Below are 72,089 nucleotides of genomic sequence, written 5' to 3' on the forward strand. Positions count from 1 at the left end.
ACAGCAGCTCAGCCTCATGCAGCCCACAGTGCGATGGGGGAGAGAATTGGAGAAGTAAAAGCAAGTGAACTCATGGGCTGAGATAGAGACAGTTTAATAGCAAAAGCTGCAGGCACAAGCAAAGCAAAACAAGGGATTGATTCACCACTTTCCATGGGCAGGCAGGTGCTCAGCCATCCCCAGGACAACAAGGCTTCAACACACACAGCTGTGACTTGGGAAGACAAATGCCATCACTCTAAACATCCCTCCTTCCTCCTTCTTCCCCTGGCTTTATATGCTGAGCATGCTACTATATGGAATGGGATACCCATGTAGTCATTTGTGGGCAGCTGTCCTGGCTGTGTCCCCTCCCAACTCCTTGTGCCCCCCCAGCCTCCTTGCTGGTGGGGTGGGGTGGGGTGAGGAGCAGAAAAGGCCTTGACACTGCATGAGCACTGCTCAGGGAGAGCTAAAACATCCTGGTGTTATAAGCACTGTTTCCAGCAAATCCAAAACACAGCCCCATACCAATGCTTTGAAGAAAATAAATGCTGCCCCAGCCCAAACCAGCACAGCTGTGCACTGTGTGTCTGCTGCACTGTGCTGTTGTAGCTGACACTTCTACTGTGCGGCTGTCCACTTCAGCCGCAGTAGTTTGCTGTCCGTTATTGTCCCGTCATTGTACCTTAACTAAGTGTAACTGGGTAATACCAAACTGAGGTGGGAAGGCCCTACGAATTTGTGTTCTCTGCGCTGGTGCTCGCTCAGGTGGTGCCTGAATGCATCATTTCACGAGCCGGGCTCAGGCACGTGCAGAGCGGACAGCGTGGCCGCAAGGCTGTGGCCAAGCACGGGGCACCGGCGGCCCGCAGCACGGCGAGCTCGGGTGACCGCTGGGCCCCTGGAGCTCTGCACATGCTCCGTGTGCCAGCCCGGGCCGCTGGCGGAGCCCCGCTGGGCTGCGGGAGCTGCGGCATCCCCGAGCCGCGCGCAGGCACTTCCACTCGCTGCAGCCATGGCATTTTTCAGAATCTCAGAGAAGCTTCCAGGGGCACGTTTTTAAGAGAGTCCATAACAGAATATAATGTTTCCGTCAGGCTCTTGCCTTGCCTACAACCTGCAGCCCTAAAGCGAGTTTAATTCTCTGAGAGGAGGACTGGTGACAGCTATCGTTTCACTGTGTACTGTAATATATGAGATTCTGCCCTTAAAACCTGGAGCTGGCATTTGTCTGGTCTGGTTGTAAATAATGACATAGATCACAATGGATTTCAGTTCCTCATCGGTGTTTGATCAGCACAAAGGTAAGTCACCTGCTACTAATTTCAAAATCCTATGGTCCTCCAATGCGTCCCATGCAAATATACTGAGATTACTTGACAGAATGAGTAACATAAATTTTTGGGAAAGATCAGGTTTATTTTGATTTCATGTAAAGGAATTTCTTCCATCAGTTTTAGACTGGATGGATATTTCAGTCTATTGCTACAGTGATTTCTAAAATTTAATTTTCAGCAGAATAGCAACAGTGTCTGGCTACTCTTATGCTTAGCACTGAGAGATGTATTCTATATACTTATTTTTAGATTGTATATTGGTCTTCTTATGGTTATAGACATTAAAAAGAGTTGTAGTAGTACCAAACAGAGCAGTTTAAAATGGAGTAAAAAATTTAAGAACAGCTGGTTTTCATAAGTCTACACTAAAAAGACTAGAAGCTGACAAGTGAAATACTTTGCTTTAGGAATTTAGCTGTATAGGGGAGTATTGCCATAATTGTAAATTTAAGATATCACTAAAATCCCCAACATAAAGATTTTCTACATTGTAAGGTTGGTATGGAAATAAAAATGTCTCTTTGTTGTCTATTTTGAAGTTAAATGTTAAATGTCACATCTTTATTTGCCAATACAATCTTCTATGTCTTATGGCTTAATCCACTGCAAGTGTAGCAGCATTCCTTTTATGTTCCCAAAGCAGGACACTGTCGTTTCCTGATTATGCATGTTGCAACAAATTTCTCCTTAAGCTGGTTTACCAAACAGTATGTGTGCAGTGGCCACAGTTTGCAGTGCAGACCTGAAAAATATCCGAGCTGACTTGGCCACGCTGGCCCCACAGTAAAGGGGGCTGAGTGTGGAAAAAAGATGAAAGCAGGAGGAAGACAAGATACTGCCCTTTAGGCAGCCGGGTGCCACAGGTTGTATTTCATGCTTGCCTACAGTTCTCTGGTGAACCCAAAGTGAATACAGCCCCTATAAAGTGGTGGGTTTATGGCTGCCTTTCAGCCACAGTAGCACTCAAAGCCTGAGCAAGTCTTGGGAGCACTGCTTTACACCAACCCAGCTGGGACCCCCATGTAGTGGGGGACTAGTGGGAAGTAAAACTGAGGGACAGGAGAGAAAAAACTACTACCAGCAAGTATAAAGGAGAAAGGGAAGTGCAGTGGTAGAAGGGGGATCTGTACTGCAGGAATAGAGACAGGTACTCCTAAATCATGTGTGAATGATGCAAGGAGCACTTTTCCCAACAGGACAGACTTGTGGGGCTGACTGAGCTTCTGCAGCTCCAAACAGCCATTCCAACCTCTGCTTCTGCTGCACTATGAGTATGCTCTATGCCACATGCCAACCCAGTAGGGCTCAGAGCGGGGAGGCAGAGGGGAAACCCTGCATGCTCAGTGCCATCGGGATGGCTGCCAGGGAGCCAATGGAAGTGGTGCCAAGAATGAGGCTGGAATATCACCAGGGCTGGGGAAGGAAAAGCCAAGTCTTCAGATGGTTTAGGGGGCAGAAAGCAATGCAGGAGACTGCAGACCCTAACCAGTTTATCCAGATAGAATGGAGAGAGGTGGGAGGCAACATCTGCCTGTCACTTCCCTTGCCCCTAATCTGCACCCCTTCCTGCTGCCAGGCCACTCTCCACATTGACCCATCCTAATTCCTATCCAGCATCATCTGCACCCCATGTCAGTCTCCACCTACATCAACTCCCCAGCCAAAAGGTCTCTTCAGTATAAATTCATCATCTCTCCTTCACCAGCTCTGCAGGAATGCTTGCTCATTAGGTGATTTGTGACTTACTGCTTGCCTTCCCTGCTAGCTGCGTGGGAGGTGGATGGGGAGCAGGAGCACAAAACTCACAGTAATGGGATACTGAGCTCATTGGTTACCATGCAAAGAACGGTCTATTCAAAACTTACAGTATATAGTGGATTTTGTCTAAATATCATCTTAATGTCTGTTATTGATTTAAGCAGGCATAATTTTTTCAGCAAGGAAAAGGGGAATGTCTTTCATTACAGCAACTTATAACAATGGCATAATACAAACTATCTTTCAAATACACTAAATTACTCTCTGTTGGTCTGAAAAAATAATTCCGCTCTCCTCCCAAACCTTTTTTGCTCCATCCCACACATCAGAAGACTCTCCCAACTACAAATGAAAATAAAACCCCAGCATTCCAAACTTGAAAATCACACAGTCTCTTTGCAAGATGTCTTATGGTACTGCTCAATAATATCTTATAATACTTACAATAGTAACAGCAATATGGGTGGGACTTACAGAAGGCAAGCAGCACCAGAAACCCCTTCCCTCCTAAATGCTTGGTGCCGTTTAAATAAATGTGTGTTGTTCCTGGCTTCAAATGTTTACCAATTAAACAGAGAAGCTAGACAAAGGCCTGGTGCATGCACAGCCAGGCACACACAGGGATTACTGCTTTGTTAAGTGCTCAATAAAAACACAATAGCAGGGAGTAAGTTACAGTTTTCAAAAACTGCACTCATCCACCTCCCGCTGACCCTTGACACTGACATGCTGAAAACAAATAAACTACCCAGTATTGTATCCTGACAACAAGGTGTAGGAAATCACGTATGGCCTTTGGCTAGTGGCAGAGACAAGAGGGATTATGAGATAGAGGGTTACATGCCTAAATATTTCTTCTTCCCAGTGAACGTGAATTATCCTATATTCCCATCTTCAGTTTTTAATATCTTGTGGTTTAGCAAGTCCTAAATCAGCCATTGTCAAGAGCATGTACACCAAGCTCCAGCAAATTCATTTAGAACTTAAAAATCCAATGCTCTAGAAAGCATGCACTTATGTGCCTCTGTTGTACACTTTGCAAAACAACACATCAGGCAACATCACAAATTGTGTAAAACATGCATTCTCCATAGTACAGTCAGAGGAGAATTAATGTCATGAGAAGCACAATTTCATTGCTCTGAATCCTGTGATCATTCTGTATCTCTTTTTATATACCCCCTTTTCTGACCAAAAGAAAACTACTTTGCCTTGAAGAAATGATGCATTCTTAAAACACTGCAGCTTATTTCAGATAGATTGGTGTTTAACTTTGATTGTTTCTGAGGATTTTAGTACCACCCTGTATGTCATTTAGTCTTTTCTTCCAGACCTTTCTATACCACTACTGTCAGCCTGCAGTTTCTCCCCTGCTTTTCTCTATACACAAGCTCCTAAATGGAACTTCTGCCTTTCTGAATCTGACAGCTTCCCCAGTAGCATAGCAATTCTCCAAAATAAAATGTAAAATGTATTTGAAATGGGACTAGTATCTACTGGCATTTATAGAACAGCAAGATAATGATGGAATAACTCTACCACATTAGAAGGTGAAGAGTCAGGCATTTGGCTGTTCACAATCCTTTTATGCCACATGGTGCTTGTGCCCCAGCCACAGCCAAGCTCCCAGCAGGGTAAGCTCACAGCAGGGGACACAAGTACTCAGTACTTCACTGTTGCCTTCTCTGAACCATTCCTCTTCTGCCCAGGAAGGTGTCTTCAAAAATAAATGTTACTAGCTTTGCACCCATACTTCTTCATTCCTTGACAGGGTAAGCTGGAGGAAGATGAAATGGTCTTGTTGTTCACCTGGAGCCAAGTGCATCCAGCACAAACGACATCCAAGCTCTCCCAGCATTTTCTGCTTCCTGTCATGTGAAGCATCAGAAGACCATTTATCTGTCTTCCTTCTCACTCCCCATCCAAAGTCATACAGGCCATGTTAAAGACACCCCACTTGAAGTTGTGTCACCCTACAGAAATGGAATTTGTGTCAGTCTTCTTTATTCAGATGCACAACATGGGCACTCATCCATTCCTCCTGGCCCAGGCTCCCTCACCAGCAGGGTGACAGCCAGCTCCACCTGCATCTCCTTGCTCTGGCAGCTAGGACTCATGGGTGGGGAAGTGTGAATCTTTGTGGCCTTCATGCCACCATCGTTTCACAGGAAGGGAGCCTGTGTTCTGCAAGAAGGGGCAGGGGCAAAACTCCATTCATCCATCACTCCATCCATCCATCCATCCATCCATCCATCCATCCATCCATCCATCCATCCATCCATGTTTTACTTCCTCTCCTCATACAAAAGGACAATTGCTCTGGGGAAAGCAGACTGAGCCCAGCACAAGCAAAGGGGAGGTGTCTTGGTTTTATCTAGGGGAAGAAGGGCAGAGATACTCAGAGACCCACATGAAGGAGCGCACCCTTGTCCTCATCTTCCTGCCACAGCACCCTCCAGGTAAGCAACTGCTCTGCTCAGGAGATGGAGATTTTCCTTTTGTGGCTGGATTTCTCTGCTCCTGACTCACAATAGGAATACTTTACAGTACTTACAAGGCAAAAAAAGAGTACAAAATTTACACATGTAATACATCAAAGGAGGTGAGGGCCCCTTTGATTCACTGTCTGCCTCAGCCCATCTAAAGATTTCTTTCCCACTGCCAGCAGCATCTTCTCTGTACCATACCCACACAAAACCTGCACAGCTGTACACAACAGCGGCCGTGAGAGGAGCTGTGCCAGTGCTCATGGCTGGCACACCCTGGTACCTCCAGAGACTGGACAAGAGGCGCAACACAAGCAATCAACCACTCAGACCTGAGCTTGTCATTAATATGTTTTTGTTGAGTGTACCAATTGTGAGAGGCATCTTCAGGTCTGACATAATAAGGAAATATATTAACTGGACTGGTGATAAAGTCACTTCTTTTTTTCATGTACTGGTCACTGATGATGACTCTCCAGAGGCAATGACTTCTCATCTCTCTGCATCTCCCAGGCCCACAGGACAAACCTTCTGAGCCAAATGAACAGTTACCTTAGCAATAGATCCATCAACAGAATAAAAATCAAGTTAACATTTTTGTTCACAAATTTAATGAGGTGTGTAACTTAAAATACCAGTTAGAAGAAAGAAAATAAATTAGATTCTCTTTAGTTGAAGAGCAACGGAGAGGAAATCTGTGACAAAGGCAGATTTAACATCAGCTTTTTAATTCTCCCAAGCCCACAAATAGAGTTCCAGCTTTGACAGACTAACCTATTGCAGGGTAAGAGCTGATTGTGTTTCCATGGCAGCCAAATTTTGAAGTCCAGAGTGCTGATTGCACCCAGTGAGAGAAGGTCATGTGGAGAATTAGGCTAGGCTGTAAAGCCCAGCATAGAGCTCATGCAGGTTCATCTGAGACAACATCTGATCACAACGTGAGTAGTGTGGCTAATATTTAAAGATCCTTTTTCACTAAAAAATATAATGACAATGTTTAAAATATAATTTCTACCAATGTGTTACAAATATAATTGATTATGGTTAATAGCTTTATACTAACTTTTCAAGTGCTCTTTAAACTATCTCACCTTTTTTGCACAGCTTACAGAGTCATGCTATCTGCAGAAGTACAGATTTGTACAGTACAATTTGACAGTACAGATAAGTCAACAGTCACTTAATCTGTCTTTCCTTTGATCAACTCCCTAGTGTGATTTAGGCATTTTCTCCAGCTAACAAGGTAGTGCAGTGGCTGGACAAGTAATATGTTCTAAAGCTCTGACCCTGTCCTGGTGTAGCCTGGAATACAGTTAATTTTCTTCTTAGCAGCCAATACAGTGCTGTATTTTGCATTTAGTAAGAGACTAATGTTGACAACACAGTGCAGTTTTAGTTGTTCCTAATTAGTGCTCACCCTAAATCCAGGACATTTCAGTGTCCTGTGCTCTGCAGCAATCAGGTGCTCAAGAGGCTGGAGGAGCATGGCCAGGAGAGCTGACCTGAACTGGTCAAACGGATATTCCATACACAGACCAACATGGCCAGGGTGTGAAATGGGGGGAGCTGCAGGAAGACAGGCTGGGAGTTGGTCAGCAGGTGGCAAGCAACTGTATTGTGCATCACTTGCCTTTCTTCAGTTTTATTCATCTCTCTCTCTCCTTTTATTGGAATTATTAATGATTATGTTGTTGTTGTGATGATGATGATGATGTGTTATTTCAATTATTAAACTGTTCTTATATCAACCCACCAATTTTACCATTTTCTGGTTCTCCTTCCCACCCCACAAGGGTCAGGACAGTGATTGAGCATTGGAGGCATCTGGGGTTAGACCTGAACAGACCCTCAGCCATTGTGAACAGTACAGCTCACTGCAGCTGTACTTCTTTTCGAGTTAATAGGGATCAGAAACATAAGACTGTTTCTGACCAACAGTACATATCTAGAGCATTTTACCATAACATCTGATTTGACCCTGCACCAAAAAATCTACTTTTTGACTCCTAGAGTTAAGAGGTCCACTTGAAGCATGTGGAGCATGGGATGACCAGTCTGAAAAGAAGTGAAAAGCAAAGAAGCAAAGAGAACATCGCTATTATTTCCTTAGAAAGAAAAGTCTGAGGAAGGTTCCAGAACAGGTCCTGCAAGGCATCTGCTTTAAATAATAACTTACACTGTAGCTGCCAGACAAAATAAACCTCTCCTGGGTTCAAAGCAATAGTCCACTTTTCCTTTTTGCAGGAATTATCAACACAAACCACTGCTGCCAGAAGCTTACTCTCCCAAGAAGAGAATTCCCTTGGACATTGCAGGGAAGTGAAAAGCCTCAGTCTTCTGACTGGTGCAAGAATAACACTGAAACTGAAAACACCTAGGTCCTGATTTCATCCTATCTCATAGAAGTGCAGCCAGAAATACTAAGAGCTAGTTCCGTTATTACATTTTTTTCTCAAGTCATGTTACATTAGTATGATTTCTTACAAGAAGTGGAAACTTTCCAGAATTTTTCTTAAGTCCTTTGAGTGTCTATGTTGGAAAGTTTTTGGAAGAAGTTATGATGAAAAGCAAGTTTCAGATGACTAACAAAAACCACAGTGCTGTTTAGATACACTTTGTTCCACTCCAAGTTACTCAGCCATTTAAACAAGTGTCATAATTTTCACTATTTATCGCTTGTACTTGCTCTCTGCTTACTCATGGACGTGCTCCTTCTCTGCAGCTGATGCAGCAGAAGAGATCGACTTGGCTGTGGTTTACCAAGCAGCAGCTAATGGGGATGTGAACACCCTGACTGCAGTGATCCGAGAGGATCCTTCCATCCTGGAGTCTTGTGACAGAGAGGGTAAATAAAAGCCGAACTTGTTCTCAGGAGATCTGTTGCTTCAGCTTGCAATTAAACTTTCCATTTTTTTATTATGATTTTTGTGTTCAACAAATTATATTTAGTAGCAGAATATGGGAAATTTGAGTTATTCGTTGGAACATCCACTGGAAATGCACAGTTTGGATAATTCCTTCCCCCTATAATTGTAAGATATTTTTATATGATTACAAATAAGCTGTTTTGCTATAATTAGAGAGTACTTTACCATTAATTTAGTTCATCTTATTTAGGGAAATGCTGAGAAACTGTTGGCATTTCAGGGGAGGAAAAAGAATGTTTTTACCAATGCCAAATGACATACATTCTGCACATCTCTAAAGCAAAGGTTACAGTAGGTGTACAGTCACAGTATGAATGGTTTTGTCAAGTATGAATCATTTTGCCAAATGATTGGTTATACAGTCTGCAATGATCTAAATGATCTGTTTTATCTGTCAGGCTGTGCTCATTTTGTGTTCAAGTTACTATTTAATGTTATTACAAATTATTGTACATTGGCTGGGTTTTCTATGCATCTGTTTCCTAAGTGAATAAGAACCACAGACCTCTGGAGGCTGTTCTCAAGAATAACCTTTTTTTTGTCAGAAGTATTTTTTTAATTGCAGTTTCTTATAAAGGCCTTTCTAAATTCTTAAAAAATTCTTTTTAATTGCAGTGTTCTTCTATGAACACTGTCTTTTCTAATCTTTAACAGCTTCTACCAAGCTACCAATTTTTCTTACACTTTAAACAAGCCATTCTAACTGTTATCTTTAAAACATCTGCTGGTTAGTAGGGAAAATTTACTCAAGACAAAATGCTCCCAGTCCAGTTTGTTAATGGGAGAGACTAGGTATAAAAGGTGGGTGGAGTAGGTGGAGATGGATTGGTCAGCAAACAGAAGTATTCAGCTCCAGAATTAACTTGTTTCCTAGGTTGTCCATGCAAATGTAACTAAAGACCAGTTTTGCAACACAAAACATACAGCTCATATCTTGCACTTCTGTCAGGCTCTGCATGACCTCAGGTTGAGTAGCACATTTCCTCAGCAATCTCATTGAGTCCAGTAAGAATAATTATACTTCAACTATATATGAAGTTTCTAATAGTCTTATAGTTTCTAATAATCATGTTTATTCCCAGCTTAGTAATTTTAAATTGCTTTTTCAGATTCTGCAGGAAAATCTCTTGCCGTTTTTCAGCAGTTAACAGAATGGAAGGAAAAGGAAGTAATTAAATACTATACTTCATGAAGAAATTTGATTATTAGGTTTAAATGTAGATTTCAGGGGTTTTACAAAACTGAAAATTTTTGCAGGATATTAAAAAAAGTTCTTATCAAAACAGGAAATAAAATGTCCTAGACCAAATCCAGACTTCAAATTAAGTTTTCTGTGCATAAAGGGCAACTCACACTTTTATACCTTTGCAAGGGACACCGCTTGATTTTGTAAGTCTTTTGAATACACAGACAGAATGAAGCTGGGTTTTGAGAAAATTAGACAAGTACCATCTGTCTACTAGTCATTCTGAAGAATATTAGCCTCCAGAATGGTGTACAAAACCAAAAGTTCATTTTGGGAACAGAAAAGCACTTTTCCCTCCAAAAGCACAGTTAATGAGGCAAAGCTTTTGCTAATATAGTCATGCTCTTTTTAAAATCAGTGGTCAGTGACTGGCATAGCAGTTACTTCCTGTCTAAAAAAAGCTGAGTACAACTATTGAACAGTTGTCAGAGAAAGGATTTGTTAACTTGCCAGTGTTAACATTAGAAAATAACAAACTGTATCTTATAAACATGACAAAACAAAATTGTAAAATAAATTTGGCTCTCTTCCCCAGGTTGCACACCTTTGATGCATGCTGTGTCAGGACGCCAGGTTGATACAGTGAAGCTTCTGTTGAAGATGGGAGCCAATATTAATACTCAAGATGCTTGTGGACGTACCAGTCTGTCTCTGGCAACATATTTGGTACCAAGACTTGGGGGACAAAGATGGAGGAAGGGAGTAAATGTGCAGACCAAATAAGATTTCTGCTTATACTACAGAAAAACAAAAGTGCAAGACATTTAGTTCTAGACAACAGTGGAATTGGTTTTGAAACTTTACTGCAATGCAGACCTGGAGCAATGATTGTTACAAGAGGATGAGGACTCCTGTCAGATACTCCTGTCAGAGTGTCCTTTCTCTTTTGGGTTGTAAAATCAGTGCATGATATGAGGATGTCACAAGAAAAAATTTTTTCTATGCACTGGAAATTTCCCTCTTAATAGGCAGATTGACTTCTCCCCCTTGCATAGTCAGCATTAGATATTTATGCTCAGGTGAGGGCTTTCCTGTCTCAAATTCTGGTGATCAGCAGGCATGTGTTCCTGCACACCACATGAACCAGGGCATTGCTTCTTTTCGCTGTGGTCCTGGACTTTGGATGGCCAGGCTGAGAACTGAAGTTCAGGGTGTTGCAGGTGCTGGGGCACTTGTTCAGATCATAAACAATCCAGTCCCCTGATCAACCTACATGCAAGTGGCAGGAGGGGCAGACATCCCACCGAGACATTTGGGAAGGGAATTGTACTTCAGAATCTGTCTGAAGCAACAAGTCTCTTCTCCTTAGTCTTCTACTCCTTGCGGGAGGTAATTCAGGTTTCAGAGAGAGAGTGGGGACCAAGTTAGCCGAGCAGATTGGGCTTCCGTTATTAATCGGACAGAAAGGAAGGAGTGTCCAGCCATGCTGCATAGTATGAGTTAAGCTGGATGACTGCCAGCCCATTTAAACAGACACTGTGGCAGCCTAATTAAATGACATACCTTGCACCTAGTTCCTTCCTGAAAATTCAGGACAAAAACAATGTTCCTGCTTAGCTATGCAATATTCAGCCAGAAAATAAATGTAGAAAATAACAAAACAGGCAGTCCCATCCAGTGCAAGGATCATGCCCCACTTACTTGAGAACAAACATTTCCTCTGCGAGATATTTTTAAAAAATCCCATAATAAGTGTCATGCTCCTTTTTTCCTTCCTCTTTTCCTGGAGGGGAAAAAATGTTCTTTGGAAAAAAAGAAAAGACTGGAAAAGATTTAAACCACCCAGGCTTCTAAATTTCCATTTCTGTTTCTCTGAGAGATGTAACCAGAGGTCCAGAGAGAATTCAGCTGTGATGTCTGTCCAAACAAATGAGTTCAGGAGAGTTGCACAGTCAAGACTGCGTGTGGGACTTGGTGGCCTTGTACTTCCACCAAGAACTCCAACAGGGATGTTCTGATTCCACCATTCCCCACATTTGCCCCAGAAATGCTCATAATGCCAATCCAAAATAGCTCATATGGGAGGGAATGATCTTTATCAATTGCCTGCTGAGGTTTTAACGAAACACTTAAACTCATGCTTGATTTTGTTTAGACTTAAGTATATGCTGAAAGATTCATGCAGTCACAACCAGACTGTTTACTTGCTTTTATGTGGAGGTGATCAATAGAAGGTTTTAGTCCAAGAACTGATTCATCCCAGATGTTTTGGTGCTATTTTCAGTCTAGCATTGCCGCTAATACAAACTTCTGCAACAACATTTATAAGACCACACTCTAAGGCTTTTTATCATTGATTTGCCATCCCTGCTAAAATCTCACAAATGAAATGAGATTGAGTGCTCATGTTCTTGGTTTGATCTAGCATGATTGAATTCACATGTAAGAATATGTGTAGTATTTGCTAGCGATACAGGAATTACCAGATTTTTACACACTGTTAGTGCTTGCCACAGCTGCAGGGAAAAAAAAAAACAAAAGCAAACAAACAAAATACTGTGTAAATGAAACACCTTTTCAGAGAAATGAACAACCAACATAGTTTGAGACCCAGACTACAAAGGGGAACTACTGTCAGTGCTGAGAACCCTCTACTGAGGAAAAAAAGTCCAGTTCCTCTGCTGCCAGAAATGGCTACAGTCACATGCGAATGCCAGCACCAACAAGAAAAGATCTGGCCTTACACATTTCACTTTCCTCTTTGATATGCTCTAATTTCTTTTTTAGGGCTGGCTAGAAGGCTGTGTCAGCCTGCTCAGGAATGGTGCTAAGCAGAACATACCTGACAAGAACGGGAGGTTGCCACTGCACGCTGCCACCGCAGAGCCTGATGTGAGGTATGTGCCTGGCTCCCACACCTTTTGCTGGCTGAATCTCACAGGTAGCCAGCAACCCAAGGAGACCCCACATTAGGAATAATAGTTGTGGCAGCTACACTTGTGACCTGCATCTTTGTTTAGTGGTTACCATGAAGCAGGTAGAGAGGAGGAAAAACATTGCACAATATTTGTGTACCAGAGGTCGATGTCCAGGTAAAGTGAGGAGCCTGGTTTAAGATTGCAATAGCTGGTAACAGAGGTTGAACCCCTGTGTTTCCCCTGCCCAACTACCTTTCTGTCACCTACCCACATGAAATATTTCAAGACTTCTTCTCTGGACTTCTCCTCTGAGTAGCATGGTAAATGTGAGAAAAGTTTTCCACAAGACAATCTCTCTGAAAACCCCTCCCATTAAGGGGAAGTTAAGGATTGGTGGTCTGGCTCATTTTTAACTACTGCTACTGAAGGTAGAGTAACAGCTACAGTGTCTTCACAAGAACTCTTAAGAAATATTCTCTTTGTCTGATTCCAGCCTGTGACAATAGGAAGGTTTAATAAATTTGGTTTGTACATTTGAACAAATTCACTCAAAAATCTCCCCTAAGTAAATCATGCCTGAAGGTATAGGAACATTAAAATGCCCTAGGGTATATTACTGTGTCCCACAGCCATAGGGAGAAGGAGAGAAGATCCAGCAGGCAGGAAGTGTGCAGCATGATTGATTTCTTTAATTATGTTACAAACTCTTCTATAGACTTTTTTCTTCATAATCTAATTGGACAAGGATCAGCCACCCCTTGGGGGTGATTGGCTAAAATCCTAAAACATCCATTGTCAAAATATTTTTCTACTGTACCATAAACACGGCTTCTCAGGGTTGCAGGAGTTTGGTTGTTTACAGAACTCTGCTACTATCTCCTGTGAGAGAGAAAAGTCTCTCACGGACTTAGAAAACAGCAAGAAAATCCTTGCTAGCAGCATTTTTGTATCCACAAAGGAAGACATTAGAAATACGTAAAACTTTCAGTACATGCAATATGTTCATGTGACTTAATCACTGAGTCTACAATTTTGTTGCTGTAACCATATCGGACCAGCCCAGACATCTGGCCATTTCTGCTGATCTTGTTCTCCAGCCTATTTTTATAGTTTTATTCATTTTCCACATTATCTTTGCTTTTCATGCATCACTTGAAGGGAATAATTTGAGATTTCTGCAAAAAAAAAGGTCACTATCATTAAACAAAGCCAACACAGAAAGAAGAGAATGTTTGTATGACACCACACATGCTGCTACTTGAAAGGGAACACTACATTAATCTACTCTACCAGGAGCACCCTGGCTCCCCTGAATGTTTTTCATGTTCTCCATAGATACAGGTAGATCTTTCTTTGCTTTACACAGTTTTGGTTTTCCTCTCTATTCCCACTGGGTTTGCCCCATGCCCAGACACAGGCCTGGAGCACTGACGGGAGGAGGCTTTTCCATGGTTGTTGTCACTCCCTTGAATCCTATGTCATTGCCTAAAGAGAATATCCAATGGCCAGTTATGAAATGCTTTTGCAGCTATATTTGAAAGCTGGCAGTCCACTGCTGCAACCTCACATGCTAGATGCAGCATGGAAAGACAGAGACAGTTCATGTATCGATTTGATAATTGATTTATGTGCTCCAGTGCTTTCTATGGAGCCTAACAGGCAAGGTGGAAGGAGAATCAATTGCTGATCTATGCCTTTAAGAGTAGATATCAGAGAAACCTCAGCTGCATGGTTGGATATCTACATATTTAAATGGTAGCACTTAAGTTGCCATAATGGTCTAATGATGTAACGGAATCAAAGTTTATCAGTGATAAAGATTCTAGTCAAATAATTAGATTTCTTTCACACACAGTGGTTTCATTGATCATATCTGGAGCTGAACCACAGAGCCCTGTATCAGATTATAAAACTATGTGATAAATGGGCTTTACAAGCATGATATCTCACTTTCGTTTTCCTCGCTAGTCGATGTTTACCAAGACCTGTTTTCAGACACTGAATTTCTGAGATTCTGAGTAATTTTGCTAAATGACCACAGAATCTTTCTTCACTTCTACAAACTTTTACGAAACCAATCACAACAATTCTAGTGTCATTCTTTTCAGAGTTCCTATAATATGACTCAATTTAGAAAAGGAGGTGTAACACCTCTTTTCTAGAAGAATTTGTATCCATACACAAATGGATTTGAAATCAAAGCAAAATCCCTATCCTGGGATCTGCCCAATCATCACCCTCTTCATTCTGCTTTATAAAAACCCTAAATTTGGACTCTGAACACCTGAGGAAGATGTTACCTATAGATAAAATTTTCACCTGCAGAATTACCAAAATCATCCCTAAGCAACTGTAAATATCTTCTTTTGAATGATTTACATATCTAGTTCTTTGTTACCTGTAGGGAAGAACAAATTTGACATGCAGCATTCTCAGCTTCATCTAATGCACACACCTAAGCACGGTTCAATCCAGAAAATACACTGGAAGTGGTTGAAGATAAAAAGCAGCAAAAGATTTTCATTCAGTCTCCTCTGCATGGGAATAAATGCAGGATACATTCGTTTCTGCATTACCTTTACATTTATCAGCTTTCCTTCCTTTATTCTTCATCATCTTTTACTTTCCTTGCTAAACAGCATGTGTTCTTAATGTCCAGTTTGTGAAGGTTTATAGCAAATTCACACTTTCAGGTGAGCCACAGGTTTGCACAATGATCCACTGAGGATACATCCTTCCTTTTGCTGGAATCATAAGAACTGTACATTCATGTTAGGATTGGCTTTGTTACAGCATGTGACTGGATAGTGTTTTTCATTTCCATCGTCCAGCCACATCCATCATCCAAACACTTCGCATCCTACTATAAAATACAGCCATCTTTGCCAAACCTATAGTGATTTCAGAACATCTTCACAAGATACCAAAAGGAAAAGAAAATCAAAATCCATGAAGTGTTAAAAATATTGTGCTTGAATAATATTTCGTTCATACTTTATTGTTCCCTCCACCAGAGGGGAGTGTTTGTAGTCCAATATTCTGTAAAATGTGAACACATGCATTTCTATGTTTTATGCCATAATAATGGCCCTATTCCAGCAGACATACTGTAAGGCCTTGTAAAATATTGGGGTTTGTGTGTGTAAACATCCAGCAAGCATGCTTATATACATATACACCCACACACCCACAATTGTGTACACTACATCACATTATTCTGAGATTTAAACAGAGTGAAAAATCCTTACAGAAGCTGGCATTTCTGTTATTTTAGGACATTATAAAATAGGTTGACAGTGAATTGCTAAGCTACCAAAAACTACACACACGTATAGTATTATACATTCTGATTCTAGCCTGGCAATCAGCATAGGAGTTATTCCGAGTGGATCTTCTTTTGATTCCAAGCTCCAAACTTCTCTTGTTACCATAAGCCATAAAGTCCTATTTGTTTTTCTCATATGACAAAGCTCAAAAGTAAGATACTGACCTGTGCCCGTCACTAATACTGATTTTTCATGAAATTGCACATTTTGGTTTTTAAAAAACTGTCAGTTTTTCAGGTTTAGTCAGGAGTACAGCACACTGATTATATCATTGCTTCCACAGGCTTCTGAGCGTGCTTCTGCAGCAGTCAAATCTTAGTGAAATTAATCATCAGGACAATGAGGTGAGTGAGCTTGTGCTTCAAGTCACAATCCCTTGAATTGAGGGCATAGAAGCCATTCAATTTTACAATGGGACTTCACACTACCAAAAATTTCTATAACGCTTTTGCTGAACTCTGCAAAGTACTATCTCATTTTTCTTTCTATACACTATGTACCTGTAGGCTAATAAACCTTCTCTGTATTCAGCCATCTATGAGGTACCTTGAATCCATCTCTTAAATCATTTGTCAAGACAATAATTGCCCTTGATTCTTCTGAAGTTAGACACTGGACCAAATCTTCACCTTTACCAATCATAAGTGTTCAAGGCCCAGCTGGACGGAGCTCTGAGCACCCTGGTCTAGTGGAAGGTGTCTCTGCCCATGGCAGGCAGGTTGGAACCAGATAATCTTTAAGGTCCCTTCCCACCCAAGCCAGTCTATGATTCCTTGATCCTTGATCAGAGAGCCAGCATTACACAGAACAGTCATGGAAGCACAAAAATTTGTGCTGTTGTCTTCCATATGAAATCGTGTCCTGCATGTATATATAGCGTACATAGGAGAGTGTTAACTTCCCATGTTTTTCTCCAAAGAGAGAAGCCAAGACACAAGAGAGATTCTGAGTGTCTTTTCATATGTTTCTCTTCATTCTAACAGTTGCTCAAGAATGTGTATCTTTTCCACAGCGCCAGAATGGCCAGAGGGCTGTTAATTTGTCCTCTTTCTTATCCACTGAAAAGTTGCAGAACCTGCTCACAACACCCTAAACCAGATATATATGCTTTGTCTTGCTGTAGAAATATGTTGCTAATGAATTGCGTGGAACTGTGGATCATTGTTTCATAATATTTTGCTGTAATGCACTGCTACATGCAATTTGGAACTTTTAGTCCATCTCATTGTCATTTGGCGCTGACAATATATTTGTTCAAGTGTCAGTACTAAGCCCTGAATACTCATGTTTTCCGAAAAATGTGGATCCTCCTAAATGTTTGAAACTAATAGAGCTGTTCTCTTGGCATAAGTAAAACACTTCTGTTTTCTCATCTGACACTTGAGAAAAACACCCTGAGGAATGCATGAACACGTAAACAGTAAGAAATACACCTGGAGGTTTCATAGCTTCCACAACTGTGTCTTTCTGTGGGTTTATTAGTTAAGCCTGTGAGATGACAATGTGAAGAAACATTCCCTGTAAAAGCCTTGAATCTGAACAAAACAAGTGTCACACTATATTTCTCACATTCCCATTTCTTGGGTTTTGTCCTTTTATGTCCCCTACTGCTCCTTATTTTGTATGAATGTGCAATTGTTTGGCTGTCTCACCTCTTGTATTCTGCTGGACCTTCAGCTTTGACAGTTCTGATATCACTCTCATGCTTCCACTTACAAGCAGTAGTGTATCTACCAGCGGATGCCACTCCAAGGTGGTAGCACTATGCACAAATGCTGTGGGCTAGGCAGTCATTGCCTGCTGCAGAAAGCCTACAAACGTGAGCTGCTGCTACAAACAGCTCAATGCTCTTTGCTCAATTGGGCGCTCCGAAAGGACATGTGGAATGTACCAATTATCAGACAGGAAATGGAGAAGAAAACAGGAAGCTCTCTCTGAATCCTTGGTGCAGCCACATGGCTACAAGAGTAAACTGAAAAAAGATATACAAGAAAAGGACTACAAAGATGATAATAGTTTTAGAGCAACTTCCTTACACAGGCAAGCTAACTAAAACTAACTAACTATAATAGGACTTTCAGCTTGGCAACTACTACAGAGGGATGATATAAACCCATGGTATCATAAATTGCATGGAAATGAAACGAGAATTATTATTAACTGATCTGGGATTCTTGCATGTGAAAATATGGGGACATCTATAAAAATTATCAGGCAATAGTTTCAAAGAAAATGAAAATAAATACTTTTTCAGAAAATGCATCATTACCCTCTGAAGCGCTGGTTGTCATAGGAATTCTTTAGTCTAATTACCAAATATTAGGTGGCAGTATATTGTCAAGCCTTGTTTCTTGTATTTTTACACTAAGCACCTGCTACTGACCTCGCTGAGTTTTATCACTGTACTATAGAGATCTTTGAAAACTATCAGCAGTTTTACATTCTATGTTACAGCTCATTCTGCTGGCTACCGCAGTAGAAACAGAGAGAAAGTTGATTTTTCAAGGATTTTTTCTTTGGCCGTACCAACAGACTGAGAAAGGATGACAGAAAGAAACCGTAGTTTCTCCTTCTTCAGGGATTTTTCTGCTCTCCAGGACTAGTGACAAGTACTCATTTCCCAGCTGGAAATCACTGAAGCCTTGTAGATAATGGCACTCACAGATAATGTGTGTCCATCAGCAGTACTAAGTCACCCATGTCTACTGACATCAATGTCAGAGCTCCCATTAATTTCATTGGTGCAGGAGTTTACCCTCAATTTTGGTTTCACAAAACTGAAACCCCCATGATTAAGCTTTGCAAACGCTAAGTAAAACCAAAACTGCTCTCATTCAACTGCTCTGTTGTGTTATCACCCATACTTAAGCCACATGGGAACTTAAAAGTCTTACAAGATACGTGATGATTGAGAGAAATGAATGTAAAGGCATTCAAGCTTTTAGTCAGAAAATCACTGCAAATAACTTCCACTTTAATGCACTGATAAGCTGTCTGCATCAATACAGCTCATACTTTACCTGGGTTGTTACCGGTCAGCTTTATGGTGCTCTACTTCAAGTTTTAATTGCTTTTCCACTCAACCTTTTTTTTTTAATGCTTCTTATCCTTTTGGAAATCAGACAAGACCCTTGAAATGCATTTTTCTGGTAAGAGAGAAAACAACACCTGCCCAAAGTGAAATGTTACCACACCTGAAAAACACCAGCAATTTTTTAGAAGCACAATGAATGACTAAATTTATACAGAGAATCTTAATCCTTATGGATACAGAGTAAAAGATAGGTGTGTGTAACAATGCTGAAGGTGCAAATATAGGCCAAGAATTCTCTGATCTAAGACTGATTGGATGCAGTTAAGATGGAATGAAAATGCAGGTGAATACCTTACCATTTGCTTTGTTTTCTCCCTGAAGAGTAAATATAAAATGTTTATATTGTGACTTTTTTGTGGACATCACTCTGTCAGTTCTTTAGCTTGCTGACTAGTGCCAGCTGCAATACTAGCTTATGATATTTATTTTGGATCAAAGATAAGATAAAACATAAACATCACTCTGTGTAATGCTGAAGCACCAGTCTAAACCAGGCTTTTCTCACAGGATCCAAGCTGAGCAGTGAGGAACTGTCTCCCAGCCATCATTGCCCTCACCACAGGTTTTTTATAACAGGCTATAGGCATGTATGGAGGTAGCATTTGTGTTTGTATCCATTTTCTATAATAATTCCAAAAAGCTAATTGCTTGGTTCCCCCTGATGACTCCACTAATTCAGAAGCTGCTACTATTTCAAATCAAGGTGACGAGGGAAGAGTTTGTCCACCCTGGATGGCTTAAGGGCTGCCTAGCCCTTAAAGACTTGAAGGGTGCTCCTGTGAGTGACAATAATTTGCCCTCTGGGTTTGTGGCTTACAGGGCATGACTTCACTCCACTGGGCTGCATTCCACAACAGACCCCAGCACACACAGACTCTGCTGCACAAGGGAGCAGACCCAACTCTGGTGGACAAGGACTTCAAAACAGCTCTGCACTGGGCAGTACAGGTGAGCCACACCATGGTCCCACTGGGATGTTTATTGAGCTGACTTGGCTATTGTGGTGTCCTAAATACTCCTAAGGATATAGCTGGGGATGTGGAACAAGGAAATTGGATGCTAAGAATGCCCATTAAGCCCCAGCATTTTGCCAGTGGGTATGGATCAAGGATCTAGCATCTTCTTCGGGGACCAAAGCATACTCAATATCGGCTTTGCCCTATTGCCCTAAAGTTTTCATTCAGCTCAGTGGGACTATGTGTATGTTTCATATTGAACTCACACCTAATTTTTTTTCACTAAATCAGGGTTTCAGAAACCAGCAGCTTAAATAGTCTTGCCAAAGGCCTTTGGGAATAAAATAATGTAAACACAAGTTAAAACACATTTAAAGAGATACAGCTGTGAAATAATTAGCTGAAGGGTTGAGACCCTACTTCTCTGGAGACTGGGGAAGACATGGAGCAAACACATTTTCTGTTGAGCTGTACGTTCCTATCTCATACGCAAAAAAACATTGTCAAACACTGAGAACATCATTAGAGAAACAAACCATATAGGTTTAATGTGACATTAAAAACTGTATTATGTAATTGTTAGTAAGTGATCTAAAGCACAGCATAATTTACTGGCTTTCCTAGTTTACTGCAGAAAACTGCCCAGATGAAATTGTATGTTTTAACTTGCTCACTTGCCATAGCAGCTTCCAGTATCGATGTTCAAATCACGTGCACAACAGGTAAGCCAAAATAGAACTCACACAGAAATCCAGCAACATTTTCATACAATGACCAAATATTTGCATCCTTATCTTTTGGTCTAAGTTTGCTCTTCTTAAAAGAGGCGTCAACAAAGAAATTTAAAATCTCTGAACTGCCATATACTATATTTGTTATGGGGGGGGTAAGGACATCTGAGCAAATAATCTGTTTCCTTCAACCACAGCCTCACAAAGATGGTTAATATAATAGGCCTTTATTTTTTTTTTTTCTGAAGTAGAGGTATATTTTGATCTCTGCAACTGGTATTATTTCAAAAGTTTTGTTCTTCTTTAATCCTCATCATTCTTAAATTGGACTTGTTATTTGCCTTTGGAGACTAAAGGTATCTACTCTGCTATCTGTTGTGCATTTTTACCAGGTTTATTCCAGTTCTGGCTGCTTCCAGTGGGAAATCTCTGAAACTCATGCAAACTCCTGCATGATAGCCAGTGGTCTGTATCATAGCTCTAGGGACAAACTGTCTGACAAACAGAAAGACAAAAGTGAATCCTTTTTATAACATTCAGAGTTCCCCTCCTTCCTTAAGCTTTCCCTGATTCTGTATTTTGTATGTTTCATTGTTTAATTCCACTGTTAACTCGCACCTCCACCCTTCTCTCACAAGTGTGCAGAATAACTCTTGAGAAATGGGGAGATGGAAACTGCAAAACCCACTTGGCCTCAGGTGGGGGACAAGTCACAAATACCCTCTTTTCCTTTAAGCTGCTCCTGGAAATGAAGAGGAAGTGTGCAGAATGACACACACCCACACCCACCCCTTTTTCCCTTCTTGTGAGATTTCTGCCATTAAGCCTTATAAATTGCTTCTTCCATCCACATACTTCTCCACACTCTAGGTCCAGAAGGGGCAGTTGAAATACCAGAGCATGAAATAGATCTGTTCACATTTCTCTTACTCAAGAAGAAAACTCTTGGCCAAGAAAAAAAACACTTTCACGCAGTGCTCTCTGCTGCCCTTTTAGGCTCCCGAGATTTGGCTACTGTGGACAGGCACAACTTTTTCTGCTGTGACAGAGAACAGAACAACAGCTCTGCTGTATGGGATCATCATTATGTCTAATAGCCTCCTCCATGATTGCTGGAAAGGGAATATTTTTCCTTTAAGAATTGTATAAATATCTTTAGAGAACAAGAGACTCACAGAGCTCAGACAGTACAGCTGCAGGGGTTATTTTTGGCTGAATAGAGCCCTGTGTTTCTTTTTTTTTTTTTTTAATGCAGTACGGGGAAGAGCAGACGCTGCACAGAAACTTGTTTCAGAGGTTGCAGGAAGGAGGCAGTTCGTGCACACTGGGCTGAAACACAGAGTAGGACCATAAGAAAACCATTGCCCACCCTTCAAAACCAAATTCTTGGGCATGGGGCATATTTGATATGAAATCATTGTTCCATGCTGGCTCTGTCAAAGACTGCATGTTTCTGGCTTTGTCTTCCATCAGGCATCGTGGGATGATCAGTCCCATCCATGTACCCAGCAGACCTTGCCCACACCAAGGTCTGCCTCTTTTGAAAAGCTCAAACCTCCTGCCATTCAAGTTCACATCTTAAGTGCAAAGGTATCAGTGTCAAAAACACTGGTAATTACTGTTTGGCGTGAGACTACCTCATACCACATTTTTCACACATGCAATATTTCTAAGCGCTGGTGCAGACAGGCCTACTAGGAGTGTCTCAGGAGGTATTTCTCTCATTTCACTGCAGCCAGCATTAATTACTGTAGTGAAAAGGAAACACACCTTTGAAATAAAAAACTGTTAACTGATACTGGGACAAAGGGTAAAGTCATTCTAACAACTCTAGATAATGGTATTATTGAAATCCTAGTAAAATATAGTATATACCACACAGCATGCACTATCCTACTGCACAGTACTAGACTATAAAAGTATTAGTAGTACCTTGGAAGCAGCTTGGGAAGATTTGGAATCTTGTTATGTTGCCTTGCCAGTTGTCATCGTTTTTACCAGAATTTTCTTTGTCTCTTTCTCAAAGACTCTGGCTCCCAAAGACATACTATTATGTGAAAAAATAAACAAAAAGGATAAACAAAAAACAGTTTGTTTTTTTTTTTTAAAGTGAAGAGGTACAAGCCTGTAGGAATAAAAAGAAAGCAACTAGAAAGAAGCTATTAAAAATAATATTCTGCCATGGGGACCTGTGCTTATGATTTTTTAATAGGCTGACTTGGAGTGCAAAGTTTTAAAAAATTAGAAGCCAGCATATTTGTTCCATAACAACAATGCAGTTGTTTCATTCCCCTGTTTCCTGAGAAGAGTGTAATACCTGTATATATAAAACACACTGTAAAAGAAATACTTAAGTAATTATTAATTCGTGTTTGGCCAAGCATTGCAGTCTCTCTGTAATTACTTGGAAGGTGAAAGCACACTTAAATGTCAGGATCTGTGGGAAGGAATGTCTCCATTGCTGTAGGAGATCTCAAGGACAGAGCTGGTTATCCGGCCAGAGCAGAGGAAGGGTCCAGGGAAGGCAGTGGTGGCTCAGAATCTCTCCCAAGGGATCACTGCTGTCCTCCTCTCTGCCCTGCACCCCATTGTTTCATGTGGGCTCCATATGGTGGAAGAATTCAGAGAGACTTCCAAAGACATCTTAAAACCCAGTGAGTGTTTCTCTACTGCAGGTATGTCTGTTGTTGGACTGGCCAGAAAAGGTGCATTTGGCAGGAATGGTTCACAGTCTAGTTGGTTTCAGTCAGATTTCTTTCCCTGCAAAATTGTATTTCTTTCCTCCCTATTACATGCAGTTTTCTAGAGATGGCTTGAAAGGAAGAGTAGTGATTTCCTTTTTTATGTCACTAGCTTTAAAGATGATTTTGACTGTTAACAAACAAGTCAGAAAGATATTCAATTTTCATTTTTTAACTATACACTTTAAAAATCTCTTTCTTGTGTAAATATTGTCATTCCAGCAATGGTACAGCTCTTGCTTATGGAGGCTGGAACATTGCATAGCAGCAGGGATCTACAGAGTGAGCTGTCAGGTTGCAAAACAAGACGGAAGAGAATTTGCAAATAGTTTTGAGGAAGAAATAAACTTGCTTTAATACCAAAGAGGATTTTTCCATAAAGTGCCCTAAATATTTGTGACATTGTCTGCAACAGTGAATTAAATGTGCTTGAGTCTTGGCTCTGGCGCTGAGGTGAACTATCATGGGACAACCTGTGTCCCTAGTGCTAAACTCTCTTATTCTCCAAAACAGGATGGCCATACACAGACCACCTACTGGGAATGATCTGGACCCATGCGAGCTCCAGGAACTGCTGGGAAAGTATTAATTGACCCAGGCCAAGGGAGGATTTTAATAATTACATGGTACAGACAACCAAGTTCCAGTGCTGAAGGATGTTACTGAGTGCTACTTAGTTTTTTATATAACTGCAACCTATCACTTCACTTTTAGTTATCACAGAATCATGGAATAAACTGAGTTGGAAGGGACACACAAGGATCATTGAATCCAACTCCTGGTCCTGCACAGGACACCCCAAGAGTCACACCATGTGCCCAAGAGCATTGTCCAAATGCTTCTTGAACTCTGTCAGGCTTGGTGCTGGGACCACTGCCCTGAAGAGCCTGTCCCTGTGCCCAGCCACCCTCTGGGTGAAGAACCTTTTCCTAATATCCAACCCAAATCTCTCCTGACACAACTTCAGGCCATTCCCTTGGGTCATGTCACTGGTCACCACAGAGCAGAGATCGGTGCCTGCTCCTCCACTTCCCCTCATGAGAAAGTTGCAGACTGCAATGAGGACTCCCCTCAGTCTCCTCCAGGCTGAACAGAACAAGTGACCTCAGTTGCTCCTCATACAACTTCACCTCAAGGCTCTTCACCATCTTTGTTGTCCTCCTTTGGATGCTCTCTAACAGTTTAATAACTTTCTTATCCTGCAGCACCCAAAGCTGCCCCAGCACTGGGGGTGAGGCCGCCCCAGTGCAGAGCAGAGGGGACAATCCCCTCCCTTGCCCGGCTGGCCATGCTGTACCTGATGCCCCCCAGGACACGCTTGGCCCTCCTGCCTGCCAGGGCACTGCTGCCTCATGTTCAACTTGCCACTGACCAGGACCCCCAGGGCCCTTTCCATGGCACTGCTCTCCAGCCTCTCACTCCCCAGTCTGTCCGTACATCCAGGGTTGTCCCATCCCAGGTACAGAATTCTGAACTTTCCCTTGTTGACTGACCTTCATATGGTTGGTGAATGCCCATCTCTCTAACTTGTGCCTGGGAGGGAGTCAACAGCTCCTCCCAGTTTTGTATCATCTGCAAACTTGCAGTATTGTATAAAGTATATTTTGAGTACAAAGTCTCACCAGTTCAACCAGATCATGAGAAAAACCGCCTTTACTGAAATAATAGACTGTTAAAAAGACCTTCAAGTATGAACATGCCAAAGATGATGTAATTTTTCATGCCAATCAAATTTCTGAGGTAATCAATTGCAGAACTCCCACTGAGCTTAGCAGGAATTTGTCTTGGGCAAAGACTGTAGGTAAGCACAGGATAATTGCCAGACCTCTTCCCAGCACACAGTCTATGTGTAACTCCACAGAGGATGCCAGAATATGAGTAATGTACATGCAACACACTTCTTGCATATCTAGACATGAGTGATCTCCTATGCCTGACAAAAGGCACTTGAAGACAAATGTTTCCGTTTCTCTGATAGAATAAATCCTTATTCTACTTCAGATAATAAAAATTACTTCTTTTCCGAAGTATGTAAACAGCTTATTTGGAGAAATCAGTCCTTACAATAAAGCAATAGCAGGGGAAAGTTGCCAAGTGATTTTAGTCATAGTCATAGTCATTTACACAGTAAATCATATGCACTTAGACTCCAAGTGAAAATAAATTCTCAGAGAGACTTGGCCAGTGTTTCATGCAATGTTTTGTTTGAGCAAAGAGTGGGTAAGAGAGGCAGGGACATATTATAGCCAGAGTCATGCCTCCATGACTGCCTTTGTCATTTGGTACCTTTTTCCAACACACATTAAGGCTGCTAAAAGGATAAATATTTTAAAAACATCACGTCCCCTAGCTGTACCAGAGACAGAAATGCTCTGAGGACCACAGGACAAAGTTTCCTGTACAACTACACGTTCTCTTTCCAAGAGTACCACAAAGTCAAGCCAAGCTGGTTCACTCTGACTCTGCAGAGATGGTGTCTCTGTGGGTGTGTAAAGCTGCAGCACTCAGGTCAGGTGAAGACAAATGACCTTCGCTCTGAGCTGAGTCTCACCAACATAACTACAGTGGTGTCAGTGGAGTTGTTACTCATTTGTATTGGTTTGCCATCAGAAACACACCCTGTGAAGAGCCTGGGCTGCATTCAGGGGATCTCTGGCACAGCTTCCTTGGCAGGAGGAAAGATGAAGCTGGTATTATGAATTGTTTCTTTCCTCATCACAGAGACCACTTTTCCATGTACTCTCTAGTGTAAAGAAACCACAGGGTGCTCTGAATTTTTGCTCACTTCTCCACTGCCAATTTCAGCCATCTAGCAGCCAGGAAATGACAGCAGTCAAGGTAGACTGAGTGTGTTTCCATTCCTTAGCTATCCCTAGTCTTGGGTGCAGAGGGGGAGGTGCTGGACGACACCAGCACCATACATGGCATAAAGCTCCAATGTGTGCAAAACTCTTCAGCAACCCAAACTGCCAATTTAAGGACATTTCTCACTGCACTGTTTGCTGCAGACTAGAAGCCACATTTTGTCTCTGCTTTTGAGTTTGGCATTCTCCATCCTTAAAACAGCAGACACTGCACCTACAACAAAATAGGCATATGTTATTCTGATACTGCCTTAATATCTGATTCCAACCTGACTTATCCTCACGGCCGATGCAACGTTTGTCTTGCTCTGATTCTAGGATGAAATTCTAAATTGTATTACAGTAAAAGTAATGATGTGATATAGTCCTACAGTGCTCTGCATGTGAATATGAGGAAAATGGCACTTCAGTGAAATTCATCACATAAGGAAAAAAGTTGTGTTGGAAGAATAGCCGAGTTTTGTCTGTATAGTTGTAACTAAACACAGTTTCTGCCACAATAGCCTTGAGTTAAAGATCAGAGCTTTTCAAGATCCAGTCCAGAGATCCATGTGTTAAAGGATATGGAATGGCTTCTGCTTTTGGTAAATACTGAATTTCAGAATAAAGAAAAAGGTTAAAAATTACTTTGAAGGGAAAGATGTATTTGCCAACGTAATAGCTTCAACTAGAGTTATAAAGGAAAAAGTCCACAGACAATTTATTTGTTCAAATTTTGCTTTGGGTTGCTCAAAAAAATACTTTAAATGGTTCATGTTTATTTCAGCAAAGGAGAAAAAGATTATGTTTCGTTTGTCTGGTTTATTTTCCAGTGGTCCTGCTGGTGTTACAGTTGATTTCAGATTATTCTATGTGTGTCTGTTTGTGAAGGATAAGAGGAAAGACAAAAGGGATTGGATTTTCTAACATAAAACTCAAACAGCACCCAATGATGCACATAGATGGTTTGCAAGAGGAAGCTGGAAGTCCTTATGTAAATATAATTTATTTTGCTTTTTTATAAAAGTGAGTTATCTCCCAGAGTAGTGCAATGGTAATAGTATTTGTTTGTTCCTGCAGAAAGGAGTGAAATAATGCTTAAAATCTCAAGCCACTCAGGGGTGGAACAGAAGACATCAAAGAAAAGGTCAAAGCTTTAGGTTCATATTTATGGAACTGAAAGATGAGAGAATGTAAGAGAGGAGAAAACACAGGCAGACTAAAGTGCAATGCTAATGATAAGAAGCAACATCAAGAGCTTCTGGTGGAGAATTTCCATCAGCAAAGCTGGCTACAGATATAGGAAGGCTTTAAACAGCATGCTAATGCAAACAGACCGGAAATATAGGAGAACAAATACAACCTAACCACATCCAGAGGTATTTACTTGGAAGAAAATTATTTTATTCGGGTTTTGTGAGAACATTTAAGTGGTCCGCAGCTTGTTCCTCTCCCCTTCCCACCTCTCCATTACTGGTAGCAGGCTTAGAAAACTCCGTTCATATGACTCCTCTTTGGCACCACCTTATCTAGTTTACTAGAGTATTCTGAAGAGGGAAAAAAGTTAACCCTCTAAACAATGCAGTGAACAAAATAAAACTTCTCAATATTTATGATTGAAGACCTGGCAGAATAAAATGCAATGTTACGGTAGAATATAATGTAAGTGACAAGAAACTTTCCAAGTAAAATTATTGTTCTACTTATCAGTTGGATATAGAGAGGTCTGAAGTATAAGAACCGCAGCTGTAGTAACAATGAGATAAATTGAGAAGATATAGCTGAAAGAACTGTCGAAACCAGAAGAGTGTCACAGAGGTTCAGGATATTCTCCTCATGGTACTTGATTCAGTAGATACTTCCTGAATAACTGGTTTTTTATTTGAAAAGCACGGAGAGATGCAACTCTCAGAAGTCTGACTTTTATTAACCAACCTATAGAAACCAGAGTTGTAATCAAGTGTGAGCGCTAGATACCCTGTTAGTGAATTGGCTGTTTGCCACTGTCTGGAGATGACACAAATTTCAGACAAAAATTTGCATAAAGCATTAAGACAGATTTTCTTACAGGGGCTCATGGATCCAGGCTTTAGGACATTTCTTCTTCATAAAGTAAGTTTAATTGAGATGAGTGATCTAAGGAAGAAAATTGCACTGAAGAGAATCAATAATGGGTGGAAGCAGATAAAAGTGTGAGATGACACAAAAGTGTAACAAAAACGGGGGGGGGCCTGCAAAACTGTTTAGAAAGACATAGTAAAAATGACTGATAATCTCTGAGAATGTTTGAATCTCTGCTGAAAAGAATTTGAATACAAAAAGGGAAGCTGAAATTTAGTGATGCATACAGTAAGGTTACAAAAACACATGATTTTCCTATGGTAAATTTACCAGAGAACATCCTGGTCTAACAATAGTACTGTGGTAAATTTACCACAGGAACACTACATTTTTGGTGACCACAGCCCAAAGCTGTCAATCTAAGAATAAGGGGAAGTAAGCATTTTAGGAGAATTTTGAGTGCAATTTAGAAGAGCCAAGATGAATATAAAGATAAGAAGGCATTCCTAAGAAGAGAGAACTGGAAAACCACTGAGCAGTTGCCCAGAAATCTCGTTCAGCAGAAGGTTCAAATATGAGGAAATATTCTTCAGTTACTTAGAAAATGGAAGTAACAATTTGATTGAAATGTTAAAACAAGGCAGAATTTTCATAGCCATCTTCAAAGCAATTATTGCTTCCTCAGATGAGAAGCTCTTAGGTATAACATGTTTGAATGTCAATTAATCAGTTTAATCCCATGTAGTAAACCACAAAAAAAGCTGGAAAAGTGACAACAAGATAAAGTTCATCACATGGCATAGAAGCCTTGCTGAGCAAGTGGCAAATACAGTGATCGTTAAAAGTCTAATTCTTTGTTCCTTTCTGGTTTGAGCAGTACATGCAAGTTTAATCACATTGAATGACATCAATAGCACAATTTTTATAAGCACAGCCTGCTGTAATAGACCCAGAATTCAGTCCAAGATATCCCAGAGGGGCAGAGTAAGGAGTGATGCCATCAAAATCAACCGGGGACTTCTACCACACATCATATATTCTCTATCAGCCACATTCAAGACAGTTCAATTAATCTTCGGAGGTGAATATCTCATAGACAGTCCAACCAGGGATGTATCATAAGAATGTTTTTATTTGTTGCATAATGAGGTGTCAAAATACATAACCCGCAGTTAGAACCAAATTACAGGGACACCAAGTATTTAATGGGTGAAGATGAATTTCAGAATTATTTTGATAAATTGTAGGAAATAAATGAAATTAGTAAAATAACACTGTATACAGAATAATGAAAAACTAAATGGTTTTGTGCAAAATTAAGAGTAATAAACTAGCAGATTACAAAAGTGAATAGGAGTTAATGTTATGGTGCTGATATAAATCCAACAAACATAATTCTGGGACATATTAACAGAAGTGTGGTATATATGGGCTACAGGAAGTAATTTTCAATGTCAGGAGAGAAGCCTCTGCTGGCTAATTTTGTTGTTTGGAGTGCCATGGTTGAAAAAAGCTGTAGAAAAACTGGAAACAGGCCAAAAGCAAGCACCAAGTATGATAAGTAGGTTGGAAAACTTGACCTGCACAGGGAGGTTGAAATGGTTTGTTTAGTCTAGAAAACAGAAGGTTGGTGGGAGACAGAACAGTCTATAAAAGTACAAAATGCCAGTAAGAACAGTGGGAAATTCCTTATGTGAGTGCTAAGAGTTGTGCAAGAACATCGAGGGACTGAAACTGTTAGCTGCAGGGTGTGAAATTTCGATTTAGCAAGACAGTGTAAAACTGGAGGAAAAGTAGAGTCAGTAGAACATGAATACAGAAGTAGTAAGGTGCTAATGTTAACTATTTTTTATATCAAAAGTGACTTAGAGAAGGATGGTAACAGATAGGTATTTGTGTGGTAGTACTAGAAGTATGTAGTAGACTTCTAAGTTTAGCTAGCCCTGAATGTGACCAGAGATTTCACTGATACTAATGATGAAAATATGTAACTGGGAATTATACTAGTATGGAGGATGTTGGTATTTGGCATAGGGACTGGACAATAAAAACAACAACAATTCATAGGACCTCAGTATTCCTGAATGTGAAGATCAACACTCTTCTTTTCATTAGATATTCAGACAACTATAAATTAATAACAATTTGAACATGGTTAACTAGGATGTTATAAAATGCCTGGTCACAACAAATAAGCTTGGATGACACATTCAAGATTAGACTCTAAATTAAACAAGTGAGTAAACAAAGAACATGCAAAACAAAATTCCTGATTTCAGGGGGACATGTTTTGATAAATTAAGGAAATTCTCAGCTGGACTGAGTAGCTGTGAGATCACAATGTTCCAGGGACCTGGAATGTATCCTCACAATGGTACAAATTATAGCAGGAAGCTGCATCCCAAGAGCAGAGAGTAAAGTGTATAGAAGAGGCTTGAGATAATGGATGTCTACCCATCTTTAAAAGATATATTTAGAATAAATAGCTATCTTACAAAATAAGATACAAAAGTACAGAGAAGCAAAAGAAATTGTGTCTTAAAATCCAAAAGACAAGAGTATGATTAAATGTTGATTAGAGGCTGGAAGGAAATTACTTTCAGGGATAAGACTTGAAATTACTCTTGTTTAATATTTTCGTAATAACTTGGCACATAATACAGGAGCTTTCTGATAAAGTCTACCAATAATAAAAACTGAAAGACATTGACAGGAAAGAATGGGTATATCATACAGGGATATGGATCACCTTTAAATATTGTGTAATACAAATAGGAAAAAGTTGAATAGGATAAGATGTTTAAGTCATGCTCTTGGGTGCTAGTAACAGAAGGTTCTCCCCAAAACTAGAAACTCTATGCTTGGAAACAACTAAGGAAGAGAAGTACTGAGGTGTAAAGGGTCATTCCAAAATTACTAGGATCTTCTAATGGGACACAGCTGTGACTGAGGCAAATGCTGTTCTATGACATACCAAAAGAGGTATTTCTGACACAATAAGAGCAGTGTCACTGTACAAGATCTGGCAAAAACATCTTTGTATGATTCGTACAATTTTAATCACCCTTCTTCAAGGAAACACAACTAAAAGGAAAAGGGCTACTAGGTTAATGAGAGAAACAGAAAGCATATTTTACAAGAAAAACTTAAAAGACCATGATTGGTTAGAGCAGTAAGAGAACAATTCAAAAGAGATGTGATGATTGCCTAAAAATACATCTGAAGAACAAGTACCAGTAAGAGGAAAGAAGTATTTAATCTAAATAATAATGCTGGAACAGAAACAGAAGGATATAATCAGCACTGAGTATGAATAGGAATCAGAGATACAAATCATTAAAACAAAGGAGTTCTTGAACTGTGTTCCTTTGAGAGTAACAGGGGCAAAAAAACCCTAATTGCTTTTAATGGACAAAGTGAGTTTATGAGAGGGATGATGTAACATAGCTGCAAGTGATTGCAGGGATTGAATTTGATAATACAGAAAGACTTTTTCAACCTTGTGTTTCTGTTGCTATAAAAAAGTAATGAATTCTTTTGCTCAGTTTCTACTAAGGTAGTATATAAAATGTTCAATTTCATTTGCAGGTTAGAGAACAATGTTGACTTTCTATTAAGATACCAGACACTGGAGCAAACTAGCTAAGAAAGTTTTCAAGAAGCACTTGAGCAAATATTTGACATTGCTTTTCTAGGTGTACTGAGACAAACTTACAGATATGGGTTGGTTCTCTGAGGTTCTTTTCAGCCCTAAATTTGTATGGGAAAATATAAGTTTGTGTTTCTGGACTCTGGCTTAGCAAAACAGCAAAAAGCACAAGTAATTTCTATTGAGTAATTTACACTCTGCAACTTCTGGAGGTATTTGCAGTGCTACATTATTTATTATTTTTCCAGTGTTCAGAGTGTTTTAGAAAATTTTATAAAGTATGCACAGTTCCCAGCTGGAGATGGGAAGCTTTTGGCTTTCATACCTGGAGATTTTGGCATACATACAAAAGAACACCATTACTGTATTTAGCATTCTATAGCAGAGAAGATGCAGCCTGGTGTGAGCTCCATTGTAAAACACTTTCCTTCTCTGAACTTCCTTCCAGAGCGGCAACAGGATTCTATGTTCCATCATTCTGGACCACTGGCAGGGACCATCAATAATAAATTATGATGATGAGAATGGCAAAACATGTATGCACATTGCTGCTGCTGCTGGCTACAGTGATATCATCAGTGAGCTGGCTAAAGTCCCAAAGTGCAACCTGCAGCCCCTTGATGTGGATGACAGGTAACCATGGAAACTCTGAAATTTCTGCTTCCTTTCTAATAACCTGAGACCAGCTCTGTTTACTAAATAATCATGTTTCCTGTTTCACAGGCCAGGGCCTGGTTAATACCCTGCACTCCACAGAGAGCAGTACTTGCTCAGAAACACTGCAAACCAGTCCAGCTCACATGTATGCTACTTAATATCATAACTGACTAGAAGGAATGACATTTAGCTTTCTATCTGTAGGAGAAAAAAAAGATTATTTGTGAAAGGACTTTGCCACCACTCACTTTAGTTTCTTTCAATCAAAAGTGAACATTCTTTTCAAAACAATAGAACAGGATCCTGCAACTCGAAGCCAGGATCCTGCTGTTACTTTTATTAAAGAAATGGTAGTGTTCTCTTGTATTTAAGATGAAAATACCATACTCCTATAGGACCAGAGGACCCTCACCTTCCATTCTGAAAAGGCATATGATTCCTTCTGTGATTAAATCTCTATTTCATAAGTAGAGAAGAGTCATATTTCCTCTTTTTCACCCCACACCCACCTCCCTTGGAACTTTCCTCATAATTTTATTTAATGCAAACAGAACCAGCTGGCTGTTCACATTGATTATTCTTCTCAGTGAAGCAAAAGCCAAGGTTTTCTTGGCTTAGGCCTTCAGGTACTTAAAATAATATCATTCTTCATGGAAAAGTGCAATAAAATGGAACAGAAATAAAATGAACAGGGTTCTGGAGCAGTTCCTAAACATCACTAAAATGTAGTTGAGAAGGCTGTGTTTCTATGGAAAGAAGAGCAAAGGGAGGAAGTTACCTGAATGAACTTCAACGTTCATTAAGACATGGCCACCTATTCCATGTGCCCAGGTATTTCCACAGAATGTATTATACTTGGAGAAGGAAAAGATAAGCTGTTCACTACAAACACATATCTAAGATTTTCATTCTACTGTGTTTCTGACTGTACCCATCTGAAATCACTGGGGCTGAAAAGAAATAGAAAGAAAATGTCCATGTCATTTTTTTATTCTTGAAACACTTTTCTTGTGGTGTTGTCTCTGCTTTCAGGTTTTTCAACAAGAGCAAAATACAATTTGGAAACTGGACAAAAGTTTTCAAATACAAGATGCAAATTTTCTGCCAAGCACAAAATCAGTTTGATTTTCCCACAGAGATTCAAAACAATTATATGTGCTCTGTTCTGTGCCTATCATAGAACTCAGAAACTGGCAAAGTGGCAGTGGCAGTCTGGTAGATGTGTTCAGTCTTTCTCATTCATCTAGGAGGAGCTTCTCTTATTACCTTCATGGAGAGTCCCGTGCCAACCGTTGCTAACTGTGGTTGGTGTAAAGATGAGAAGAGTTTTTCTCTATCCAGTAGACCCCATAAAGGCTTTTTTCAAAGTCTGGTCTGAAAACTTCAGCCACTTCTCCTACTCTACAGTTCCAGCTGTGGAAAAGATGCTATTATATAGTATGTATAGGCATTCTGCAGCCCCATATCTACTTTACCTGCAGCTAAATAGATGCACCTACAACAGTGTGGAAAAAGTTGCAGGAGAACTTCTTAAAATGTATGTTTTGAATCTGTACAAGTAGCATAACCTGTGCACACCTCACTATGTCATTAATAGTTTCAATTGTAAATCTATTCATCTATTTTAATGATACTTCTCCTTTTCTGTAGGACTCCTTTGCACTGGGCTGCAGCAGCAGGGAAAGCTGACTGTGTGCAGACACTGCTAGAACTGGGGATAGACAGCAGCCCTCGAGACATCAATGAAAACACTCCTCTGACGTACGCAATATACTGTGGGCACACAGCATGCATCAAGCTGCTGTCTCAGGAGAGCAGGTAAAGGTAAAGTTCACATCTTGCTCACATGTTGCCACTGACTAGAAAACAAATTTATTGCTTTTTGAATGCTACTGAAGGGTTTGAGCCCTGGGTGGTGTTCCCTTTATCCATATGCAATACTCAGTTCATTTCCCACCAGTGTTGCAATATTACAATCAGTTACCTACTGAAGACTCTTCACTGAGGTTGCAGTACTACTCTACCAAGCAGCAGAGGGTTCTGAAGAAGATAGGACTATAGCTCTTGCTCAGTCACCTTCATGTAGAAAATTTGTATAACAGAATAATTTCAGCCCTCTTTCAGCCCTCGGATACACATATCTTCCACTTCTTTGAAATCCCTGTGCACTATCTGTGTGCTCATGTAATCAGACAGACAGAGAGACTGAACGCAAAAGCAGGTTTGACAGACAATAAAATAAATCTCAAGTTTTCATCCTCAGTGTAAGGGTTTGGTAGTATTATCCTAGCCTTCCTTAGTTCTCTACCTTGATGTCTTTTTTTATTCTGAGTTCTTGTTTGTTAAAAAGTATCACAAAATAGTTACTGGTTACAGTCTTCTTTTCTTCATATTTTTCCTTTTTCAGCAGCTGTTATGCAATTAGTTTCCATTCTTCGATTTTGAGTATGCACTTACATTTATCTTCCCATTTCTTTGTGCTTTCCCCTCCTTTTTAGTCAGAAGTTAGTATTATGTCCTATGTTCCAAATGTGAGACATGGGTAATATTACCTCTCCTCCTGCACTCTGTCTATTAAAGGAGGTCAGAGATTAGCCAAAATTTCATCTTAAAACCACAGCCATACCAGTGTAGATAATTATCTTGACCAATCTGAAACTGTGCCAGAGCTCTTTAGCACAAGCAAGACAGGGAAAGGGCAAAAAGGGAAAGGGCAAAGAGGAAAAAGGAAAGGGAAAAGGGATGGTAGGAATGGTGAATTAGTGCCTTTTGTTACAGTGTTAGCAATGACTGTACTGTTGGAAATATCATTTTCCAAATATGACATAATACAAGGACCTCTTGATTTAAAAGATCACAGCATGCTCTTCTCATTGTCATTAGATCTTTACAGCTGGTAGATCCTGAAACCAGAAAAGTTTGGGGGTTTTTTGCCAGATAGCTGTACTAAGTTACATTGAGATGATTGTAAGGCAATTCACCATAAGAAAGTGAAGTAAGACAGTAGTATTTTCAGTCTTTGTTAATTACAAATTTGGGATCTTAATTTTCTTGAACCACGTATGCAAATATATCTGGACAGAATATTGCTTCTTTCATGGAGTAACACAGTTGTTTTCACATTTTGTTTTGTATTTCCAGTAGATCTGAGTCAGTTCATCAGTTGCCCTCCCAGAACAACAGACTTGTAAAGAAAGAAGAAAGATTCAGTATGCTGAACCAGATCTTCTCTTGCAAAAAGAAGAAAGATGACCAGAAACCCAGCCAGAAGGAGAGAAGCAGGGATCAATATCCTGGAGAAGAGACCTCAGAAGTAGATGATATCATCACCCATTTTGATTGCATTATGAGAAAAAATTTCAAAGACATTCCAGATGAGTGTAAGACCACCCCTGACTTTAAAAGAAAGAGCACAGACACTAAGTACCTCATAGCAGAAAAGAATCAAACAGCAAGTCAGGGACTCCCGCCCATCAGCACCCAGAGCCTCCCCCCAGTCACTGCAGGCAATTCTTTCCTAACTGCTTCCCAGAGCACAATGTCAAGTTTCTCCTCCAGCTCCAGTACCCACCATTTTCCACACAAGTCTCAAAAGAATAGGAGTGAGCACAACTTGCTGGACCACACAAGCAGCTGCCAGTCTTTGCTGGATGATCCCTGGAACACAGACTCTAACCAAAGACTTTCTTACAAAGTCTGTACTAGGACTTCTTCAGACAAACTGATGAATGGCTTAAACTCTGATAGATCTCACCGTGTGCTTTTGTGCCCTCCCTGCCTTCCCTCACTTCCCAGTTCTCCATCAGGTAATTTTTTTCCTTCTCTATATCCTAAATCCTATAATACCTACTGATGTGGCAAGCTGATTCAGAAAAAAAGTAGGTACCAATAACATTTCTAATTTTTTAATATTTTTTTCAGTTTCTCCTGTATGTAGCTATCACAGAATGTGGGTGGGACATCATTTGAAAGCTGAAGCAGGGTGCTTAGGTGTGGGAAATAAGAGATTTAAGTAGGTCTGATGAGTAAGCAAAAATGCTGGCATACAAGGTACCTGAGCAATAAGTGCCTCCGGGTTGTACATATGCTTTGTGAATTGCACATTAACGCCCACTACCACACCTGCTGCTTTGTGTTCACATCTAGTCCTGGAAGTAGACGTGCAAGAAACAGTCCTGCCCTCAAGTCTGTAACTGTGCTGAGAACTGCTTCTGGATCCAGCCAGGTCCAGTGCCATGCTGGACAGCTTCATGCCATGCCGCTTTACCCTTGTAGGTGTATTCTGACCCCAGGCTGCAGTGGCACCCCTTCCCAACCTGAATGCCACCCTGAATGCCAGCTTTTTGGTCTGACATACTGTTCTTATGGTTTCTCCAAAGCTGAATTCAGGTTGCTAAATTTACAGAGATGGGGTAAATGCTCTTATTCTGTGGTCTGGAAATTGTAATGCAACAGTAATGAAGCCGAGCATTAGAATTCTAAGGTGAACTTGATACCAGAGTTTGGCTGGATTTGGGATCTAGTATTTTGTTTGACTCACATCCATGTTTAAATGAATCTGGCTGGCTGGCCTGCACTCTGGAGTTTACTTTAACATATCAGTGTCTCCAAATTCATCTCCTTTGGGATTAGTCCCATGCCAAAATTAAACACATCTAGCATGCCTTCCAACCACTGCAATATCTAACTGAAAATGAAGCAAGCAAAAGCAATCCCCAAACTTACCAGTATACCATTAAAAGGAGTAAAAAGCACAAAAGACATGAGCCATTACCCTTCAGTGGAAAGAGTAGTGAACAGAAAGCCTAAGAAGACCCCTCGGTTAGCTGCATGATAGTGCAAACTGTATTAAAATCTAAGTGAAGGGAACTATAAAAAAGCAAATCTTTGCACACATGTCTGACAAGCAGAGCAGAGACAGCAATTTCAGAATGACAGGCCATTCTACATACATTGTGCAAATAAGGGCTGGAAATAGTTTTTCAGTGTAAAAAGAAACTATTTAAAAAGTTCCACATTCCTGAAAGCTTAATAGAACTGTTCCGTAGGTGTCACTATTTTTTTATTATGCACTCTTCAGCTGCTCACTCAATCATACAAGCCCCAGACTCCACATGCCCAGCAAGGATTGTTTCTGCACAACTCCTTCTACACTAAATTCTGCAATTCTGTGAGGTTCAGCTCACATGTGGAACTCAAGAATACCTCCAGGGCTACTTTACAACCTCACTGTAATAGGGTACAGTGAGGTTAAGATATGTGAGATCACTGAACTTGACAGCAGTAGCAGGAATGAATTCAAACTGGATAAACCAAACTGGAGGACAACTATTTCTGGGAAAAGTTTCTTGTTGGAATTTGCTAGACTATTAATACCTTTGATGTGGAAGTAACTAAGTTAAGATATTTGAGATCATTAAACTTGACAGGAGTAGCAGGACTGAACTCAAACTGCATAAATCAAACTGGAGGATAACTATTTCTGGGAAAAGCTTCTTGTTGGAATTTGCTAGACTATTAATGCATTTGATGTGGAAGTTATTTAAAATGTGATTATAGATATTTCTTAATATTGTAGTATACTACATTCCTAATAAAATGTTTAAATCCTTGTCTGCTCTGGACAGAAGGATAGGTGGTTTACCTAGGAAAAATATTTCTGTGAACATCCTATGACAAAAATCTAGTTGTTATAATGGGAGCCATTTTGCATGCCCAAAGGAAAAATGAGTAATCTTATTTCTGACAGTTTATTATCTCTCTCAGAAAATAAAAAGCCTGAGTCTTCTTTAAGCCCCATTCTCTTTGTACCAGCTCCCTTTAAAAAAATTTTCCAACAATAAAATGATTCCTGGGAAAAAATGATAAAATGATAGCTGGGAAAAAGGACCTTCCTTGGAAACATGTGAATTAAAATCCTGTAAGGAGGAAGAGAGTATCTGACAGGAACACATTGCACAACACAGATATTGTCTCACATTTCTTCATGATAAAAAGATCTACTTATCCCTCTTCATGCCTATGTGTGTGGTTAAATCTGTCTGCCCCTGTAAGTAAAGCCACCTGACTTTCTGTGAATTGGAACTGCATTTACTGTATGAGCTCCAGGGCTTCCAGGTCTCCAGTGCACTGTGCCTGCAGGACTTACAGGGATCAGAAGAAAAGTAAGTCTCATTCCAGCCTAGCCAGCAATGCTGTGCAGGCAGCCCTCTCTCTGAGGAAAAATGTCTCTTGTTGGCTTTTGTTGGATTTTTTTTGTTTGTTTTGATTTGGTTTGATTTTGGGTTTTGGGGTTTTTTAAAATTGATTTTTCTTTCCTTCTGCAGCAGACTTAGCTGAGGGGAAAAAACATCTGATTTTCGAAGACACTGAAGTGTTAATACTTAATTTCTAAATTCATAAGTGCGGGGGGGCTACATGTAATCTCCTAATCACTGAACATCTAGGCTGGGATTATAGGTATAATAATCTAAGGGAACTCAATTTTAAAATTATTTTCTCTGTTGACACACAGTGTTGATTGTCTTGCATGACCATGTCTATAGTCAAAGTCAAAGCTAATTTTTGTGCTCACTTGCTGCAAAGGCAGCTGGCACATGTGTGTGCCAAAGTCTTTGGAGGTTTTTTGTTCTGTTTTCTATTCTCCTGGGAATGAAAGATGAGTCAATTTACTAGCTGAGCATTAGCACTTACACAAAGGGGAGAGGTTACTCTGTGTAGCAATGAGAATTACCTTACTATTATGCCATTGGTTTCTCTCAGAATGACTGCCCTCCACTGAGAAGGGCAAAGACAGTCTATACTAAAAACTGTCAATATTTCAAGAGTGTTTGCCAGCCACAGTACTGAGCTGGCATCAACAATCTGAAGCATTTTGTACTTAGGAGCTTTGCAATCATCTCTTTTTGCAAAATGTACTGCCAACTACATTCTACAGGGAAAAATGGTTTAATTAGAGAAACTCCAAGTGATATGGGTAACATGGAATCTGTCTTGAGTATAAGGCAGCTCTGAGATGCCTTTCACCCACCCACCTTTTGGATTACTAAACTTCCAGATGTAAGATGATACTTTATTACAGATTTTATTACAGCAGCCCAGTACCTTCTATTTGCTTGAATAGGTAATATGAAAAATGGGCCATTATTAAGTTTATGTTGGTATAAGCGGTATGGTGTAGTTCAACAGGAAGAATTTCTTGGCTAGGAAAGCAGAGAAAAGCTGACTGGTGTGGCTGTCACTTTCTCAAACTGAAGAACAAATTTACAGTGAGACATTCATCATTACATTAACTACTTCTACACAAAACACACCACTATGTGGTTTACCTTCCTAAATGCAAAGGAAAATCAAAAAGAACAAGCTGTAAAAAAATCCAAATGCAGTCTTGCATTTTATAAGAATGAAATTGTTTCCTTTCCATTTCAATCAAAAACAACTGCAATCATAAATGTGCTCTTGGGGACAGCAATGATGATGTCTTAAAGAGAGAAAAACTGTTTTTCGAGATGTTATGTGAAACAGATAGAAAGGAAGAGTAGAAGAATACCTCCACTTAATGCCATAACTTTTAACAAGGATTCTTTTCCAAGCATTCATATTATCCTTTGCAAATAGGATTATGTTTTGTACTGTTGTTTTGCAGACAGATATCTCCAATTATGAAGTGAACATTTCTTATCTCTTGATAGCAACAACTTCCCGTCATCAAAGCCATAATGGCACATACACAATAAGCAATTAATTCTCAGCATAAACATCACAGAAACCAATATAACTTGAATTGCACTAATGAGAGCAACAAACAATTCTCTGCTATACTGGAATTGATATATTTAGTTCTTTGTGCAAAGTGGATGCAATGTCTACAGAAGAAATTTACCAACTAGACACTAGAGATGTTAAAGAGTAAAACATGGGAAAAGCAAACCGAAGTCTGTTTCTATTAAGCACAGCTCACCCATACAAGATTCTTCATGCTTTAGCTCAATACACATCAGCTTAACCACAGGATCCAGCAGACTGACCCAATGTCTATCAACTGTTGTGGTTTTTGGACCAGGACCTTGCTCCATGCTGAGCTGAAGGCTTCATTATAACATGGTGGTTTGCCTGACAAACACCACTGTAATTCCTTTCCCACAGAATCTGTTCAGTCAGCAACAGTTACAGCAGTCTTGACAGCTCCTTCAATGCACCTTTAGAAAACTGCTCTACACTATTTTTCTATAGCTTTATCTTGCACAGCCCAACAATATAGGTATTTTCAAGTACCAACTGCAAAGCCACAAAGGCAATTAATATCATTCAATCTCTTCCTCCTGCTTAGGATGTCCTGCTACATCCACCCCATGTCTCCCTTTGTCTCTGTGTGTCGACAGAGCAGATGCCTGCTCCTCAATAAGCTATGTTGCAAAGCCATACTGGATGAGCAGCTGCTTGGCAAGACAACTCATTACACGGCTCATCGCAGATTTGGTGATAACAAGAAAAATAATTTGAAGGACTCAAGCATCACAGAGTAAGATCAGCTCAGGAAAAAGATCTGGGGAAAACATTGACTTGGTGCTTGAATTTCTACTTTTTTCAATATTAGACATGTCCTTTATGTGATGAAATGCATTACATCATCTAACATACTGTCTTTTTTAACAGTATTAGACCTAAGTTAACTTTAATCTTAAACAGTTTCATGCCAGAATTAAGCAATTAACCTTTCCTTTTTCAGTATATATTCTTCTTGGTAAAAATGATACTGCCATAAACATAGTTTAATAAGGATCAGTATCACCTTATATGGGTTCTGATATGCTTTCATCTGCAACAAAACGCTCTCAAAGCTTATTTTTACTACTAATAGACTTCAATCTCCTTTTACAACCAGCAGTTGAACTCTTATTTGTGTTCTAATACTAACAAAGGCCCTACCAGGGTATTTTGCAAACTAAAGCTTCAAATCTGAAATAGAATAATCTATTTGAATAATATTTTACAGATTTAGAGTCTAAATGTTCTTACAGAGACCTAGCTAATAAACTGTGCCCATTTTAAGACCTATTGCCATATTATGTGAGAAGAAGTCATAAGGGTTTATGTGAAGGTTATACTAAATCAATCAGTCTTTTTTATGAATGTAAAGTAAACTAAGCAACAGCTTCTTTTTTTTTCCTTCAGTGGTTCCTTGCTATTACATATTTCTGAGAAATACTAAGTAAGTTTTCCTTTCTTTTCTGGAAGCCAAAAATGCACAGTGCACCACACTAGTTACAATTATTTCCATATCAATTATTATCTTTTTCTTTCACAGGTAAAAGTTTTCAACAAATGTCCATAGGCCAACACAAACCAAAAAATGTTATTCCTGTACGGAACAGCCTAGCTCCCATATCCAACCACAGTGCTCACAAAAGTAAGTACAGACAAGTGCTAGTTACAGTATCATATTGCGTGCCTCCATCACTGGCGTCTGAGGGCTTGAGAGAGGTTTCATGTTTGTTTTTCACAGCATCATAGAATGGCTGAGGTTGGAAGACACCTCTGGAGACTGTCTGTCCAGCCCCCTGACAAAGACGTGACAAAGAAGTCACCTACAGCACATTGCCTAGGATCGCACCCAGTTTTGTTTTAAATCTCTATGAATGGGGATTGAAATAAGACAGTTTCTCTGGGCCATCCCTTCCAGTGTTTTACCACCCTCAGAGTAAAAAGTTTCTTCTTACTTATTTGTGGCTATTGATTCTTTTCCCTCCGTAGGACTCCACTGAGAAGAGTCTGTCTCCTTCTGCATTACTCCCCACAATCAAACATTTATACTTATTGACAAGATCCTTTGAGCTGCCTTCTCTTCTTGAGGCTGAACACTCCCAGCTCTTTCAGCCTCCCCCTTAAGGCTGACACTTCAATCCTTTAGTCATCTCCATTGCCCTCCATTGGACTTGCATCAATATGTCCCTCTCTCTCTTGTACTGGGAGCCTCAGAACTGGACTCAGAACTCCAGATGTGTTTCACCTGAGCTGAGTAGAGGGGAAGAATCACCTGTCACAATCTGCTGGCAGTGCTCTTCCTGATAGAGCCCCGGACGCTGTTGGCTGTAGTTCTGCACAGGCACCTTGCTGGCTCACGTTCAGCTTGGGGAAGCAGTTGTCCCAAAGAGCAGGAGAGTTTCAACCCACTCCCAGAGCCCCAGCAGAGTGTCAAGACTTAGTGATTGTTCCTGGCTGGATCAAGCCAGAAACTGGGGTGTTCTTCACACATAAACACCAGCCCTGCTCCTAGCAGTGTCCGACCCTCACATTCTTATGCTCCACAAAGAACAAATCTCCATTGTATATTGGATGAGGATTTACAGTTTACTAATTGTAATCCTGCAGATCAGCCAGGTTCTAAAGCATTCACATTTCAGACCTACATTTAAGACTCACCACCTCTTATAATCTGAATTTCAGAAGCAGTTCCGCAGTTACGGCAGTATTACTTGAAATGAAACAGCAGAGGTAGCCTTGCAGGGACCATCAGATTGGGTGGGGTTATACAGAATCCTGAACTGCTGCTGTTTTGTACATCAGACAGGAAGAAGAAAAGATGTTTGAATTACTGAGGTGGTATTCTCTGTCTGCTCAGAGGGAAGAAAACAATTTAATTGCTTTTAATTGCTTTTAAAACCCCAGGTCCAGGTGTTCTGTATTTTAAGCTTTCTACTAATGTTCTCTGTGTCTTCTAGTTAAATCATAGTTGTAAGGAAAATCCTTTAAAAATCATTTCATAATCATTGTTGTTCTTGCATTAATTCATATAAATGGTCAAGAATTTAGTTCTAGTCTCACGCTAAAAACTGTTTTACAAATAAGATACAATTGTCACAATTAAGAATCATGGTTTCATTAACTAACACAGCACATTTATCCAGGTACCATTACTGCTTGAACATTAGTTCAAGCCAGTAAGAGAAAAGCAGAATTATTTGCAAAATAGATTGTATTTCTTCTTTGTTCACACAAATGACATATTTGCTCCTGAAGGTTTCTAAAGAACTGTTTCAGAGCCAAGATCTCACTCATCCTTCACCCAGCCCCAAAAATATTACTCTTGTGGACATAGCCTTTATCCAGGCAAAGTGCTCCAGCAACAAAGACTGAGTATAAATATTTGTGTTTGTCTAGTATTTTTAATACATAAGACGTGTGTTAAAAATATGCTAAGGGGAAAAAAAAGTTGCCAAGAAGCTGAAACAATGAAATAAGCACAAACTAGAATGAGAACTGAAACTACTCAGAGACTAACAGAAAGAAGAAGTATCTCCCCCAGAAAAGGAAGGGCAATGAAAAACAAAAGGAAGAAATTATTAAATCTCTCAGTAAAAGGTTTTAAAATACACATTAGAAAGAGGAAAATAGGAATGAAACAGTAGCCTAGGAAGAGTACTTGAATGACTTTAAACCATAAAATCTCACCCTTCAGATATTCCCAGGGCCAGAGATCCTTCACCTGGCTTCTTGAGTAGCCTCAGCACAGACTGCATCTCCTATTCTGCATGCTGCTGCTTCATCCCCAGCACACTCTTTCTATCTCATCGTGCAAACGCTTCCAACAACCCCGGAAAACAGGCTGTCACACACTCACAAAATGCCAGAATAATTTTTCAAACAAATATGGGACTTCTAGAGAGCTCTCTGCTGCTCTCACTTCTTCATGTAGTTTAAAAAGCCTGATGGTTCTGGAGGTGTCAGAGGAGAAAACATGTGTCTAATGGCCAAAAAAGTGACATTATAACTTGCTGGAAAAAAAAGCACAACAACAAATTCAAAAAAAAATTTTTTTATATCTATTTCTACAGGTCATTTAACAATGTTTTCTGGAGATCTGTGGTTGTTTTTTGCCAATATTCATCATGATTTGAAGTTTCTTCTTTCCCAAGTTAACAGCAAAGCATTCCACAAAGCACCCACATCTCTGCAGAAGGCCACTGTGGTCCACTGCTTGCAAAGGAAGGGAGTCTAAGAGCCATCCCTCTGCTGGACTCCATACTCCTTGAGCAATGCCTTTCTGACAGCCTTATTTTTGCCTCTGCAGTTTGTAATAGCAGCCACTCAAGAGTCTCTACCGAGTGGAAAAGGCTTCCTGAACCAGTAGCTCCTATTGTACCACTAGGTCTTCGGTGGCCAACTCTGCCCTCCACATGTGAGTCATTACTGGTGCTTTTGCTGTATGTAGCTCTGGGGGCCTTAAGGGCTCTGCCTCCCACAGATCCCAGCTCTGGGTCCAGGCTCATGTGTTTCAATACATGTACTAGTACTAGTCATTATATGCATTGTTTCAGAGCCATCCATGTACCAGTCCTGAAATCCTAAATCAAATATCCTAAAATAAGCACAGTATGTGGGACTACATGATGGCTGCTCTGTCATGGGGGTGAAGATAAGCTACAGTGCTTTTGGCCTACTTAAACCCATCATTAAAAACTTTTAATGGTGTATATAAAGTACATAAAGCTTTATGCATATTTTTCACACAGGTGTGAACTTTGAATATATTAACATACGACTATGTTCCAAAGAGGGAAACAAGTGAACCTCGCAACATTTGGTTTGCACACCAAAATTTCAGCGAACTCAAAGCATTCTACCATACAAATGGACTCATTTATTGTATTTAGCCCTCCCAGATTCACACAAATTCAACACCAACTAAAGCAAAGTATTAATGGTTTGGGGTTTTTCATGGAAAGGAGAAGTGATTTCCTGAATTTCTGAACATGAATGAATCTTAAATATGACCCATGAATTACAGTGTACTGCCAGAGGCCAAGCAGTTGTAGTAAACACTGTCTGCTCAGGTAATCACAACTTGAATAGGAATTGAAATCAGCTCAAAACGAAAAAAATCTACCAAGTTTCTAAATCCTCTCTATAAAGATCCTGCTTTGCCGTAAACCCATACCTGATAAGCTTTAGAAAATTGCTGCTCCTGATAAACAAATAGTCAATGATTTAATTAGTATTAGGTGTATGCTACAGGGGATTATGACAAGAACTTCAGCCTCTTTTGCACAATATGTATAGTCAAAATAGATAGATATAGATAGACAAATATATGAAGTGAGGGCCCACTGCAGACATAAGAGAGGTAACATTGTTTTCCGAAGGGCAAATTAAATAAAACACAAAATTTCCAGCTAGAACACTTCAGAGGGAAGTGTTAATAGCTTCTCAGATAATTCATCACAAATATGCAGATGGAAGGAAATCACAAATGCAATGAGAACGCAACCAAGAAAAAACTAATGTAAAAAATTGCAAGGAAGATTCTGTAGCCAAAATGGAGATGGTGTAACTTCAGAAGGAGCTCTTTATATGCTTAAACTGGAAAAAACTAAATTATTTGTATACAAAGAGTTTGTGAATAAAATGGAGATAAAATGAAAAGAAGCTAATGTGATTCACAAAAAATTTACAAGCACAGAAAAGTAGGTCTACAATTAAGTTTTTGAATTCTCCTTTTAAAAGATCAGGAAATTAGTGAGTTGTCTGAATGAAGGAGCCTGAGGATTTCAATTCAGAGAAAATACAGAACTGTATTAGCTTTAAAGCACAAACAGTGCTTTAAACTGATGAATGTGAGGTAGAAGTTAAAGATTATCTTAATCCACAGTTTCTTACGAGACAACAATAGAGATACATAGTGGGTGTGCCTCAGGTGTTTTGGTGTGTGTCTTGGTGTGCTACAGGGTAATGGGCTATTTTTATAGCCTGTGAATAGCAGAGCATGTGTGGACTTACCTTTATGATTGACTGTGCTTAGAGAAACCCAGACACAGCATCTCACATTCTTCCATTTCATCTTCCTTAAGATTTTGATCAGCATTTATCTTCAGCAATAGAATGTTTTTGTTAGAAATAATATATTCCCATGGGACATTTCTGTTACAGTCAGCCTGTGGTTTTGGATGAAAAAATATATTGTGAAAATTCCTCCAAGAAGACCAAGTCTCCTTCAGACAAACTATAGGTTCTCTGCTTATCAAAAACAAATTGTTGAACTTTTCCAGATGTACTGCTCACTAAACAAAAAGTAAATCACTTAGCAGTGGAGCTGTTTTCTTCAGATGAAGATTAGCCTTGCCACGGTTACACTATTTTTTATTAATATTTTGATCACATTTTTCAAATGCAGGCTTGAGTACGCACAATAAGAGACAACAGTTCAAGGAAAGTAGCAAAATCATTTGTAAAAATGCCATGCTTTTCACTTCCTGTGCACTCTTTCTCTTTTTTTCTTTTTCCTCTAGTTCAGCTACCATCTCAGGATGCTAAGAAGTTTAAGACCCTACAAACTGATGTAGTTATTCTCCCACCAGCTCCAATCTCCAGATCTCAGAAAAAAGGACATTCTCAGAGTCATATTCTCTATTCTCTCTTGCCTGATCTATCAGGAGAGCATCTGAAACCAAGCTGTGTCCTACCTGCTATCCCAAACCAGAAGAAATCTAATCCTGCAGAAGAGCTTGAGAAATCACTAACCAAATCAGATGCTGAATATTAACTCATTACACTGGCCTAAATTAGTTGAAATATGTCTAAGTGGTTGTTAAAAGATAACTGTACAGTTAAATCTCATTATTTGCACTAATGATACTCTTGTGAACTGGAGTGTAACAAAAACCAAGATAAGATAGCACATCACAAAAGCTGCACTCTGTGTGTGTGTTTATATGCATTTGCATTATAGTTTTCATTTATGATGAAATTGCTAAATCAATATTTAATGTGCAGTAAATTTATTTTGTGAATGGAACCCTCATAACGCGTAATTTTGTTGCAGCAATGTGCTGTTAAGCCTTTCATAGAAAAAAGGAACAAAGAGTAAGGTTTTCCATGTGATTTAAAAGTCAGAACTAGGGAAACAAATTGGCAGGGCTTCTCGGTAGTTTGTAAATGCAAAGGTGCTGATTCTGATGCTGTGTGCCATCAAAAAAAATATTTTTAAGATTAAGAAAATAAACTCAAAAGGCAGTTTTAACAATTGAGGTCTTTTGTCTCTTTCTTTTTCACACATTTTCTAAATTGTAAGTTTGTGGGGTTTTGTGAATTCAACAAGCTAAAAAAGTACAACAAAACACTAATCCCTGTGGAACAGACAGGGCTTTAGCATGCACTGTTCAAAACTGTTCATTTCACAGATAGACCAATGTCTTATTTAATTCTTCATACTCCTCAGTGACAAAAAAACAATTGTGTACTGTTATCTTCATAAAGCAAGGATTGCACAGTCCTGAGTTTTTAGGCATTGTTTCACTTTGATCACTGAACTGAAGGAAATTTAACTAGATTGTTGTTCAGTCAAGAACCTTTACAAGTGGTATAAGCCTTTGACTAAACATTGCACAAGACTGTCCTTTCGTAGAGGCTAACAAAGACGCCAGACTCTGCTTGCTTTAGGGTTCTTATCTAAATCTTGCTGCAACTGATTTAGAGGCTTCTCCACTTCTGATTATAGAGGGGCTGTTGACTTGGGGAGATAGTCCCCTTTTGCCACTCTTCTGTATCACCACTTCTAGTAAGCCGGTCCAAAATTAGCTCTACATCAGCAGCTCATTCAAAAAGGACATGCCACTTCTGATTATCTCTAGATACATGTCTTATTAGCTGTACAAACACTTCTTTTGCTGTGTCACAGTAAAAGACAAAGACAAAAGACATGAAGACGAAGATAATCATGTTCCAGTAGCTGCAGTTTCCAATTTCCTTGTACTAACAGATGTAAATAGGATGGCTGGTGGCTGTCACAGACAGTCCCAGAAAGAAAAAAGCAGAGCACAACAGCTGCTCTGATGCAACACAGGGAAGAGGGAACTTTTGCATGCAAATAAAAGAATACTTTATTTTTAAACATCCCACCTAAATGTCAGGGTATAAAGCTCAAATTCAACATGTAAACATCTAGCTTCTTGATGAAAAAATGTGAGACTAAAAAGCTCATGTACCTGGACCTCACAGACGACCTACTCCCTGAGGCTAGATGGAAAAAACACTGCATGACAGATGCATGGTCTGGTAAGGAATCAATTCTAGCATGCTCTGTCTTTGCACCTGACCGGTCCTGTTCAGTCCAGCCTCACTGAAAAGTCCAGAATCTTTCCTGCAGTGTAGCAGACTGGTATTTGCTCCATGAGGTCATTGCCTGAGCTACTTTCTCTGCTCTACAGAGCCCCTGAGCTTCTGTGCTTGAAACTCCACGTATTTCAAGTCCCAAAATCTCTATCCTGACTTATGCCACTTTGTACCTCTCCCTGAGGCCTCACACAATAAACAAATGGTTCGTAAGTCATTTCCTAGAAACATTAAAGCTTCAGTGCAGACTTTGCCACTATCACTTGGTATAAAGCAAATGGTTTTGGTGCAGACTGCACAGAAGGGAAGAGAAATCTAAATCTTACAGCTCTGGCCATCACAAGAATGAGGTTTGTCTTCACAGAATGAAAGCCTAAAGTAACCATTCTGGAAGAGATTAATTATCTTTAGTTCAACAAACTGCTTGGGAATGGGTACAGCATGTGGAAGAAAGGGAAGACCAAATGGCATAACAAGGAAATCCTAGTGAGGTCAAACATTTGTAATTCCATTGCCACATTAGCCCTTTTCAGTGGGTATGGAAACCATGCCTTGAGCTATCTACTGGGATGCCTCAAAAGAGGATGGTCCCATGATGCAACTCCAGTTTTTCCTGAATAGAAGGGGATCCTCATTGCTTCTGCTGGATTTGAGAGAGGAGGTGAACACCTCTCATTTTCATTGCCTCTCCAGGGTCCAGAGTCCTGGGCCGTCTGTTGGCGACTATAAAAGCTGTGGTGGCACTCATTTTTTTGCCAGCTGCTCTTCTATGCTGGAGAGAAAGATAGAAGAGCAGTCTGTGTTGTCTTCCCATAGAAGCTTGAACAAATTTTAAATGGTTCCAGTATTACAGCAAGAGAGAAAAGGAGAGAAATTCCCCCATGCCTTAAGCTAGACACTTCCATTCCCAGAAAGGAAGCAATCAGATTTCTGGTTTTCCTGTTCAGCAGTACTTTTTTAAGGCAGCATGGGTTAACAAGGCTGAATAATGAACAATTTCTGATCAAAGGTAACACTGTCTTTCAAATTAAATTCCTTCCCAAAAAATGCAGAATTCCAGGTGCAGTCACTTGTTACCATATACGTTACCACTCTCTACACAATATATTTGTGTGACAGAAGGCAGGTGCTAGGTGAATTTTTCCTATAATTTGTCCCTTTTTTCCTCATCTTTTCTAGGAATGAATGTTTTCTTCTGTGGGTCTGCAACCAAGAAAAGGCTTTTTCAGGAAAGGAATGCAAATCCAATTGCCTGTTCAAAGGTGATCATAGTTCTTACCTGAACAGAGACAGTCTTAGAAGCTGGTAATCTGAAATAAGATCCAGGTCACTTTTCTAATGTGTTTCTTCTGTAGACTGTCAATAAGGAAGTAGTTTGTAATTAATCAAATATAGATCATTCAAAAATTATTGCTTATAGAAAGCATTAAAAATTATTCTCAGAAACATTTCCACCAGAAACTATTCTTATCTTTTGAGTTTGGTTGCCAAATTCTACAGTAAATGAACATGACATATTAAGGTGAAGTATTTCACCTTCAGCGGAGAGCAGACTGTTGACGGCAGCATTCTGCATGAAAGATAACAAATGAACCAATACCCACTTAAGCTGCTCTGACCTCTTGCTCAGACCTTTCCTGGAAGATAATGGCAGGAGAGACAATAAAAGGCTAACACTGTTGATTAGCAATTGCCAAGAAATGTCTGGTCGGTAGGTCATGACAGAGATTTTTTCCCTCTCTGTCTAGAGATTAAATAATCCCGGCACATTCCTCTCTGACTCTAGTTGAGTGTTTACTCACAGAGCGTGAAGTATTCAGGTGTCTGGGGAGTTCAGCTTGGCACAGGGAGCTAAGAAAATATATACACAAAAAGGATATATTTTCTGAACAAAACACAATATATCTCCTCACTGGCATACGCTCTACATTCCTTATACCAGTCCTATGAATATAATTTCAAAAAGCTTTTAAAAGCAGCCTTTATTCCAGTGGACCATTTACTTATACATTGATACTGAATGGACTGGTCCACTCTTCCAGTAAACTGTGCAGGTGATTAGCCTTAGTCCATTATTTAAAACAGGGAAAAACATTCACATGTAAAACAAAGGATCACCCACTATTATGATGATCTTTCAAAGGCTACTCTATTGCTGAGCAGAATATCTGATGAGCAGGCTAATTTTCTTGTATAAATACCTACAGTGGAAGCTATATCCTCTAAAATTCAGTCCTAATAAAGCATTTTAAATATCCCTACCGCTGCCAAAAGTGGAGATCTCTGTCCCCTCACCACTTAATAGACTGCATTCTGCTACCATCACCAAAGGATTGTCTGCACAATCTATATGTTTTTCCACAGCAAAACACCAGAAGCATCATAGTTAGCACTTTGGGGCATAAAACCATCAACTTTTCAAACAATTCTAAGAGGGCTTTAAGAGCTCATGTGATCATCCTGTCATCATGACTTACTGCACCTCTTCCTCTGCATCGGCATCGTCACAATGATTTAGAAGAAATATTGAAGGTATACATTATTTGCCTTTGTATTTTAAAGGTGTACTTTTTTTCTCATTATTTTCATAGGGTTTTCTGAGGATTCAGAGAATCATAGGAAATTCCTTAGATTCTGAGATTTTTCTGTGCTGGCCCTATTGATGCAAAAGCTCACCATTATAACAGAGGCAGTTTAGACCAGTTTGTCCAGTGTCCAGCCTCAGAGCCAACTCAGACCAAGGGCACAGAGTAGTACTTGATGTGAAGCAGTTGACACAGAGACAAAAAATTAACTCTGTACCTGTCAGAATCCTAAAGTCCAACTGTTCCTCACAGACAGCCAACACTGACAAGGCCCTGCCTCATCCAGCTGCTACCGAGCTTAGTAAGGTCACAGAATCACAGAATGGGCAGGCTGGAAGGGACCACAGTAGGTCATCTGGTCCAGCATCTCTGCTCACTTACATTGTACAGCCTTCTGCAGTTAAGTTTCCATTCCCATCTCACTGTTTGTGGCACTTTAAGGTACTTGGCATCATGGTGTGACTTTCTGTGGCTATGCAAACGCCAGAAGAACCTGAAGAGTCAGGGGTATATTCGTACCTGTCTAAGAGTATTATTTGACTCTACACACATGTGCCTTCCTGACCTTTGCACATAGGCTTCTAGGCTCAGTGCGTGGAATTCCGTCCTTTAGAAGAATGTGGCAGAGTTCCTTGTATCACACAGGAGCCGACTGAAACTGAACACATTAATGCACTAAGAAAAGGCTTGGTCCAGCTCTCCCAATGTGTCTCTGTAGCTATCAGCACCACTACAAAAGACTCCAAAGTCATAGCCTTTCCTATCAAGATTACATAAGGAGGATTAGTTGGTAACAGTAGAACTGAGAGGAAAGGTCAGGAGAAGCAGATCCCCTTCTCACACACAGTGCCACAAACTTCAGCTGTACTTTCAGCTTGCCAACTGAGCTGAAAACTGAGCATACACACTGAAAAGATGAGAAGGGAGACCTTCCTACAGTGCATGAATAGTTGGCTGCACTTAAACAATTGAAGAGAAATGGCCCTGTATCTTTCACATAAGAAGCTGAGGGTAAATATAATCTGAGGAAGGAAGAAATATAAGGTCTGACCAGAAATGCTGGTTATGCAATACAGTTGTAAAGACAGCATTTTTGGTTTCTGAAATTCACCTGAAGTGATTCTTGCAATAGACTCTTAGAAGTAAGAAGAGATTTATTAGCAAGGACAGATAAACCAAATATAATATTAAATCATATAGTATTAAATAATATATTAAATATTAAAAATTAAAAATTAAAAATTAAAATATTAAATAATATAATATTAAATAATTATGTGAACCCAGAGAGAGGCTCTGCAACCCCTTCTGTTCAATTCCTAGCACCCAAGAGATGTAATTTTTTCAGATCTAGAGGTCTGGAGCTTCTTAAAGATTCATTTGCTCTCCAGCTTTTGATCCAAAGAGACATCCTGTGTAGGCAGTTTATCAGAAAAGAGTTGGATGCTTTTGAAAATTCTAATACTTGAAACTCTAAAAATATTTTTTGTGCTATGACGTCTCCTGTTACAGCATCTAGCATTTTTTCCACAGTTCACTATGTTGTGATCTTATAAAGATTTTCTTCCCGTTGTTGATTTGAGCAATTTTTCCATAATATCCTAGAAACTACACACTGAAACCACTTGAAGTTTCTCATTGTCTCTGTAGTCTTTCTCTCTCAGCGATATATTTTGAAAAGATTGATTTTCCTGTAAATAAATTTGCCATCTTATTTTTTTCGTAGACTCCAAGACATGTCTTGGGAAAGCTGCCTCTGATTTGTCACTGCTTAGGTTTCTTCATGAAACACAAAATCATGTCCACTAAGAGGGTTCATTATAATTAATACACATGGGAATTTCCATGTAATGACTTCTCAGTGCCATAGGCCAAGAGGAGCAATTTGTGCCCTCGCTGTCCTTCTATTGCCTTCTGTTCTGTTGTGGGTTTTTATGCCAGATAAAGTTACATCAAGATTTTATTGTTTTCACTCCTGGATACATACCTCCTGTACAGTTAATCAAATGCTGCATTTATAGGCACTTTAAAAGGACAGCTCAAGCCCTTCCTACACTGCTCCTGATGCAGATTGCATACTACTTAGTTTCAGAAATGCAAAAATCAATGTGTCAGGACTTTCAGCTATATTACTCCTTTACTGGAGTAGTTATTCTTAATTCAGACACCACCTTCTTAACTGAGGCAATTGTTACACACAACAGAAAAAAATACTTTTCCAAATTCTTTTTCACAATGAAAATTTCATTTTACTGTCAGATCTATCAACACTAGTTTTCAATGTTATTTTTGTAAATGTAAGATCAGCACATGTCAAAGGTAAAAAGCACACTGTAAAACAGTGGCAGGAATCAGTGTAAGTTCTTTATGCAAATAAAAAAAAGCAAGTACCAGTTTTTGTATGCTTCTGGTGCTTTCTGGTAAGGTGGCAGACAGGAAGATAGTCTGCTTTCACAGAGGTTTTATTTTCCTCTCAGCTTTTATGTGATGATAGCAACTGGTTACTAAAATCCACACGGATCTTGTAGCCAACTGGAGGATATATTTATGTGTTCTAATGAAATTTAACACTTAACTAAAAAGTAATCATTCCATCATTGAAAACTTCCCAGTAGGTTAGTATTAACCCAATGTCACATATGAAGAAACTAAGGCAGAAAGATTAGAGATTAAATTTCCAATAGTGGCTTCTTAGAACTGGGGCTAGTGGGAGCTAACTTCAGTGCTCAGGTGTTAAATCTTCAAAATGTGGTTTATATATTCCCTCCTTACAGGAACTTGCTTTGAGTGTTCTGTATTTATGACAATCAGATGAGGAATGCAAGAAGCAATTTAACGGGTGAAATGTAAAGATGATAAATGGTTCTTCTCATGGCACAGTGCAGAGAGTCAGAGTCTGACAGCAGATCCTGGCCACTGGCCTATGCTTATTCTTCACCAAAAGCCACCTTGGCCAGCTCAGCTGAAAGGCTTCTGCTGGGGAATATGTAGTAGTCACAGTGCTATCACTGACAGACTGGAAAGTAACATTACCCATGGCTATGGACAGTTCACTCAGGACACTGGTAATCTTAGCCCAGAACCACAGCTTCAGAGCAGTAGCAAAGGACTGGAAACAGCCTGTATCTTCAGAAAAATTAAGTGGAACCTCCTCTTGACAGTTACTTTGTGTGATTACTTTCTGGGCTAGGAAAGGCGCAGAATCTCTGCTGGCTGAGATTAGCTCTTTGTCTCCTTGATCCTCCTTGTCCTCTCATCTCCTTAATCTCCTTAGATGATGGAAGAGAAAAGGCAGAGGTTTTGGAGTCACAGTACCACTCTGCTCTCGCAAACTAAAGAAAAGAGATTAAACAAACTAATCCATAAAAAGTGCATTCCAGCTGCTCTCCTGACATGTTTTGTGAATTCTAACTGAACTCATCACATAATACTTACCATCACAACGGACGGTTTTGTTTCACATTCTCTAGCTGATCCAAATTAAAATGCTGCTGCCTTGTAGTACTACCCATGAAGGAATACCAGACATGGTACTTGTGGTCAGCACAACCTTTCTTGGGCAGCACCCTTTAGTAAGCACCTCAGCACATCATTTTCCCCCAAAAAAGTTGATGGGTGAAAAGCACTTGAGAATGCAGAACTGTATTTACAGGTTAACTATAGCAAAGGGATGAGGGCATGATGGGGTTGTCATGTTCTCCGCTTGTACCAAATGGAAAACTCTCACAGTAAATCTAAATGACAAGTTAATTTGTTCTTTAACTTGTCTTTAAGATTAAAAAGGCCAGTGGTAACAGTGCTTACAACTGGCTTCTGTGAGCTGAACCAAAATCATCAATTCAAACCACAGAGGCCACTGGAAAGCTACAGGATGAGTTCAGTTCTTACTGACACACTCTGCTTTAGGCAACAGGCTGGTCTGAAAAGTTTCTTGTATTCCTGCGCCAACCAAATGACATGCAAATAAAATCCACATTAGCTAACTCCCTTGTTTAACATTCTAAACTCCATAATACAAGTTTACTAACCCAAATGTTGGGCTAAACTCAAAAACTGGGACAGTTCAAAGCAACAAGTATGAATTGCTTCAAGTGATGACTTAAACTATCCTAATTTAAAACATGAACTTTTATCTCTGCACTAAATGTCACTTGTTTATGGTTTTCTTTCAATATGCTCTTACACCAGTAGAAGCTTTACTTATCTCCTGGCCCATCTTCTCAACTCTGTCAAACCATCAGTTCATATGCATTTCTGCAACTTTACAATCTGCAAGAGTGTGATAAATTCTGCATTCCACACAACAGTTTGGGAGGCTTTTTCTGTTGGTTGCTATGCATTATCACATTGTATTATTTAACTATGTAGCAATATTACATTAGCAGCCAAGTTGATTTTTTTTTATTCCAAACATTTTTCAAGAAAAAATCCAATCCCTCAGCTGACTAAAGCTGAGAGATGTCTGAGATCTGTGTCAAAATGTTCTCTAAATAAAAAGACTTTCAAAGAAATGCCACCACAGGTGTGAACTACTTCCTTTCAAGCATATCTACCAACGATTTCAACCCTAGAGTTAGTCTGAGAAACTATCTTTCAAGCTATTTTAAAGTATATTTTCATAACAGAAATCATGTCTCAGCTCAAAAGAGAATTTTTACAGAGAAAAACATCCTAGCTAAGGGCCAAAGCTCAACAAAAGTTTAATATGCCTATGGCCATAAAAGACAGTAAAAACTGTTTCTATAAATATACCAGCAACAAAAGGAGAGGTAAAGATAATCTCCATCCTTTACTGGATATGGGGAGAAACATTGTGACAAAGGAGAAAACAGATGAGGTACTTAATGCCTTATTTGTCTCCATCTTTAATAGCAATACCAGTTTTTCTCTGAATACCTAGCCCGCTGAGCTGGAGGACAGGGATGGGGAGAAGAATGAAGCCCCCTTAATCCAAGGGGACATAGTCTATTACCTGCTACCCCACAAATTTATGGGATTAGACGAAATCCACCCAAGGGTACAGAGGGATCTGGCAGAAGAGCTCGCCAAGCCACTTTCCATCACTTACCAGCAATCCTGGCTAACGAGGCTAGTCCCAGTTAACCAGAGGTTGGCAAATATGATGCCCAAATACAACACAGGCTGGAAGGAGGATGTGGGGAACTACAGGCCTGTCAACCTGACGTTAATGCTCGGAAAGTCATGGAATAGGTCATCTTAAGTGTCATCACACTGCATTTGCAGCACAACCAGGAGATTGGGCCTCACCAGCATGGACTTATGAAAGGCAGGTTCTGCTTGACCACCCAATCTCCTGAGGAAGAAGCTGTGGATGCTGTCTACCTGACTTCAGTAAAGCCTTTCACACCATTTCCCATAATATTCTCATGGAAAAGCTGACAGCCCATGGCTTCGACTGGTGCACTGGTCACTTGGTAGAAACTGCCAGGATGTCCAGGCCTTGAGAGTGGTGGAGAGTGGAGTTATATCCAACTGGTCGCCGGTCATGGGTGGGGTTCCCCTATGCTCAATACTGGGAGTACTTCTGTTTAATATCTTTATCAGTGATCTAGATGAGGGGATTGAGTGCACCCTCAGTCACTTTGCAGACGACACCAAGTTGAGTGTGAATGCTGACCTGCTGCAGGGCAGGAAGGCTCTGCCGAAGAATCTGGACAGGATGGATCAACAGGCCAAGGCCAATGCTGTGAGGTTCAACAAAGCCAAGTGCCAGGTCCTGCCCTTGGATCACAACAGTCCCAGGCTTGGGGAAGAGTAACTAGAAAGCTGCCCAGTGGAAAAGGACGTGGTGGTGCTGGTTGACATGAGCTGGAACATGAGCCAGGGTGTGCCCAGGTAGCCAAGAAGGCCAATGGCATTGTGGCCTGGATCAGCAATAGTGTGGCCAGCAGGACCAGGGCAGGGATTGTCCTCCTGTACTGGGCACTGGTGAGGCCACACCTCGAGTGCTGTGTCCAGTTCTGGGCCCCTCACTCCAAGAAAGGAGTCTCACTGGAGCGAGTCCAGTGAGTCCAGAGAAAGATAACAGAGCTGATGAAGGGTCCGGAGCACAAGTCCTGTGAGGAGTGGCTGAGGGAACCAGGGTTGTTCAGGCTAGAGAAAAGGAGACTCAGGGGTAATCTTCTCACTCTCCTCAACTGTCTGAAAGGAGGTTGTAGCCAGGTGGGGGTCAGCCCCTTCTCTGAAGTAACAAGCAATTGGACAAGAGGAAACAACTTCAAGCAGCACCAGGGGAGGGTTACGTTGCAAACTAGGAAAACTTTCTTCATGGAAAAAGTAGTCAAGCATTGGCACAGAGTGCCCAGGGAATTGGAGGGTTACCATCCCTGAGGTTGTTTAAAAGACAACTTTGATGTCGCACTTCATGACATGGTTAAGTGGTGGACTTGGTAGTTCTGGGTTAATGGTGGGACTCAATGATCTTAGGGGTCTTTTCCAACCTAAACAATTCTGTGATTCTATGACATTTTTGATTTGACAACCATCTGGATTTCTTCAAGAGTCTGAATTTTGCAGGGGACTATTCCTTTCTTCTCTTTGTGGGTGACTCCTGAAAGTAGCCAGCACTGATCCTCCAGCTACATGGGTGAAGATCTACGTTGATCTACACGGTAGGATGAAGAGTAGTAACCCCTTAATGCCGACAACACAGAGTAATAGTGAAGCATTATTGGAAATGATAACATGTGAGCTCAGTAAAATAACCATGTCACAATATCAAGCACCTGCACTTAGCTGCAGTACATCAGGGTATGGTGTACCACCTCCCTGTAACAACAGGCATTTGTTCAAGCATTATATTTTTGGACTAAAACTTTCAGTTTGTCATTTTTAAACTGATTACCCAGTCTTCCTGGGCAGGTCTCCAAGAGTGTGCAGTTTTGTCTGTACAGTGACTAAGAAAACACTGAATATGAATACTTGGTGATGTGTGATAGTTGGGTGTGGTTTTGTTTTGTTTTTAATGGTAAAGGAGTGTCAGAATGTTGAAGTTCTAGGAAAATAGAAATGGCTATCTCAGATCACCAGTTAATTTCCACTGTGTACTCTGAAAAAAAGTCACTTTCTTTATAAAAATGGTATATCACATTCACTTATTTTAGTGGTGTTTTTAATGGATTAGTAAGATACATTTTTTTTAAATCAGAACCTGCTTCCTGAAATTTACACTTCCCAACCTCTGCAAAGAGGAAATTGTAGGGCCTAGTTCAACAGAATAGAGCAGCAGAGCAATAAAATGGAACTCAGTGTTGAGCTATAAGTCCCATATGTCCATACAGCAGCATGCTGGAAAGCTCTTGCAAGGGGGAAGGAAGGAACTGAGGAACAACCACATGATGCCCTGTTTCCACGGTGAACCTCACAATGTGATTTGAGTTAAATTAAGAATTTGCAGGGAGGTATTCCCAGAAGTTGTGAGAGCAACTATTGCATGGATCCTATGTGACTAGCAAATAAATCTAAATAAGATATATGAAAGGCAAGCAGCATGGTCTCTGACTTGGTCTGATTATTTTTCAATAATATCTGCAGGGTTATGCTTCCTACATACAAAGAAACAAGCACTAGAATCAAGTTTCTGGTTTTGTATTCAAAAATGGGAACCTTCTTTCCAGGCAGAGCCAGAGGAGCTTATTGTTTCTCTTCCCATTGTCATCCTAACGGTGTCTCTCTTGCAGTGGATTCCTGGCCACCTTCTGCTGTGATCCTGCACAGATTTTCACATCACCTGTTCATACTGGCCAGCACCAACGTAGCTGGCTCACACACCACCTCAGGAATGTTTTCTATATACACCCAAGCTGCTCAGCATCATACCGCTATGCCATAAAATGCCAGGACTATGCTAACAATTTTGACTTTCTTTTCTTCTACCCAGTTTAAATTAAGATCTCACAGGTGAATACTTTCAATAGTCTCTAGCAGGAGTTTAAGAAAGGAAGCAATAAATTTCAGTTTATGAAAGAGCTGAATGTCACAGAGAAGCAGGGGACATGACAGTAATCTGTACTGTGATTTATAAAACAGCAACCATTTTGGGTGTGGTTCATGCGGTCGGCTTATACAGAAAAAAAAAGGCGAATTCCATTATGCAAAATATTCTTTCACTTTGCAGTCAGCCTAACTGGAAATACAGCTTGTGGCAGAAGCCAGCATTGTCTCAGACTGCATCTGTCCTCTCCCAAGCTGCAGGCAAATCTTTTGTTATTCATTCTTGTTCCATTAGACTTAAATTGCACTAAAGAGCATCTTTTATACATAAGATGTGACTACCTATTTAAATGTTTGTAATTTATTTCCTCATATCAAAGTAGCACCTAGACATTACAGTGAAGATTTAAACCTCATTGCGCTTCTTACTTTGCAAATACATTATAAGTAGACCCTGTAATCCCCAAATTTATAACTGAAATTAGCAGGCTACACAGAGAGGAAAAATGAGGCTATTTTGGTCAAGGTGATACAGCAAAGATATCTTAGTTGGTTTCTCGTTTCAGCCATGCACATCAGTAGCAGCTTTCTGAAATTGAAAACATGATGCCCATTTGCAGTTAATTACTGAAAATGGTGGTATTGTCAAGTCACCCATTAATATCAGTCACTCTGGTTATCAGACACATAGAACTCTTTTAAGGCTGATAACCCCTTTTGAACCATCACTATGTTTCACCCTAGGAGGGGGCTGCATTTTAGCAGTGGATAAAGCATAACTCTCATATATGCATAATTCCTTAGACTTTCTCTAACTATTAACTATTTTTAAATTAATGGTAACAGCCTGTGCTCATTCAAATATGTCAGCAGTGTATATAAACTAAGAAATACACATTCTTTTAACAGGTACATAGCTTCATGCTTTTGAAGAATCTTTTACAGAGTGCTCTTTAGTCTTCCTGCAAAGCATTTCTCACCCTTCTCCTCATTCCTGCTACTATTTTTAGAAGACGGAAATGTAAACATATTGTCTAAAATTGCAAGGCCAGTTGAAAAGTACAGCTGTTGGAATTCTTGCATATGCTAGTGTAAAATGATTGTAGAAGAACACTCAGAATTCAGAAGGGGCCAGTCAGAATCAAACAGTTGTGACTCAGCTTCAAATGTTCCAGTCAATTCTAAAACAATGTTTATAGAGCTCTGGGACGCTATTGCACTGCATAACATACTAGTAGATAAGTGCAACAGGACTTTCAGAACCCTTTATGTCTCATGCCACAGGAGCTTCAAGATATATTTAGTATAAGTTCTTCGTGTTTTGTTAGTAATTTAAAGCATTTTTTAGAATTTTACAGTCTTTTTTTTAGGCTCATTTACACTCCTGAGGTGAAGAGAAAAACGAAATATATGCTAGACACATTTGCTGCAATGCTTATATGAGTGTTTCTCTTAGAGAACACTACAAGAAGAGGAAATGCTGTAATCAGCACACACAGGCTTCGAATGATTTAATACAGAAAGTGAAAATAGAAACACAAATATCTTTCTTCCCAAGTATTTCTTGGCTTCTTTAAAAGAAAGTCCAATTTGTGTCTGAACAATACTCCAATGTAGTTCAAATGTTTATATTTTTTAAAAATCGCCAAAAAAATATATTTGTGTTCCCTAGTGCTTTAGAAAAAAAAGTTTCTCTGTCACAGGGTTTGAGGCTTAAGGCCAGCTAGAAAGTGTGGCAGCTGCTCAACAACTATTTGAGGTGAATTGTAGACAAAAGTACTTTTATACATGGAAATTCACTCCTCCCATCTCAAGCTAGAAAAGCAGGCAAAATGCCAGGAGCTACAGGCTATGAGCATGTTTTGAAGAGGGAATTCACCTGCCAAATCATGAGCTTGTTGAGCACTGCATGACTTTCTACACCCACTCTTCCAGAATACAGTTTCTGCCTGTGTTGTAGCCTGGAAATATTAGAAACTCTAACCTACTCCCATGATCCTTCCCTGGACTTTTACCACCAATGTTATTTGAGTGTATTCTGTGTCCTGCATAATAATTTTTTATGCATACAGAGACTCCTATCACACAGCTACACTACCCACAGCCTTTCTTAATGTAAGATTGAAAAGTTTCAGAAATCTCTATTACAGCTTTCTAAACTACGTTGACTTCAGTCCATTCAAAACTGATTTAAGGCCTGATCTAGATGAATCAGCTGATGAGTAAAATAGAAAGGCAGACTTCTTGCTACCAATAATTATTTAACCACAAAGTTTAGATCAATGTTTCTATTTCATTTCTTATCTGTGTTTCCAGGGCTTGGAACTGAATTGTTACAGTGGAAATGTAGTAGTCTGTCTGCTGAGAATATTACCCAGGTAAAACTTGAGAGTGAGCCACGAAATATGCAAGTGGAAAGAACCAGCTTTTCTTTTTTCTGACAATACATTACACAAGTGGAGTAAAGCACCATCCTCATCGCCCTTAAAAGTAAACCACATCAGCATAACTTCATCTTAGCTTTACTGGTTTCCCAACACTGCTAAAAGTGCATGAAGAATGTGTGTGCTTTCCAGTCTTGTAGGGGTATTGATCACTATATTTAGAATATGAACCCTGTATATTGAACAGAGGCTGGGGAAGCCATGTCACTGGCATAAAGCACTACCAAAATCACTGTCTTTATAACTCAAAGCTTCTACAAGTCTCCATAGCATGCAAATATAGCACTCTCAAACCAGGAGAAAAGCTACAGATAATATTGCAGTGGGGTTTTTCACTTTTTTAACATTCTTATCTTGGAATTGAGGACTATTTTGCTCTTCCTGTAATCTGGAGCAGCTGTTTGTTTTCTCAGTTTTAACTGTCAGCCTCAGTTAGCATGAATACAGAGCTGTACAAAGCAGGGGAGAAGGCCTGGAGTACTTCTTCGGAGCAGATTCATTCTACAGACTATGCTTCGGTTTTCATGCCACAGTCAAAGCAACACAAGGCAAGATGAACAGTGGCCTCTAAGAGATCTCTAGGATCATCAAGAAGTGCAACCATGAAAGAAAATCCTTTTGAAACATATTATTCCAGTGGTATCTTGTTCCACTATAGCTCTAAAAAAAAAAAGAAATCGGCATTCTTTGGAAATGTGCTGAATGTGAGGAAAATGGAACATTCTTCCCCATCTGCTGGAAATACTCTAAAGTAAACAAGGGTGCTAAGTACTGGGCAGAAATACTGGAAGTAATTTTTAAAAATAACAGAAAGGCAGACGCCAATGGAGGCCCCTGGTCATCTGCCTAGGCTTAGCACAGTTTGGGAAACTAAATCTAGAGATAGCTGCCAGATGGCTAATCATGGTTAGTGGAGAACACAAAGGGCTTTTCTTGATGATCAGGCTTAGCAAAATAACAGATGTCCCAAAAAAATGAAAATTTTACAGATTCTGAAAAGTCTGGAGTCAGTAAATTTATATAGTCTGGATCACAAATTCAAACCCTCCATTTAAATGCAAGGCCTTGCTTAGATGTTGACTGTTGTCTAGGAAAAACAGGCTTCTAGGAAAAGTTTTAACAAGCTTACCTGTACCTGAGGGGAATGGTGCAGGGTTTCACTCTACTACTAGTATACCACAATCAACATAAGACTAAGATGATAAAATTATCCAAACTCCTCCTGGTGTTATTAGATGGGCTAAGAAGCATTTCCCACACCCACATTAAACAACACAACACTTACTATACCTAATACAGTCATCTAATATACTTTAGAAAAGTCAGTAAGAATCCAAAGAAGTGAGCTAGGTAATATAACACATTTGTGATAATTAGTTTTGTTGGGAGTTGTATGGCCATTGTACCAAAGTAACCAATAGAAACCCCAGAGGTCCTGGTGTAAGAAATACAGAAGATTAAAGGTTGAAACTTGGTGGGGCTTTAAAGAAATCTATTGCTTAAAGCAATTTATTTGAAGCATTACTTGTGTAAAGTAAACAATAGAAGATAAACTCCCTTTTTCTTGCAGTAGCTAAAATTTATACAGTACCCCAAATATCATTGACAGAGGCACAATGTCCTCTGTATCTCTTCAATAATCTTGTTACTTGTGTTTTCCTCCTTTTTACCTTGACACTTTGTGGCCCTTTTCACATAACTTACTTCGTTGATATTATCAGTGATTCTTTTTTTAGCACTAGGGTTTGACTCAAACAGGAAGTGTATCCACCGTGCTTCCTTTCCTTTCAAGCTGTGTGTTGGTCAGTCAAGCAGTTAGCATCCTGTTCTTCACTATTACACTGTAGTTTCATTTAATAAAGAAATTGACACTAGTATTGTCTTGCCTGATTCAAAAATAAAGATGTGTTTCAAAAATCAACTGTAATTGAAAAGATACATACTGTAAAAAATGTGCCATTAAAGGCTGAAAATGTAGATTACCTCTATTACTGTGACATTTCTTTACAGTTTGGTTAGGTTGCATTTACTCACCTGGATAGTCCATTTTTGGAAAACTGAGGATGACAACTAACCTTCTAGAAGACAATGGAAAAAAATTTAACCTCACTGAGTACAGAATTTCCTTTACTTCTTCTTCTTTTCTATATTAAGCTTTTCCAAAACAGGTTGTTTTTCAGTCTCCATTTGTACACAGGCAATGTCACAAAACATTATTTGGGCATTACATTTTTTGTTCACAAAACAGATTAAACTCCCTTGCAGAAAATCAGTTCTGTCTGCCAGAGCTGACATCTTTTTGTCTGCATTTTGGACTTATCTACAAAAAAAAAAAGTTCTACAAACAGTCACAAATAGATCAAACTCATTTAACACAGATACACTGCATTAACAGTATCAAGTCTTATACGGCTTAAGACGGCTCCTGCTGAAGATTCTTTTACCTGATACAGGCTTTATGTATCCTAGAAAACTTTTCTTCCTCAGTTAACTTTAACAACATACAAAAAGGAAAAAAACAGTACCACTGTATCTTGAAAGAACTTTACTTTTGTACCAATATTTTATAAAGTTTCTGAATAGTTCAAGGTACTTTCATAATGATCCTATTTTTCTGTAAGTAACTCAAAATGTCTTGCCTGTTTTACTAAAAATTGGTATTTTCTTCTCATTAATTTCTGAGTACCAGCTTGTCTTAACAGCACAGTGACAGATTTATTTCCATTCTTTTTTAAGTCTGAATTTCATCTGAGTCTGAATTTTTAGAAGGCAATATTAACATCACTCTAAGTATGGGCTATAACCTCTAAAATCTTTTAACTTGTGCATTAAGTCAAATTTGAAGTTAGAGATTAATTAGGATAACTCTTATGAAAATTCATTCTCGAGTGTTTTCTTGAAAATCTTTTCTCATTTATGGTACTTGTACCTTAGGTTCCATATAAACAAGAGGGATTAGCAGAGGTCAGCTGAATCTTGCAGAATTCAACAAGGAAGTCCAGTCCAGCTGCTACTGAACTCAACAGCAAACATCTATTTATTTTTTAAAAATCAGGATTAATATAAAATCATACTTGTGTTTAACTTTCTAAAAATGGCTGAAGATTTAATTCCTTGGAGAACATCCTTACCCTACAGGATCAGTAATAAAACACTCAATAGCTTTGCTAGTCTAGATTTTCATCAGTAAGTTTCACTTCACAGTTCAGGAACCAAATCTGCTAGCCCTTAATATGATGAAAATCTAGCTGTGATTCTTCAGCATAATCACACCACCAAGATAACATCACATTACTACAAATGAGAACACTGGAAACATACTGGTCATGTTGACCCTGACCATTTCGAGGGGGGGAAAGCAAAACCAAGGAATTCTAAACCATGACCTGAGAAGTTTCTACTTAGATATTTTTTTCAGTAAATATTGGTATTTATTTCAGTAAATATTATGTTAGCTTACATTCCTTTTCTCAAGAAAAGTGTAATTGAATAATGAACAGGCAAAAAGTTGTTTCTTGAGCTGGCTGGAAAAACACCCCCTTACAGCATTGTACATATTTACAAATGATATTTTAAAAAGTATGTCAGTTACCACTTTAGAGCTATCAAGTTTACAGTGTGTGAGCCAATAAACCTAATCCTGATTTGGATCCAGCTTTAAATAATTAACTTCTTCCTGCCTGCAAAATCCCCCTACAGAATCAGCTGGATATAATTTAAGACTTCACATTTTTAAACAATTGTTACATTCACTCCAGACACAGCTGAATTCAATCATCTGTAAAAGGGATTTCTTACACAGAGAAATGAGACCGAACCGTCTCCAACTCAGACTTTTTTCTTAAGGCTGAGGACAAAGAATTGCTGCTTACAGAGAAAAGAATTGTGTGAACATAGATAATAGATTCCTCTCATCCCTCAGATACAAGGGTCAGCAATTTGTCAAGGATTATATGTCAGATTGTGTTTTTCTTTTCTAACTTAGTGGCTGGACTTGCTGGAAGGAACTCAGCAGGAGCCAGGAACTGCTGCTTCCCAGGAGACAAGATCCCACCGCCATACCGTCAATAGCTCATCTGTACGTGAGGTACTAGTTTTTCTTAATCACAGAATCACTTCTGTTGGAAAATACCTCTAAGATCATCAAGTCCCATCTTTGACCAAAAACCACTAAGTGTCACAAGCACTACATGCCACTTCCAGTCATTTCTTGAACACCTCCAGGGATGGGGACTCCACCATCTCCCTGAGCAGTCATTCCAATATTTAACAACCCTTTCCATGAAAAACTTCCTACTGATGAACATCTGAACCAACCTTGGCTTGGTTCAGATTGTACATCATAATCTTGAACAGCTTGAGGCCATGTCTTCTCATCCTGTCACTGGCTGCTTGGGAAAAGAGGCTGACCCTCACCTGGCCATGACCTCCTTCCAGGCAGTTGTAGAGAGTGATAAAGTCACTCCTGAGCCTCCTTTTCTCCAGGCCAAACACTGCTTCTCATAGAACTTCTGCTCCAGACCCTTCCTCAGCTCCATTGCCCTTCTCTGGACTCACTCCAGCACTTTCAATGTCTTTCCAGGAGTCAGGGGCCCAGAACTGGACACAGCACTCAAGGTGTGGCCTCACCAGTGCTGAGTACAGCCACCATAAACTCCTAACTCAGGCACTGAGAATAGCACCTCGTTATTCACAGCTTCCTTTTCTTCCCTGTCTATACCTGCTCCTAGTACTTCTATCAGTAGCCTGATCACAGGCTGTGATACCAATCTACCTAATCAAATTTGCCTCTGGATGGTGAGACATGCCCTGGACAACACTAAATAAGTCCAGATGCAAAAGTCAAGAAAAAGAAATACAGTGGAACAAGAAGATTTAAGGGAGACAAGGAACAAAAAGGACAGCCCAACACTTGAAACACTGCAGGAGATCAGACAGACAGCAACTACCAGGTCATTCCTGAGAATATCAAGTGTTCTACAAAACCCTGAGCTGCCAACAATTTGCAAAGCAACTTTACACCATATCTTACACAACATTTGAAAAGGTTTCCCAGAACTAGGAGGGGTAACACAAAGGCACTATAAGGCAGGTTATTTCAAAATGAGATATGGAATACATCTTTACACTAAACATGGAATCACTCCAAAGGTTATTGTGAATGTATTGCTGTATTTCAGGCATTAATGGTCATCTCAGTCTGTAGAAAGTAGGTATATTATCAGTGATGCACAATTAACCTTGTAATAAGGTATGCATAAATGTAACATAAAAAAAATTAAGAAGATATGTTGAATACCTTCCAGTAATCTTGTAAATAGTAAATGCATTGGACAGCACGTGGGCTAATAGCCCGATCTTTAGTGATAAGTTATTGATTATCATAGAATTGTAAAATAATTTAGTAAATAATTCAGAAAGCAAACTCTGCAGGCACTGTGGTTCTACCCTTCTCCCAAAGCCTGTATTATCCACTATCAGCTTATGGGGGAACAGTGCTCTCAACACATCCAAAGATGAGATGACCCAACTCCACACTAATATTTTTCAAAACTTTAATTTAAAAGAACCTATGTATATTCTCTGTACCTACAAGTTACATGCTGACATGCATGTAATTTACAGTATGAAGCTGACAATAAGAAGCTACCATGAGATTGTCAACATTATCTCAGAAATTTTCATCACATCCAAGGCATTAAAAGTAATTTTTTAATGACTCCTTTGAATCAAGCTTATCAGGAAATAATGAGTGGTATGTGAATTTATAAGCATTTCTGAAATACATTCATTTACATTGTTAAGTTCTGCATACAAATTATCAGGATAGTAAAAATTTTAATTCCTCTTCTGACTGGTGAATGCAATATACTTTTAGTTGATACTGATTGTCACAGTCATATAATAAAATTCAAGTAATATGTAGTGAACTGTAACTTTGGAGCAAATACTAGCAAGTAGTTAAAGGATCTATTCAGAAAAGGCACTGAAATATGAACAGTTTGTATCTGTCAGGATATACCGATGACGATGTGACTTTTAACTTCATCATGAGTATGTGGATCTCTCCAAGAGGATTCTCCCATTGCTTAATTAACTATAGACAAAATATATTTAAGTCGACCTTTACAGAATGAATGACAAGTGGCTCCAATTACAGAAGAAAGGAAGTGCAAAAGAAAAGAGACAGGAAAGTGAAAAAGAAATGAGTAGTCAATGATAAAGTAAAGAATGAGGGAAGACTAGTCCACATTTACACAAAGAGTTTGGTGTGTATATTACATTTCTTACAACTAATGTTTGTCTGCCATTTTCTTTTATCTTTTAGGATCCTGATTCTGAAGAAGGTCTACATACATACGTTTATACATCAGCAAGACAATGTGCTCCTACTCCAGTCTGGGAAATATGAGTGAGAGAACAAAACAAAAAAGAAATCACTGAACATACCAAGCTTTGTTCTTGGAAGCTAAAGCTTGATTACAAATATTCATATCAAAATTTCAAGTAACAATGACAATTTTCACATTGGGGCCTTGGCTCTAAAAAGAATGCTTCACAGATCAGTGAAGGAGACGCTCTCAGGCTATAGTTTATATGTTTCTGGCTTATCTCTTAAAGCAAGCTTTCAGTGCTATTGGCACTATGGAGGAGTTTCAATACTGACAAACTGAGCTTGATTATGCATGACCACCATCATTTTTGCTTGCTAAATTCTGACAGCAAAGCACTTGTTATGCCATGTTGGTGAGACAAGAGGAAAAGGAACTGTCATTTCAGATTTTTGGCAGAATTTGATTTGTTATATAGCTGAGTGATAGTATAAATTGAGCACAAAAATACTTTTAGCCAATTAACTTTCTCCTAAGATAACTCTTAAAAGGAATTATTTTGACAGACTGATGCTGGACAAGTTGTAAATACAATAGGTAATGCTAAAGGGAGCAGAAAAAACCAGGAAAATACATGAATGTAAGTTTGGCAATGGCAAAGGACAAAAAAAGCAAAAGGAGATAAAAGAAAGGAAGAACTCTTAACAAATGGTAAAGAATGGTAAATAAATGGTAGGGTAGCAGAAGAAAATGAGAAGATAGATCAATGAGACCAGAAATGTAAAGTACAAAGTAGATCTTCAGAGGCAGTGAAACATACAGGGCAAACATCTTTACCTGTATCTTTGTACCATATATGAAGTTGCCACATGAATTGACTAATACAAATCATTGCTGTTTCTTTCACTTTTTAGTGAACGCCTGACTTTCCTAGGTACTTCTTCACTTCAGATATAAATTATTTAGTCTTGTAGCTGATGGAAGTTATACTACATATTTATAAATAAATATATAGAGAGAGAGAGAGTACATCTCAGCAATTATAAATTATTATCAAAAGCCAATATTCTCCTTCATTCTCTTCATTCTCTTCTGTTATTTTGTTTACTTTATGCTCTATTCAATTTCATGTAAAAATTCCTACATTCCTTCCTGCATCTCTTAGTTAGACGTTCACACACAAATATACCTGGCATGTTGAACTTTGCCACTGCTTTTTCAATTCTTCATTCCTTCATCATACAAAGTTGTTATTCTTTCTCACAGAAGCATTCATTTTGATGATTATATCAGCAAAGTACTCAGGACTGAATATATTTTACCATGTGTATCCTTAATTGCTCTCAATAGCATTAGCCAATTTAACTATAAGGCAGCAGGGAGGGGTTATCTAATACTAACTTAGTTTCAGTTTTAGTGATGAGAATGTACTTCCCTGTAAATTCCACAGTCTTTACTTGTAGCAACAGGCTTCGGCCTTTTGTGTTTTCTAACAGTTCAAGCACAATGATGTCAAGACCTCTTTTTTAAAACGTGTCACTTTAAGACAATTACCTATCTATCACTGCTGATAGCTCTCTTCCTGGCAATCAAGTGATATCTCACTGTATTGATTTCAGTGGTATAGTGTAGAACTCTAGGTATAGCATGGAAAAATACAAAAAAGGATTTGTCAGTAGTTTGCCTGTAGCGTATTTCCCCTCTGTAAGCTCTATATACTGTTTCTTCAATATGTCTCTACTATCCTTTACTTGTGAGAAGTCACAAGCTGTAATATCAGAAAGCCAACATATCTAACAACAGCTTAACTCATACACACTCTTTGTGTTTAGAGTCATTCCACTCCTTAAGACCAGCCCTCCCACAGACAAGTTTTAGACTTAGTCTGGAGAGGCTAAGGCTAAATGGATTAACTACAGTGTGTTGTACAGAGTCAGGCACCCCTGTGCTGTCCCTGCTACACTCTGCAGCTGAGGACCAAGAACACAAGCTCCATTTGTGATTCCGCACCTTGTACACCAGTCATCGTACAACCTGAAAAGGCACGTCCATGGCACTGTTCTGTACCAACTACAAACTTGTTACAGCCTGCCCAAAACTCAAGGGAAAGCCTGGATAAGCATGGCCAGTGCTAATTTGCCTGGCTAGAACTGTTCCCTCACTCACTGGAAAGGACAAAAGTGCCACCCATGTGTTTTCTAAAAGGTCGACATCAGAAAGAATTCCACAATTACATCGATATAAGACAGACTGGCTTCCTGTAATAGAGAGACTGAACCGCAGCCTTGGTTTCAGAATGCCTTTTTCTATTGCTAGCAGGCCTTTTATCAGCCCAAATAATTAGGCCCAGCTCAGTTGTTCTTCACACATGACTTTATTTTGTGCAAATAGTTCATTACTTTGGCAAAAGAGTACTGACTTATATTTTCTGGCGTATTTTTTATTGGCTATACTGCTCATGAAAGTCTTTGTAGCCAAGAAGGAAACATAATTCCAGTAAATCTGAGATGTCATCTTCTTCTTTTTAATCATCTTTTGCTACTCCTAGTTGGGTCTTCTTACCCACTGTCCAAGAGTTCTGCCTTTAGGACACATCCACATTCTGGTCTGTGTGTGCAGAATTACTCCAAAGCCATTTTAGCTTCAGCAGCTGCCAAAAGCATACTAAATTAATGGGCAGCTCTCCCATGTGGTGTAAGAGACTGCAGCATAATACCTTCACCTCACCTTAGCTCTGAACCAGCATTTCTCCACAGTGAACTGTATTGCTCATTCTGACTTAACCATTTTCCATGTTTGATCAACTTAATCCTCTACAGTATTTTTATCTTCGCTGAAATTTCATATTTGTTTTCTTTTTTCTGGTCTCACTTTTGGTCTTGTTCCTCCAGCGAAGACCAGATCGCTTTTTTTCTGATTATCATACCCACTACCTTTTCATAAAAAACACCCCCTAGAAACATGTTCCATCAGTCAAAGCTTCCAGTCTAGGTCTAAAATGTCATTAGCTCTGCAATTTCCACTACAGAAAAACAAGCAGATTGCTAGGTTCCACACTGCTCCATTAGATGTGCCATTAATTTAAAGTGGGCTATAATCAATCTCTCTTCTATTCTATATACTCTGCTGCAGCTTCATGGTGTTACCATTCCTGTTCTTGAGAATCAGAACAAAAGAACTAGGTCAAGCCCTCTTCAGCAACCCAAAGCTCAGGAGTGTGGTGGAGTCAGCTATCCCCATTCCTAGCTTCTTCCAATGATCACAAGATTCTCCTAAAGTTCTGAAGTCCTGATGAAGCTTTACAGACCCTGGCTGAATTTTGCAAGATCTCATCCAGAGTCTCAGATTTTATGCCCTTTCACAGGGCATAGCAATGCTAAAGAATGAGGTCAGTCCTGTTGCCATAAGCATCATCCATTCCCTTGTAAAGAGATGCCATCAAGCATCCAGTTGTACATATAAGGTTGCCATAATGGCTGCTTGTGGCTCAGTGAACTTTACTAATTTGTCACACAAATTGCAAACACCTACTTGCTCTCATAAAAAAGCAATACGCTTCCATCTCCCTTAAGAGGAAGTAATGAATTACCAAGCCCATTTTTTGCTGCCACTGAGCTACGCATGTTTGGTAAGTCATAAGTCTGTGAAGTGCCTCAACTGTCACTAAATCATTTCCAACAATTCCATTAGCCATTTTTTTCCTTGCTGCTGTCTCCTCCCTACCTCTTCAGAGGACTTCACCATTATTTCATGACCTGTTGTGGCTTCAACACAACAGTCTGCTACAGTGCTGACCACTGAGGCCAAAGGACTAGTCCTCTCTACTATCAGGGGAAAAAATAAAGTGACCCTTCTTTATGTTAAAAAATGTCAGATGTTGGAGATCCTAAGTTCAAGCTCAGGAGAAGTGATACAAGCTGAGATAACATCATCACTTTGGCAACAGGCTCAGATGTTTCACTGAACTTCCCAGGCAAATAGCTCTATATAGTGATTCAGCTGTCTCACAGAAAATA

The 72,089-nt window shown here is 39.6% G+C and overlaps 1 protein-coding gene and 1 long non-coding RNA gene across 3 annotated transcripts; one reads left to right on the top strand and one right to left on the bottom strand.

Moving 5' to 3' along the window:
* The first annotated feature begins 640 nt into the window (after positions 1-640).
* On the top strand, positions 641-47,671 carry ANKRD55 (ankyrin repeat domain 55). 2 transcript variants are annotated; one of them, XM_042028327.1, is made up of 12 exons: positions 641-1,286; positions 8,286-8,408; positions 10,272-10,402; positions 12,464-12,573; positions 16,204-16,264; positions 19,834-19,962; positions 32,444-32,628; positions 34,303-34,470; positions 35,794-36,458; positions 41,960-42,061; positions 44,723-44,830; positions 46,938-47,671. In XM_042028327.1, the coding sequence occupies exons 1-12, from the start codon at positions 1,247-1,249 to the stop codon at positions 47,189-47,191; spliced, it is 2,076 nt and encodes a 691-aa protein (XP_041884261.1). In that variant the 5' UTR covers positions 641-1,246; the 3' UTR covers positions 47,192-47,671. The 2 variants fall into 2 exon arrangements, with proteins under 2 accessions (XP_041884261.1, XP_041884262.1); XM_042028328.1 differs by lacking the exon at positions 44,723-44,830 and having other exon boundaries at positions 645-1,286.
* LOC121664777 lies at positions 24,791-49,000 on the bottom strand. Its single transcript, XR_006016128.1, has 3 exons — positions 48,989-49,000; positions 31,846-31,854; positions 24,791-24,916 (listed from the first exon to the last, which is right to left on the bottom strand). It is a non-coding gene; the product is annotated as an uncharacterized LOC121664777 (long non-coding RNA).
* Positions 49,001-72,089: the final 23,089 nt, after the last annotated feature.

Source organism: Corvus kubaryi, unplaced genomic scaffold, assembly GCF_017639235.1.
Source record: "Corvus kubaryi isolate FWS band 111438036 unplaced genomic scaffold, C.kubaryi_AGA036_p1.0 37308, whole genome shotgun sequence".
In the NCBI taxonomy this organism is placed as follows: domain Eukaryota; kingdom Metazoa; phylum Chordata; class Aves; order Passeriformes; family Corvidae; genus Corvus; species Corvus kubaryi.

What these genes read in the sequence shown, in the direction of transcription:
- ANKRD55 (XM_042028327.1), top strand. Translation starts at nt 1,247, where the DNA reads ATGGATTTCAGTTCCTCATCGGTGTTTGATCAGCACAAAG. An exon ending in GGTGTTTGATCAGCACAAAG is followed by an intron (nt 1,287 to 8,285) that starts GTAAGTCACCTG and finishes CCTTCTCTGCAG; the next exon opens with CTGATGCAGCAGAAGAGATC. An exon ending in GGAGTCTTGTGACAGAGAGG is followed by an intron (nt 8,409 to 10,271) that starts GTAAATAAAAGC and finishes TCTCTTCCCCAG; the next exon opens with GTTGCACACCTTTGATGCAT.